The 72,089-nt window shown below is 39.7% G+C and overlaps 7 protein-coding genes and 2 pseudogenes across 7 annotated transcripts; 3 read left to right on the forward strand and 6 right to left on the reverse strand.

Moving 5' to 3' along the window:
• Positions 1-4,461: 4,461 nt before the first annotated feature.
• LOC131970436 (olfactory receptor 52K1-like) lies at positions 4,462-5,466 on the reverse strand. The gene has a single exon (XM_059331828.1). The coding sequence runs from the start codon at positions 5,464-5,466 to the stop codon at positions 4,519-4,521; it is 948 nt and encodes a 315-aa protein (XP_059187811.1). The 3' UTR covers positions 4,462-4,518.
• A 7,984-nt stretch (positions 5,467-13,450) lies between these two features.
• LOC131969837 (olfactory receptor 4S2-like) lies at positions 13,451-14,265 on the reverse strand (annotated as a pseudogene).
• Positions 14,266-27,755: 13,490 nt separating this feature from the next.
• Positions 27,756-31,955, forward strand: LOC131969838 (olfactory receptor 11A1-like). The gene is made up of 2 exons (XM_059331060.1): positions 27,756-28,646; positions 31,860-31,955. The coding sequence occupies exons 1-2, from the start codon at positions 27,756-27,758 to the stop codon at positions 31,953-31,955; spliced, it is 987 nt and encodes a 328-aa protein (XP_059187043.1).
• A 452-nt stretch (positions 31,956-32,407) lies between these two features.
• Positions 32,408-33,340, reverse strand: LOC131969840 (olfactory receptor 4B13-like). The gene has a single exon (XM_059331061.1). The coding sequence runs from the start codon at positions 33,338-33,340 to the stop codon at positions 32,408-32,410; it is 933 nt and encodes a 310-aa protein (XP_059187044.1).
• A 6,020-nt stretch (positions 33,341-39,360) lies between these two features.
• LOC131969841 (olfactory receptor 11A1-like) lies at positions 39,361-43,561 on the forward strand. Its single transcript, XM_059331062.1, has 2 exons — positions 39,361-40,251; positions 43,466-43,561. The coding sequence occupies exons 1-2, from the start codon at positions 39,361-39,363 to the stop codon at positions 43,559-43,561; spliced, it is 987 nt and encodes a 328-aa protein (XP_059187045.1).
• Positions 43,562-44,017: 456 nt separating this feature from the next.
• LOC131969842 (olfactory receptor 4B13-like) lies at positions 44,018-44,950 on the reverse strand (annotated as a pseudogene).
• A 6,279-nt stretch (positions 44,951-51,229) lies between these two features.
• LOC131969843 (olfactory receptor 11A1-like) lies at positions 51,230-52,159 on the forward strand. The gene has a single exon (XM_059331064.1). It carries the CDS (start codon positions 51,230-51,232, stop codon positions 52,157-52,159), a length of 930 nt encoding a protein of 309 aa, XP_059187047.1.
• Positions 52,160-62,785: 10,626 nt separating this feature from the next.
• On the reverse strand, positions 62,786-63,802 carry LOC131969844 (olfactory receptor 10A3-like). The gene has a single exon (XM_059331065.1). It carries the CDS (start codon positions 63,710-63,712, stop codon positions 62,786-62,788), a length of 927 nt encoding a protein of 308 aa, XP_059187048.1. The 5' UTR covers positions 63,713-63,802.
• A 2,236-nt stretch (positions 63,803-66,038) lies between these two features.
• Positions 66,039-66,994, reverse strand: LOC131969845 (olfactory receptor 10A3-like). The gene has a single exon (XM_059331066.1). The coding sequence runs from the start codon at positions 66,963-66,965 to the stop codon at positions 66,039-66,041; it is 927 nt and encodes a 308-aa protein (XP_059187049.1). The 5' UTR covers positions 66,966-66,994.
• Positions 66,995-72,089: the final 5,095 nt, after the last annotated feature.

Here is a 72,089-nt window from a genome sequence, read left to right on the forward strand (position 1 = left end):
AGGACTCTGGGATTAATTATCTTCTCAGCTTAATTGGTCTTTTTATTCAGACTGCTTGGATTCAGAGCTGCAGCTCTAATTAGATTTTTTTGACTCCAGTTTTAATAAACGAACACATCACAACCTGCAGAAATATCTTACATTCTATCAAAACAGATGGCAGTAGAAGGGTGGCTTTTCCAGAAATAACAAAACACGATATTTTGAGATTTGAGAAATTTGAAATTTGAAAAAAAAGTCGTACTATATAACGTGTTGAAATGTTTCATGAAAAAGTCATACATTTTTTAAATACCCCGATAATCTCACAATGGTCTTATTATTGTCTGTTGATATATGTAGTAGGCAGTGGTGGGCCGTCAGGGCCAGCAAGGCCTTCTCTGCTGGCCTAACATAACCAGAAATCATGATCATAATTATGATAAAGGTTAATTTAATTTTTAATTTTCTTTCCCTAAATATCTAAAAGTATTCATATTCTCCTCATGTCATATTATGCTCCTTCCAGTGCTGTTGTTTTTAGGTTAGAGTTTTTATCCAATCAGAATTCAGCTATCTTATGTTGCCGGGCTGTATGAAATCTGCCCGGGCCTTCAGAATCAACAATGCGGGCGTCTGTGCACTGTAAGTGAACGGGCAAATACAGTTGATAGATAGTTGCGATAGCCAATCAGATCACGAGTTGTGTCAGCAAGGCCCTCTAGCTCGGTAGTTCTCAACCTTTTTGAGTCGCGACCCCCAATTTAACATGCATGTTGTCTGTGACCCCCGCTCACTGAACACAGTCTCACACGCACAGTTCAGATCACCCAAAAAAAGACACAAAATGACCAAAAAAATACACAAAATGACTAAAAAACGACACAAAATGACCAAAAAAGACACAAAATGACCAAAATAAGACACAAAATGACTTAAAAAAGACACAAAATGACCAAAAAAAGACACAAAATGACTTAAAAAAGACACAAAATGACCAAAAAACGACACAAAATGACAAAGAAAAAGACACAAAATGACCAAAAAAAAGAGACGCAAAATGACAAAAAAAGACACAAAATGACCAAAAAAGGACACAAAATGAAAAAAAAAAAAAGACGCAAAATGTCAAAAAAAAGACACAAAATGACAAAAAAAAATGTGTTCAAAATGATGACCCCAATGACCCCAATTGGGGTCCCGACCCCAAGGTTGAGAACAGCTGCTCTAGCTGGCCTCACATTGAACGTGACATTTACGCGTCCTGTGATTGGATATGGATGCTTACTAGTTTGAGCCAAGGCAGGGCTATGCAGATCAACAGAGTCACACCCGGCCGGGACTGTTAACGGTAATATATCGGTAAATAATCTGGCGCATTGGCGCAGCTGTGTGGTTGTACTCAAAGCAACAGAAAGTCACAGAAAGTCGTGATACGTCACGTTTTGACATGAAAAAGTTTTTTCACAAAGAGACTTGTTTATTGTGTCGCTGTCGCCAAAGTATGGCCGTCTTGTTAGTGTCTTTCTGATATTAAACTGCGATTTTGCAATGTATTGTACAATCTTGTTAAAGCTTGCATATTCTTTGTGGACTCATTTAATAAAACTTTTTGGAAAGATAATTTTAAAGACCCTTTTATTTTTAAGTTTTGACAGTAGCATATCAGATATGTTTTAATTGCTGATACTGTATTGTTGATTTTTAAAATGCGCCGGATAATAGCCCATTTTGTAAACAACTGAGGTGATGCAATGCCTAGTAGTGCTTAAGTGTGTTACTAACTACTCTCCAGTCCTGGTGTTATAAATGCTGGCATAATGAAAGGTATTTATTGACTAAGTTGGACATCACTGAAGGCCTAAGTGTGAAATGCACCGCCCGCCACTGGAATATACCTTTAGGGGTACGGCATCTTATCACTGGGGTAGGGGTCTCTAAGGTACCAAGAGAACTTTTGTACCCTTGACATTGACTTGGAAACATTTAAGTACCTTTTTACCCCCCAAAAAAGTAAATACCTTGAGGTCCAATAATCAGAAATAAGTAGGGGTGCATCGGCCGGCCGATCGATCGGTATAGATTTCCTTAATTTTCGGGATCGGCTGATTCTTTAAGTCAAACCAATCTTATCTACCTCGATAATAACCCCCCACCGGCGAAGCAGTGCTCCCAACTATGTTGCTAAATTTATCAACTTTTTAGCGAGTATTTTTCAAGAAAGCGACTGGAGACAAATCCAGAGACTCCTTACTCTTCTTTACGGGCCGCCATTAGCGGCAGTTAGCTCTGTAGCAGTACAGTGTGTATGTGCTAACAGGCTAACAGTTAGCTCTGTAGCAGTACAGTGTGTATGTGCTAACAGGCTAACAGTTAGCTCTGTAGCAGTACAGTGTGTATGTGCTGCTGCTGCAGGAGGTGTTCACTTAGCGATCTCTGTTTGTTTACAACAAGCACCAGACACTCTGTGCACAGTTAGCGAAGCCGGTTAATTCACAATCACTATGTTTATGATCAGCGGAGACTCTGCGCATAATTAGCCATGCCGCTCTCAGCTGCTGACGTTGTGCACAGTTAGCGACGGTGAAAACCAAACGTCACCTCCAGGGTCTCTAAATCCCTCTGGGGACTAACTTGTCCCGCCGTGGAAAACACTCTCCCGTTTGTTTCTTCTGCTACAGCTTGACATCTAGTATCTTGTATCATCAAATGTTACGCTGCCCCCGTGTGGAAGGCACCAGTAATACAACTTTTTTTCCTTCCAGATATGATGAACTATTCGATTATTTATGATTGAATGACTATTGGAATATTCGAAAATCGATGCCCATCCCTAGTTGTATGTATGTTGTACTATAACGAAACCAAAAACTCAGGAGACTTTATTTATGGTTTCAGTTCTTTTGTTAGTTTGTCCTGTAAATAGTTTATTTTAAGTTCAATATTTTATTAACTACCTCAGACATTGGGATTTCCTTTATTTGTTAAAAAAAATACTGCTGTGTTATTGTTTTCCAATAAAATAAGATTTTATAAGCCAAAATTGGAATCGGCAGGTCAGGCTTTTTTTAAAAATCGGTGATCTGCCAGAAAATTGCAATCGGTGCACCCCTAGAAATAAGGGTACAGAAGGAGTCTGTTTCTGTCTCTCAATGTACAAACTACATTAATGTTCCCCCAAGGGTTAATTATTGGAACTCAACTAACTCCTGACTTATTTTTTTGAGGGCTAAAGGTACATACAGTATATGTTCCCAAGCCAGTGTCAAGGGTACAGCAGCTGTACCTTTGAGGGTACGGCCCCAGTGACAAGCTGTTGTACCCATAAATCTACAAATCCAGCACATTATTTCTGACAGTGTACGTGATGTGATGTAGATGCAGCTACAGTCAGGGCTGTCTTCTCTCTCTGTCAGCACAACCTCAAACCTTCCATCTTTAATCAGGTAATGTGACTTCACTTGTCACTTAAGCTGTACATGTTCACTAGTAAACACACAAGTCCACTTTATTAAAGTGGAACACCCTGCCTGACACAGTTAAACTTGCCACATCAGTAGCCATTTTGGTAACACTTTCTATGAAGACTACATCTATAGTGCATTATGAGCGCATTCATAGTGAATTATAATGCTCATTATAATCAATCATAATGCATTATGACTGCACTCATAAACACATATAAAGCTTCATGATGCACTATATCAACAGTTATAAATATAGCTTATAATGACTTATAAATCCAAGTGTCTTATGAGTGCTCTTGACTGGTTATAAACTACAGGCTGACTGATGAGGCTTATAATACATTACAACTACTCATACCCCTCTATACACACACCTCAACAATCAATTGTTATAAGGACGCATAGGATGCCATAAGTATAAATAAATGATCAATGTATGCTTTAAGTAAAGTGAGGTTCATATAGATGCATCTATAATGCAGTATAGCTAATCATGATGTTTCATTGTTGGCGTTAAGTAAAGTGTAACACATTTTCATGCATTTAAAAGAAGCTATGCTGCATCATAAGTCATTTCGTCAGATACCAAATATAGAGAATTACACTAAGATTAGGAATGTAACGGTAAAGCTCAGTTTCAACCTGTAGGGGGCAATCCACGTGCATATTTTGTCCACAAAATGTATATTTTTAAGATTCACAGATTTGGATCTTTTCTCTACAGCATTTGGTTGAATTGTGTGCATGTGTGGTTGTGGGAGTGGGTGCACATGTGTGAGTAAGTAAGTTTATATGTGGTGAATATGGAATAGCTTGTCTACCTGCACTCTTCAATTAATTTGTAATTGATTTTTGTTTGTTTTTCTGTGTTTTTTGTTGTTGTTTTTTTAACTGTAATTATGTGTATACATCGTGAAGCACATTGAGTCTGCCTTGTGCATGAAATGCGCTCTATAAATAAAGTTGAATTGAATTGAATATTAACAAACTGCAGGGGGGAAGAATCGGAAACCCTTTGGACACATCATGAAAACAAGCTTCCATATTAACCTTCAAGATTTTTAGCTGTTCCCTAAGAATGGGGAACAGTTGGGACCAATTGAGAGCATTTCCGTGTGATGAGGATGTGCCGTCTGATCTCTGTAGTTCTGATGCCGTATATGATCGGGTTGAAACAGCTCGGGAACAGCAGGTACATGGTGCTGATGAAAACCCGAACGGCGGCAGGAAGACCGTTTCTGATCCGATATGACAGGAAAGCAATAAGTGCGATGGACAGACTTACAGTGATGACCACGATGTGTGTGACGCAGGTGTGAAGTGCTTTGACACCCGACTTGCCAGAAGTCAACACGGAGCTGAATATGATGATGTAAGAGGCAGCAATGATGATGAAGTCGGCCACAGGGTTGAGGAATATAGTCAGTAACCCAGCCAGGTTGTTGATGGCGGTGCTTCCACAGGCCAGCTCCACTAACGCCATGTGCTCACAGAAACAGTGGTTCATCACATTTTCAGCACAGAACGTCAACTTTCCCGCCAAACTCACAAACACTGTGATCAGGAGAATATTTCTGATCACAAGCGGGATGATAAATTTGAGGAATCTCGGTAACGCCATGCGCTCATGGTAGTAAAGTGGCGTGCAGATGGCAAAGTATCGGTCCAGCGCCATCCACAGCAGCAGAGTGGACTGAAAAGATGCAACAAAGTGAATGAAAAACATCTGAACCAGGCACCCAATCAGAGAGATTCCTCTCCAGTCAAACAGGAAGCTCAGCAGCATGTTGGGGACGACAAACAGTGGGAGACTCAGGTCCACGCACGACAATCCAGCGATGAGGATGCACATCGGTGAGTGGAGGCTTCTCTGAGAAATGACGATGTACAGCAGCAGGGAGTTGGCTGACAGCGACACAACAAACATGGAGAAGAACGGGACGAAGAGGACGGGCCTCAGCGCTCCCAGTTCACTGAAGCCGTCCAGGATGAAATGTTTGTGTGAGGAGACGTTCAGCATCCTGCCCTCCTCACAAAACCTCCTCACTCAGGGTTTTAGTTGGATCACCTGAAAACAGACAGAGAGTTATCAAAGTTTAATAACTTCTTCACCTTAACGTCTAGCTCTGTAGACTGTAAGGCAGTGGTGGAAAAAATATTAAGATCCCTTACTTAAAAGTACTAATACCACACTGTGAAATGACTCCACTACAAGTAAAAGTCCTGCATTCAAAACTTACTGAAGTAAAAGTACAAAAGTATCAGCATCAAAATGTACTTAAAGAATCAAAAGTAAAAGTACTCGTTATGCAGAATGGACCAACTCAGACTGTTTTATATATTTCAAATATATCATTGGATTATTATTTTTGATACATTTAGATAAGCAGCATTTTAATTTTCCTAAGGTAGAGCTCATTTTAACTACTTAATATACTGTCATGAGTTTAAATTTTTTTTAAATGTTAAATCTCCTGAAAAGTAACTAAAGCTGGCATCTAAATGTAGTTGAGTAAAAAGTACAATATTTGCCTCAAAATGTAGTGAAGTAGAAATGTAAAGTTACATAAAATGTAAATATTTCATTAATTCTGTAAGTGCCCATTACTCTACTACTGTAGTATTACAGTAGTACTACTTTGTCTGTGCTAGTTTAGAACCACATACAAATAAAATAAAATGTGTTTCCCTGTGACAACTCCTGTGCCTCAACCAGGAAACAGATAGAGATCAAGCCCTGGATGGATTACTGAATGGGCCTACTGGGCACCCCTGGTCTTCACCTGCAAAATCACACGCAAAGAAACCAACACAACAACTGAAAAGAGTGACACAAAACCACAAAAAGATGACTCAAGTAACATACAATAACCAAAAGAGACACATCATGATCACAAAGTGACACAAAGCAGTAAACCAAAATGAATAATTATTCAATATTTTCATTATATGTGAATATAACTTTAAAGATACAGGCACAGACTTATTCTAATTTCCCAATCATCTTAATTTCCTAAACATCTCGTCTGTAACTGAGTCAAAAAAACATATTTAAAAAGTTATCATTGTTTTAAATAAATCTGTCCCTTTCAAACACAGATGATTATTTATTTTCAGTGTTTTCTTGGTGAATCTTTCAGACTGCCATGAAGTAAAGTTTCCTGTGTTTCATTCTTCACCTTAAACACTTTTACAAGCACTCATTTAATTAGGATTGTTATTATTTACCAAACATTGAGCCACATGCGTTCTTTAGTGGCTGTTGGAGTGTTTTAGGAGAACTCAGCACATTCAGAAGTCATGCATGCTTTTCACTAATGGACTTGATATGTCATTACTTAATTCAAAAATCCAACATAAATTGTAAATGATTATACCTAAAGATAAGGCAATGGAAATGTTCTTGCAGAGGCCTATTGTCTTTGTGTTTCTGTCTCTGGCTCTGTGGAGACAACATCCTGTTCACATCCATTTGTCCTCCTTTTAGTTTTAGGAGTGCCGGAAAACAACATTACCACATTTCTTACCATTTAACAATCAGAACATGTTCTGGCTGCAGGGGAACTTTGAAAAGGCTCAACAGAAGACAGCACATTAACACCATGTAACATTTCTGCAAACAAAAAGCAGAGCTAGTTTGTCTCTCACATTGAAGAAAGAACTGAAAACTGCAGTGAAAATAAAATGGGATAAATGAAAAGATTCACATTAAAGTTAGATCATTTTAACAGCTGTTGTTTACTAGATCACATCTCTCTACAATCAAAATATTTGCAGATATAGAAAGTGTCTGAAACAACACTTGAGGTGAAATAATACAGTTTGATTGGTTATCTGGTTGGAAGAAAATTACATTTGCAGCCTGAAACATGAAGAGCTGCAAATGGCTTTACTTGTTCTTGGTGTTTGGGAGTTTGTCAGAGTCCCACCTGCAGTTTGTTGATGTCAGCTGCTGATTCGCTGTCATCCATCCCTCCATCCACGCGTCCCTGCTGAACACTGACTCAGCACTTTAATACCCTCCGTCTGATCAAAGCCAGAGAGAATCGGTGTCATGCAATCAAAGTAAGATGATGAAACCTTCTCAGTTTAGTCCTGATGTTTCTATACGAAACAAACAAATCCATCAATGGGAATATAGACTATTTCTATATAGTTATTCTTAACACCTGTCACTGTGCAATCAGGCCGGTTTCTGACCACGTCAGTCAAAATCTTGCAGTTTCTCCTCCTCTCAGATTTCAGTCACTCATCATCAACAACATCACCACTGACACCAAGCTGCTGGAGGCCCATGATACCCATTTCAAATGTTATCAGACGATTGATTGGGTGTTATCAATGTTTTTCGTTTTTTCATTCCACCTACTGGTAGGCCAGTATGTTGTTATCAGCCCATCAAATCTACCGGACGTAGTAATTATGAACGATGCCAAGGCGAAAGTGGCATTCGAGTGTGAAAGCAAAGGAGGAAGTGAGAAAACAAGCCAGCAGACTGGCGTTTCTGTCCCCTGTCAAAAAAGAGTTTACAACGTTATTTGAAGAAATGCCATTTTACCTATTTACATGACCTTAACTTCTGGCATTTACATGCATTTTTTGGACTTTCTAAACTATCTGTTCAGCCCTAACATGAGAGTAGTTTTGTAGCATAATTGTAAGTAAACTGCAGTCTTTTAACTAAATGTAACCACCTTGTTTTTAGCAAGCGGGCATTCAATGGGCTTATAACAACCAACTGAACCTGCCAGCAGGTAGAGTAACTCAGTCAGTCTTATGGACTAATAATCACTGATAACGCCCATTCAATCATCTGATAACATGAGAAATGAGTGCCCACGCATTGTCATGCAAACTCATTAGATACCTAAAATTTGTCCCAGCTGTTGCTGTCTGACTTCAACACAGAAGACACCCTTTAGTGTCAGTTTTGAACATGCCAGGGAGGGGCTTGGAGTGAGACTGGGCTCCCAAAACTGACATTAACCTCCTGAGACCCTGCGTCCTCATATGTGGAAATTTCCTTTTAGGTTTTCTGGACCTTATACTTAATTCTGCTTAACTAGAACTGTGCACTCTAGAATAAGAACAATACATCAATCAGTGTAAAAATCAGATGGCAGCATCTTGGTAAAGTCAATTAACAGCTTTTACCCAGACAAAAGTGGACCAGGTACAAAAGCTGATCAGATTTTATGGCTAAAACTTGTGTATTTGTGCTTAATAATGTTTGTAGTTTGATGTTCTGTGCAAGTTTGATTATTTTTTTAGCAATAGCAACAAGTTCCGACTCTGCTAATCAGGAAGTATTCATTTGAAAACGAATAGACTTTTACTATCATTCTTCAAATGAGAGGATGTAAATGTAAGGAAATAAAAAGTTTTATTCACTGGTGAATATAACAATTGTGTTATACAGTAAAATGAACCCATTATTTTTTTTCAAAAACGAATTCCTGTTCAAAGACAATGCTTAGTTTTTGTATTTATCAGGTCCTACAAATCCAAAATATCTAGGAGAAACTAAAAATACATACCAAACAAAACAAAAGCTTGGCTCTCAGGAGGTTAAAGGGGTCCTTGTGGTCTCTGCCCCTCATCAGATGCACAAGTGTCAGTATCTGATGAGATAGGAGTGAGAATATGTTGTATTAGCTGATAGATGCTAAACCCTCAAATATTGATTTAACTGCAAAAATAAATTCCTTGATGGTTGGGCCATTAATTGTGTGATGGAGGTTTACGGTCCACCTTGACGTAGATAAGAGCTGTTTCCCCACTTGGCTTTGGTGGTATGAAGGTATGACCTAACACTTATTTATTTAAACAGACAGAAGTCACTCTACACATTTATAATGTTTATCATGTTATCTATGTTTTCAGTATCACTAAACTGTGTTGTTTCCCTCTGAACACTATTTTGAAAATTATTTTTACTGTATGTGTAGTGGGAAATGAGTGCAGAGGTTAGGTTTATCAGGAAACAAACTTTAAAAAAAAAAAAAAAAGATTATTGGGGGGCATTTTTGCTTTTATTGACTGTGACAGAGAGAATGGAAGGTGAAACAGAGGGGAAGATAGGCAGGTCACCCTTATGTGGTATGCACTTTACCAATGAGCCACCAGAATGTCCATAGAATCAAACTTTATGAAAACATCTGAACTCCTACCAGAACTTAAGGAACTGTTGACAGGTAGGAATGACCTGGACCTCACTACGTCATCCACTCAAAGATTTCCTTTGCAGGCCACAGAGGTTAAACATTTACCATGGATTATTTTTTATAGTTGTTGTTCGTGGTGCGACTCTGATGTCTGATTTCATCATGTTTACTGTATCGTTTGGCGGTAATGAGCCCCAGCGGAGCTCCTCTCTTTTTCTCCACACCAGACCCCAGAGACATCTTTGGACACTTGGACACTCTGGAGGCTGTGCAGCTTCATTAACAGGCCAATTAGCAAACCTTGCATCATGGGAATCGCCATGGTTACTGCTGAAAACAGACAATTCTGTTTGTGCTCCTGTGTGGTGACCTAAGCAAAATTAAAGTTTTGTTTTGTACACAAATGTATAACTTGAAAATCAGAAAGTGAAGAGGAAGGCACTCACAGGAATCTGGAGGGTTCCTCCAAAAAAGCTGCTGGTTTTAAAAACAAACAAACAAACAAACCAAAAATAAATAATTAAATATATATATATATATGTGTGTGTGTGTGTAAAAGAGAGATAATGGTTATCTGTGTCTTTGTGTAAGCCCCTCCTGCCTCTAAGGGCCAGTGGTCAAAAGGGCATTTGACAATTTTGTTTGTTTTAAAGTCCAACCTCCTCATTTATTGATGTGTCAAATGTCATGAGTCATAAAAATGAAATTGTACAACCTATGATAATGCCTCCAGACGCTGTCACTCTGATTTTATGCCTCTCAGGTGAAAACTGTCATACTATCCAATGATCACTTTTGTCATCAAGGACAAGAGTGTGAGTCCTGTGTACAGGGCTGAATTCAAGTGTAATCTGTGCAGACTCTGCGTTGTGTTTGAAGAATGTAGAAGAATCCACACTTGCTGTCTTTTGGTCAGATTTATTCTGGTAACACAAAGGAGTCATTCCTGGTCAGCCACAGACACCGCACAGCGCACACACCCAGTCATCGTAATCACATATTGATAAAAGTGATTACGTAGTGATTGGTATCGATCTACCTCCCTCACAGCTCGGGCTCTTCCCCCATCAGCCCGACTGGGTCCAGCCCCGGGTTTACCTGTGCCAGACAAGGTACAGAAAACTTTTTTTCCCTCTTCTTTAAAACACTCTTTGTCTGACACCTCCCGTGGGACCACTTTGCCTTTGGAGACCCTACCAGGAGCTTCATCTGTTTGGAACCAGAAAAACAAACTTTGAGGATCTTTATATCAGTGTAAATGACTAGAATTATAGGACAAACTACTGAGAAAAAAGTAACAATGATGTTACACAGATGTTATTGACTGTTGTGTCAAAGCACGCCAGTTTCAAAACACACTCACATTACACTTGTACACATGTAAAGAGACAAAGAGTCAAAGATAATGTATAAACATTAAAAAAAAATGTAAAGAGCCATATACTTATCATGATAACAACTTTGTTAAATGTAGTAAATGTGTTATATTGTAGTGGAACAAAGATAGTAAGATATCTGTCATAAGACATGATGACTTTTCAACCCTCCATTCGATCCCATTTATAATCCCTTTTCTCAACCCCTTTTCATCTCCTCGACCCTCCTATTTCCTCGAGCTACTTGAAATAACACTAGTTTCATACAATGCAATGCCGTGGTTTTCTGAATGATGCAAAGTATAATTTATTATGAGAATTCATTCATTCGTTATGAGAGGCAATAGCAGAAAGCCATGAGTTTGAGTTTATGTGTTTTCCATATACCTGCATCTTTTTTCTTTAGGTGCCACAATTTGTTTGTTTTGACTGAAACATGTTATTTTATGGTATCAAAGTAAAATCATACCCTATATTCTTCAAATGTAGAACAAGTATTTGTCAGGCATTTATAAAACATTATCAGTTGGACATTCCATAATGAGGTCACTTTGCCTCTGTGGGCGTCCTCTGTCTTTCAAAGTTTCAGATAAGTCACAGCAGAGTTTCAGCTCAGCTACAAGAGACTCACAGTCTGACTACAGTTGTGATGTTTATTTGGCCATACCATTTGAAATTGAATGTTAGTCTTGTTTACACCGAATCTAGACCTTCACTAACTAACAAATTTATTTGGGCTTTACCATAACAACTTACATACAGTTTACTTGAAATTGGCCTTTTACAATCACATAGATTTCAGAGTAAGCATGGTCTTTTGTTCCCCCAAGATGAAAAGGGCTCCGCCATTTTGATTTCATTTTGCTTATTGGTGCACCCTAGCAGTCGGCCATTTTGTTACATGCATCCATAATCTCCCTATCCACATTTTCACTGTAAATACTCTTTTATTTTTTATTTTGTTTGCTTTACTATGTTTTAGAATAAATATCTATTTGGACTAAACATGCTCCCCTTTTAATGTTGCACATGAATGAGTGATATGCTGACCTCTGCTATGAAAAGAACTCTAAATTCCTTCAACCACTAGTCAATATTAATATTGTAATTTGATTATAATTACTAAGTTCATTATTAATCAGTATTCCAATTTGGTAGTTTAGTAACTTTATAAGACTGTGGTTTTGCTATCTTTCCCATTTCTAAGAAAAGGGGTGGTGCCCCGAGGAACTTTAATTAATTCAAAGTATTAATATTAATTAAGTCAATTTCTGATAACAAGATTGATCTAAAAAAAAGCTTTTATCACTACATATTGATGCCCTGTCAGGCTATTTATATCTGTAACCAGATACCACTACATAAATGGTGCCACGTGTGAGGCAATTCATATCTGTAATCAGATACCCCTACACGCTATTCGTCCCTGTGCTGTGTATGTGTTAAGGGTGAGCTTTTCTCAGTAACAACACAGTGACATGGATAACCCCCCGAACCTCAGCCTGAAAAAGGATTAGCATGGCCATTCTTAAGCAAATACATGATACTGACTAACTTCACTGAAAAAGCCATGCTTTTACTTGTGATTTATACAAGCCAATACACATACAAAAGTCAATACACTCTCTACTCCAAAGACGCTGAACACAAATCTGAGGACAGAATATAAAGTGGGATTGTGAATAAAGAAAAACATTTATATTTTTTAATATGAAAATCTTTTTTTCTTGTTCTAAACAGGATTTGTGAGAAAATACACACAACGAAAGGGCAAATGAAGTAAAATTACTTAAATTACCAAAAGTTCAGTGGCTGTTGAATTTGGCAGCAAAAAATAGCAGCATTAGTTTTGGGTGTGAGACTTATACCCATATCAGAAAATTGTTTTAAAATATAATCCGACATCAGCATCCGTAAAAGTACAATGTGTCCCATTCCTTTTTCTGCTGTTATTCTGAACATGTATAGTGACAAGTATTAGGCAGTTTGAGTGTAGAGATATATGTACATTGTCAATTTGATCAGTGGTTTGAACTACTTTTTCTAAGTAGCTTTTGTTGACCAAACTAGATTATCCCTATGGTAGCTTCACTGTAGTCCAACTTCTTCTAGTGTGAAGTTATTGGTAGCTTGCAAAGCTTTCAAACTAGCTTTCACAGCATTGGAGAGCAGTCTGTGTTATGGTAGTTTCAGAATCAGATTCTTCCACAAAACACTGTTGTCACTTTGGCTTGGGGTTATCACACATTCAGAATGCTTAACTTGTAAAACAATCCATCTCTTTTAAAACCTTTTAATAAGTTATCACGCATGATTGGAAACATTAAGAGTTTTATAAAGCCTTATACATACAATAAAATTCCTCTGTGCTTATAATGCATTATAAATATGACCTTCATAGAAGTGGAACTGCCAAAGCTGTTAGCTGAGTTATTTTTAATAGCCTACATTGGACATTAGACTTTTACCTATGACACGGATTTTGGACATTTTCAGTCCGTACATTACAGGGTTAAAGAGCGGTGGACATGTCAGAAAGTATAAGGATAAAAAAATTCGCAACATATTGGGTACACGGTTCATATTAAACCTGCTTTGTATTAATTCAAAGCTAGCTCCAACAGAAAAGTTAAAGATGGAAGCGAGTTGAGGTGTGCAGGTACTGACAGCTTTCTGTCTTGTCTGTTTAGAACCAGAAAAACACACTAGAAGAATCTTCATGTAGGTGTAAAGAATAAAAATTAAAGCACCAAAGATTGTGCCAAAAGACGCAATGAGCCCATATGTATTTACTACAAATGTCTCTGAGCATGCCAGCTTGACCACAGAGTGGCTATCACAGTAAACTTTGTAAATGATGTTCCCACACAGCTGTGAATGGGAATTCAAATATATTATGACAATACATGCAAGTAAAGGGTATAACCATGTTAGAGCAATAAGTGTGGCAATTTTGTTGGATGTCATTCGTGTGTTATATTGTAGAGGGTAACAGATAGCAAGATATCTGTCATAAGACATGACAGCTAAGTTTAAATATTCAATTGCTCCATAAGTATGTACGCAATAAATCTGCAGGAAACAAAAAGGAGCAGAAACAGTGTGAATGTCAGAGAGGATCTGAACCAGAAGGAATGGAAACAACCCTGTACTACCATACAGCTCATTTACAAACAGGCTGCACAGAAAAATGTACATGGGTTCATGTAAGCTCCTGTTCAGACAGATAACCACAATCAGCAAAAGATTGGAACAAACAATAAAAACATATAAAGACATGAGAATCATAAAATAGAAGTATTTAAAAGTTCCACTATGAAAATAAGCACTCAGTGTGAAATATGAGATCTGGGTGGAGTTTATCATAATCCTTTTTTAGGTTCACAGCTATTCTACTGTGAACATTAAGCAATAAATATGTTACCTTTTGTTATAAATCTGTAAAAATCTTATTAGCTTTAACTTGGACTTTTTTGGCACAATTTTCAACTGAAACATAAAGCAAACATGAACAGAAGTCAGTGTAGCAATATTTAACAGGTTGATTATCATATAAATCATTATTGAAAGCTTGCCTACATGGACCATTTCCTTTTCAAATTCACAGTAATGGTTTGGTTAAAATTTACAAGTCAAAGACATTGTGTGAATTTGATCATTCACCTGCTGCCCCACTGCAGTCATGCTGTGAGTCCCTCCTAACTGAGCCCAAACCCTGATGTAACATCTTATAAAACATTTCAAGACAGAAAACACCCCCAGGAACTCCTCAACATGAAAGGCCCTGATGATTATTGTTTAATTCATATAAGTAATCCGATTCAAGCAAGGAGGTGGGAGTTATGGTGGATGGGTCAAACAAACCCCGGACTTTGACCTAGGAGACCAGTGTTAGTGGTCTGTGTGAAACAAAGAGTCAATGTTGTTATTTGGAGTCAATCTGCGTAACTACGTCCTGTACTTCGGTGCAAGTTGGGTCATGGTTGGGTCATGGTTTTTTAAGCCAAACCCTGTTTTTTTTACTCTAATTCGTCAACTGGTTTTATTGACGGCCATTACCATAGACCACTACTACTATCATCATCACCATACACCATTACTACTACCATCATCACCATACACCACTACTACTACCATCATCACCATACACCACTACTATTATTATCATCACCATACACCACTACTACTACCATCATCACCATACACCACTACTATTATTATCATCACCATACACCACTACTACTACCATCATCACCATACACCACTACTATTATTATCATCACCATAAGCCACTACTACTACCATCATCACCATACACCACTACTACTACCATCATCACCATACACCACTACTACTATCATCATCACCATACATCACTACTACTACCATCATCACCATACACCACTACTACTACCATCATCACCATACACCACTACTACCATCATCACCATACACCACTACTACTATCATCATCACCATACACCACTACTACTATCATCATCATCATACACCACTACTTCTATCATCATCACCACACACCACTACTACTACCATCATCACCATACACCACTACTATTATCATCATCACCATACACCACTACTATTATCATCATCACCATACACCACTACTTCTATCATCATCACCATACACCACTACTACTATCATCATCACCATACACCACTACTACTATCATCATCACCATACACCACTACTATAATTATCACCATCCACCACTCCTACTATCATTACAGACCACTGCTTCTATCATCATCACTACAGACCACTACTACTTTTGCCATCACCATAGTCAAGGTTTAGGCCCAGACTTTTAGCTAGTCACCCACTGCTACTATCATCATCAACATGGATCACAGTCGGGCTAGGAGTATTGCTGTGTTTGCTGATGTGGTCATGCTGGACTCAATTTCATCAACCCTCCCTTTGATCCCATATAATACTTCTCTTCAATCCCTTTTCATGTCCTTGACCCTCCCATTTCCTCGAGGTATTTGAAATAAAAATGGTTTCATACATTGCAATGGCGTGGTTTTCTTAGTGACGCAGAGCATAATTCATGATGAGAGATTCTGTGACAGCAGAAGGCCATGAGTTTGAGTTGATGTGTTTTCCATATGTCTGCATGTTTGTTCTTCAGTTGCTACAGTTTGTTTGTTTTGACTGAAACATGTTATTTTATGCTATCAAAGTGAAATCATACCCTATATTCTTCAAATGTAGAAGAAGTTTTTCTGAAACACGTTTTATGACATCAAACTAAAATCATTCTTCAAATGTAGCAAAAAAAGATGTTCTACAAAGAAGTATTTGTCAGGCATTTATTAAACATGATCAGTTGGACATTCCATAATGAGGTCACTTTGCCATTGTGGGCGTCCTCTGTCTTTCAAAGTTTCAGATAAGTCACAGCAGAGTTTCAGTTCAGCTACAAGAGACTCACAGTCTGACTACAGCGTGTGAAACTGATTTACATAATGTCACAAACTTATTTGGTAAGCCTCAGCAGTACACTGACTCTAAAAAGGAAATGGTATGTTTGGGGTCATTTGATGAAGTTATATCTATTATAATGAATCAGTTTAGTCTCTATTTTTATATGCTTGATGTTTCAGCTGCACTTTGAGTCTCATGACTAATTCTACACAGTTTTCATATTTCTCACTTGGTGCCTACTTTGACATGGGGGGGTTTCCTATATTTCATGGTTATTCTGTGTTTGTACATTTTAATTGTTGGTTCCAATCTTTTGCTGATTGTGGTTATCTGTCTGAACAGAAGCTTACATGAACCCATGTACATTTTTCTGTGCAGCCTGTTTGTAAATGAGCTGTATGGTAGTACAGGGTTGTTTCCATTCCTACTGGTTCAGATCCTCTCTAATTCTCACACTGTTTCGGCTTCTTTTTGTTTCCTGCAGATTTTCTGTTTGTATTCTTATGCAGGTATAGAATTTTTAAACCTATCAGTTATGTCTTATGACAGATATCTTTCTATCTGCCATCCTCTACAATATAACACACGTATGACATATAAGAAGGTTGCCATACTTATTGCTTTTATATGGTTGCTCATATTTGTTGCAATTTTTTTAGCAACATCTTTGGCTGTCCCTTTACAGCTGTGTGGGAACATCATCAACAAAGTGTACTGTGACCACCACTCTGTGGTGAAACTGGCCTGCTTTGACACAACAGTTAATAACATTTGTGGACTCATTGCTATTGCTCTCACAGTTTTTGGTCCCCTAATTTTAATCCTTTACACTTACATTCAGATTTTTAAAGTGTGTTTTTCTGGTTCCAATCAGACGAGGCAGAAAGCTTTCAGTACCTGCACACCTCACCTCGCTTCTCTGCTCAACTTTTCTTTTGGAGCTTTCTTTGAAATATTACAGAGCAGGTTTAATATGAGCAGTGTACCCAATATGTTGCGCATTTTTTTATCATTATACTTTTTGATGTGCCCGGCACTCTTTAACCCAGTAATGTATGGACTGAAACTGTCTAAAATTCGTGTTACATGTAAAAATCTGTTTTTAAATGTACACTGTTAGTTTTAGCAGACACCCAACAGAAGTGTGCCTCTTTCCTTTAACAATTTTAAACCATTGTATTGTTCGCCAACATCAAACACAAATACAATTACTAACTCTTTAAAAATTGTTTTGCTTCCATAAACTCAAAGACGACCATGGTAGCAATGCTAAAGCTGTACAACAAACGTTGGTGTGGACAGTGTTTCTCAGATTTGAGCAATGAGCTGAATGTATTTAATAGCTGAGGAACAAATCAACACACTTTGTAATCAGAAATAACAGTTTTTAACAGCATGTTTACAAGAAAGTGTCAGTGCAGCAGCCAATGAAAAAAATAAACATTTCTACTAGTTGTATTGATTTTATAATTTCAAAACATTTTGATGCAGCAGCAACAGATTGAGACAGAGGACATAACTCCTAAAGTTGAACTCCTGTATCTTAAAACCCGTATCAGTGTGGCATTTATGTAATTCTGGCCAGGTGTCAGTACATAGAGATAAGTAAATATAGATATATGTATGATATCAATGCATAGATGTTTGAGTCCTCTATTCACATTATTATCCCTGCTTTAATTCACACAGTAGTCTGTACATGGTTACAACTTAACATGCTTAACATTTTTTTTACATTGCTTTTAAAATTATTTAAGTGTTGTCACCCTTTTTTTCAAAGGTTAATTTTCCATTTATCTCTCTACTCTGCAAACACAACACCTATTACACATCTGTTCGTCCTGGAAGAAGTTCCTTCCTCTACAATTTTTTAACTGAGGTTTCTGCCTTTTTTTTTTCCAGTAGAAGGTTTATGTTTGTTTTTTGATCAATGGCTGTAAAAATACGGGGTATGTTGATATTGTAAAGACATCTGAAGAAAATTTGTAGTTTTATTTTTGCCAATATGAATAAAATTGACTTGGCTGAATCTTCCGCTGTGTAAAATGTTCAGAATTTTATTTTCACTTTGCTGATTTTTTTTTTTTTTTTGGTAAAATAAGACAAAACAGGCAACAATTTGGCATGGCGGTCAAGTGCATCCAATGCATTGATGGATGTGTTCCTGGCCACAGCTCTTGCAGATTTGCGCTTGTTATTTTTAGCATTCCTGACATTTAAAGCAGCCCTGACACCAAAATTGAATGGAGCTGGAAGTTGTTGGCTTCTATGAAGTAAAGTCAAACCCAGAACAACCCCTTTAAGTAAAAACATCTCGGTTCTACAACCCAATTGGTTGTATTTCAGTAGACATCTCAAAATCATTTTATGACATAAAAAATGATTATGAATCAAATAAAGGCTTAGAGCTTTTGATTTCTCTATAACAAAATAAACCCAGTCATAGGTTTAGCACAACTTAACATACATCTAAATGTGCAGCCAAAGATACTGGATATTTACACAGCTAACAGTCACATTTATTGTAATGAAAATTAGTTAGCAAGGACGTTTCTTGAATGGTTTTAACGTTCAGTCTTGTGAGACTTGAGTTATCTACACTAAAAAAAAATATAATCACAACGCTTCTGTTTTTGTTCCAACTTTTCATGATCTGGAATCAAAGATCTAAGACATTTTCTATGTACTCAAAAGGCCTATTTCACTCAAAATTTGTTTACAAATTTGTTTAAATCTGTGTTAGTGAGAACTTCTCATTTGCCAGACAGGTGTGGCGGACCAAGATGCTGATTTTTCAACAGAATAATTGCAAAGGTGCGCCTAAGGCTCGTCTCAATAAAAAGCCACTCTAAAATGTGCAGTTTAAACATAAAAAGAGACATTTATTAGGCACTGAACTATGGATTGGACAGATATGCATGGTGGGGTTGTGTGTCAGAAAACCAGTCTGTTTAACTGTTAATATATTTGTTGACTCTAATTTGCCTGTACATCTAAATAAGATGGTGAATGGTTGTCTGTCTCTATGTGTCAGCCATGTGATAGTCTGGAGACCTGTCCAGACCCCCACAACCCAAGTTCAGTGTCACACCGCGGTGAGGTTTGTCTTGTTCGGGGTTTTATTTTGTCTTGTGACTTCCTGTTTTATTTTGAAAATTAACTCTCCTCTCGTTTCAGATCACTTGCCCTTCCCCTGGTGTCACTAGTCTGATTGTCTTCCCTGATTCCTGATTGTGTCCACCTGTTCCCCATTGCCCTCATGTGTCTTATAGTCTGCGTCTCCCTTTGTCTTGTGCCAGAGTGTTTCTTTCCTGTCGATCACCCAAGCCAGTTACCACAGTCCAAGTTTTGTCTCTGATTCATCGTGAAGTGTTGTATTCTTTTCCTCCAGGCGAGTGATTTTGTGTTCATAGTTTTCTTAGTTTGTACCTAGTGCCATAGTGTGTTGCAGCCTCCCTTGGAGTGATTTTTTGTTATCGTGTAGCATTTAGTCTTAGCCTCCATTTTTTAGGAGTGCCTTTTGTTTTGTACCTTTAGCCTTAGCATTTTTCTTCCTCCCATTGGAGTCATTTTCTGTTGGTTTATTTTCCTTTTCTGTCAGCTGTTTTGTCCCTCCCTTTTGGAGTGTTTTTTTTGTTCTTCTTAGACTCATAGGATAATTTTCATAGCCATTTATTTAATCACCGTGTCCTGAGGTTAAGAGGGATTAATAAAGTCCACACCGATCTTCGCTCTGCATCTGAGTCCTCCTTCATGTCCAGGCCTGACATTCAGATACACAGTTCAGGATAAAAAATGCATGAAGAATCAATAACACCTTCTATGAATGCCATGTTCATACAGCGTAATATAACTCTATATAAATTATTATAATCATGCAAATACAACTGATAACAAAATTTTAAACTATTACAAGTGGAAAACCCTTACTTTAGCCAGTTATAAAAACACATAGAGAACCACAGTACTGTATGGTGCTTTCACTTTAATTAATGCTCATAAAGTCATGCTATAACACGTTATTGATGTTTTAAATACATTTTTTCCATCATAGAAACTTAGTATTTATATTATGTTATGATATGTGACAGAAACAGTGTTGGGGAGTAGAGAACTACATGTAATTGATGTCGTTTACAGTTTGCAGTAGCTTGCTGGTAGTTCAGCTTGATTTATATTTGTGTAGTGATTCAAGTAGTTAAATTACTTTTTGCCATTTTTGTGTGGTTAAACTACTGCAACTACAAGATATAAATTGGGCCATCAAATGAAAGGAATTATTATTATTTATTTTACCATTGCTTTTCACTGTAATTGACTGCCCCCACACCCTTTTTCTTTTTTCCTGATCACTGTGAATGAATGCCTAGCCAATGGCAGTCATCAGACAGCTTCAACCACACACTTGACTTGAACTTTGTTGAGCGCTATTTATTCTTGTGCTGCGTATGTGTAAAGGGTGAGCATTTCTCAGTAGCCACACAGTGACATAGATAAACCACCCGAACCTTAGCCTGAGGAAGAATCACCATGGCCATTATTAAACAAATACATGACACTGACTCGCTCCGGTGACAAAGCTATGCTTTTACTTTTGAGCTATGCGAGCCGAAAATGAATACACTCTCTACTCCAAAGACGCTGACCACAAATCTGAGAACACTTATAAAGTCGCCATTACACAGACAGAGAATGGGACATATTTTAACATCAGGATCTGGAAGCATTCACAGTGACGGTGCTGGACTACATCAAGTTCTGTATTGGAAATGTGACTGTGGATAAAATAATTCTGGTTTTCCCAAACCAGAAACCCTGGATGACCAGCCAGGTCCGCACGCTCCTCAGGACCTGCGATGCTGCCTTCAGGTCACCACTACTACTATCATCATGCTGTCATGTCAATCAAACACAGGTGGGACTTTCAAGATGGCGGCGTGCACGGTTTCAGCGGCTCATGACTCCTCCTTTCAGTGCTCTTTTTTGTACTTTCTCCTTGTTTGGTTGTGTCCTTTTGGTACCTTTGCTTCCACAAACATCCGCTGCACTCGTCAGGATCTGGCAGAAATTTGTTACAAGATACATGTTTTGAGTGACTTTCAATCCACCTACAACATCCCAGACTCCATTGCGAGATCACCGGGCTCTCTGTTGATTGTTATCGGGTCTGGAAGGTGTCGCAGACGGCAGAGGAAGAGGAAGCAGAAGTGGACCTGCAGGTCCGGCATCAAGCTGAGGCTAAGGAAACAATCACACAAGCCACCTCTGCCGAGCCTGTATCTCTCCAATGCCAGATCCATGGTACATAAAATGGACTACCTTGAATTACAACTTGCTGAGGACTCTGGTAAGAGCAGGGGAGCGGGGCTCTGTATTTACGCACATGAGGACTGGTGCAACAACAGAATAATCATTAACACACATTGTTCACCAGACCTGGAGTAAATGTCTGAAAAATGTTGGCTTTATTTTCCACCAAGAGAGCTAACTGTTAATCATTACAGCTGTTTACATCCTACCCAACGCCAATGTAAACACAGCGCTCTCTCTCCTGCTGAGCACCATTAATGAACAGCAGTGGGTCCACCCTGATGGTGCTCACATCATTAGTGGAGATTTTAATAAGGCCAATCTGAAAACTTGTACTACCCAGCTTCCACCAACATGTCAAGTGTCCTACAAGGGGAGGGGGGCACACTCGATCATATTCACTCCAACATTAAGCATGCTTACAGAGCCATACCCCTTCCCCACCTCGGCCAGTCAGACAATCTCTCCCTGCTACTCACCCTGGCATACACCACCCTCAGACGGAGAGCCAGGCCTATCACAAAAACTGTTACAACTTGGCCTGGAAATGCACTCTCCGACCTACAGGACTGCTTCACACTCACAGAATGGGACATATTTTAACATCAGGATCTGGAAGCATTCACAGAGACGGTGCTGGACTACATCAAGTTCTGTATTGGAAATGTGACTGTGGATAAAATAATTCTGGTTTTCCCAAACCAGAAACCCTGGATGACCAGCCAGGTCCGCACGCTCCTCAGGACCTGCGATGCTGCCTTCAGGTCAGGTGACGGTGCTCTGTACAATGTTGCTCGTGCCAACCTGAAGAGAGGGATTAAGGAAGCCAAGGCGGACAATAAGGTCGAATCTCTAATGCTGGCCTACAAAGTTGTCTCCGGTACTGCTCCTACCTACCTGAAAGCCCTGATTCAGACATATGCTACCTCACCACCGTTGCGCTCTTCCAATGAACGGCGCCTGGCTCTGCCCCCCGTTGGTTCCAGGCAATCCAGACTCTTTGCATTTCTTGTTACCCGCTGGTGGAACACACCACCAGTTCCAACCAGAGCAGGGGCGTCCCTCTCTACCTTTAAAAAACTCCTGAAGACCCATCTCTTCAGAGAGCATCTTCTTTCCTAGCACCACACGATAATACTACTCCTCAAAGAATTGTCACTAGCACTTATTGATGCACTAATAGCTCTTATTGCACTATACCTTGATTGTTTGTTTTTATTCTTCTGGTAAGTCGCTTTGGATAAAAGCGTCTGCTAAATGTAAATGTAAATGTAAGAGGAAAATAGTCCCACTTGTCTAGCAATACCACACAGGAGGTGTGTTATTGCATCACAGATGCTGTGATGTGATGATGGGAGACTTGAGTTTGTCACTAGCAGAGAAACTTACCTGCTTCTTTGCTAGCTTCAAAACACTAAAGCAAGACTCACCCTGACCCCACCCGCACCAGGCTTCAACACCACCCCACTCACTGTAGAGGAGCGTGATGTGAGGTGGGTGCTCCTGACAGTGAACCCAAGGAAGGCGGCAGGCCCAGAGGTGCCCACCAGCTCACCCTCATCTTCACCAGGATTTTCAACCACTTCCTGCCACAATCATCCCCGTGCCGAAGAAGACAACCATCGCCAGCCTAAATGTTAACTGTCCTGTGGCCCTCACACCAGTAATCATGAAGTGTTTTGAGAGGCTGGTTCTTCAGCACGTTAGGAATACATCCCCCCACCTTCGACCCCCACCAGTTCACTTACAGTGCAAACAGATCCACGGAAGACGCCATCGCCGCCGCTCTCCACTTCGGGCTGAGCCACTTGGTGCAGCGGCAGAGCTATGACCAGATGCTCTTTGTGGATTTTAGCTCAGCTTGTAATACAATAATCCCGAAAATTCTCACTACTAAACTGACCACTCTGGGCCTCCCTCCTCTTACATGTGCCTCGATTAAAAACCTCCTGACAGACCAGCCGCAGGCTGTAGGACTCGGCCCACACCTCTCCTCCACCCTTACACTGAGCACTTGTTCCCCTCAGGGCTGTGTGCTGAGCCCCCTTTTGTACTGCCGCACCACAGTGGTCGTACTAATTTCAAGGGACAATGAGGAAGCCTACAGAGAAGAGGTCCAGAAGCTGACAGCATGGTGTTTAGCTAAAAACCTGGCGCTGAACACCATGAAAACCAAAGAGCTCATACTGGACTTCAGGAGGCACAGATCTGATCCACCCCCCTCTACATCAACGGCCAGTGTGTGGAGAGGGTGCAAACCTTCAGGTTCCTCGGTGTGCTCGTCTCTGCTGACCTCTCCTGGACAGACAACACCACCAACCTGACAAACTGTGGTCTTTCTGTCAGGTAATCTGTGATCCAGTAGATGAAGGAAAGATGAAGGAAAGATCCACTCCTATCTCTGTGAGCTTGTTTTTGAGTATGTTGGGTTGGATGGTGTTGAATGCTCTTGAAATATCAAAGAACATGCTTCTCACATAAGCACCAGTTTCCTCCAGATGAGCAAGGGCAAGGTGAAGCATGTAGAGGACAGCATCGTTCACTCTGATATGTTGTTTGTATGCAAACTGCAGGGGGTCAAGTTTGTCTTTGACTTCAGCTCTCAGTAGGTGTAAAATCAGCCGCTCCAAGGTCTTCATGATGTGAGAAGTGAGGGCTACTGGTCTGTAGTCATAAAGTTCAGCTGGACATTTTATTTTTGGTACCGGCACAGTGCCCCAACTGTAGACTGAGGTTGATCTTGCGGAGTGGTTGACACAGTTGGGCAGCACAGTCCTTGAGCAGCCTTGGACACACACCCTCTGGGCCAGCAGCCTTCCTAGAGCAAAGTCTTCCCAGTTCCAACCTCACCCCCGTCTCTGTGACAGACAAGGGTGGAGGCTCAGGTGTACATGTACACATGTTGAAGAGGAGGAGGAGGAGAAGGAGCAGCAGCATTGGCATTGGGTGAGGCTGCTGTATTGAATCTGTTGAGTTCATCAGCTCTTTCTACATCACCCGCCACTGGCTGTCTTTTCTTGTTGTTGTAACCAGAGATGGTGTTGATTCCTCTCCACATTTCATGGATGTTGCTGTTCTGTAGATTTCTCTCCAGTTTCTTCTTGTATTCCACCTTTGCCATCTTTAATCTCTTCTTCAACTTATATTGTACTTGTTTGAGCCGTGCTTTGTCACCATCTCTAAAAGCTGCCTTCTTCTCATTGATGATTGCCTTTAAATCACTAGTAATCCAAGGTTTGTTATTGTGGAAACAGCGTACAGTCCTAGTGGATATGACCGTGTCTCTACAGAAGTTGATGTAAAGCAGATCAGTAAAGCAGTCAACCTGTCTGTCAATGTCCATACTGTTCTCCTCTGTTTCCAGCAACACATTCCAGTCTGTACATTCAAAGCAGTCCTTTTGAGCCTCAGTTGCCTCTGGTGTTCATTTCCTGACTGTGAGTTTAGTTGGAGGCTGCCTCCACACACAGGGTTTGTAACAAGTCTCCAGAAGAACTAAGTTGTGGTCCAATCGTCCTATTGGGGGCATGACAGTAGATCTGTAAGCTTGTTTGACATTAGCATACAGCAGATCAAGGGTTTTATTTTCTCTGGTGGGACATTTAACGAACTGTGTAAATCCAGTCAGGTGAGAGGAGAGGGAAACATGATGAAGTCTCCTGATATTATATATATATCAAGAATGATTCTGGGTGTTTAGTCTGTATCCTAGCAACAAGTTCATGTAGAACTTCACATGGAACTTCAGCAATCGGAATGTACACAAGTATTGTTATGATATGACTGAATTCTCTTGGTACATAATATGGTCTCATACTAACTGCCAATAATTCAATCTCTAGCACATCTTCTCCTTGACAGTAACATGTGCAGGACTGCACCACCTCTGGTTCACAAATAAAGCCAAGCCCCCACCTTTCTTCTTGCCACTAACTTGAGCATCTCTGTCTGATCTTATGAGAGTGAAGCCAGGTAGATCCACATTGGAGTCGGAGATGTTTTGATTCAACCACGTTTCCGTAAAACACAAGAGACTACAGTCACGGTATACTTTCTGAGTCTTCACCAATATCTCCGCTTCATCAGTCTTGTTGGGCAGGGAGTTGACATTCCCCATGATGACTGACGGCAGAAAAGGCTTATATCTCCATTTCCGAGCCTTAACTTTTGCACCAGCATGGCAACCACAAAAATATCTCTTCAACTCAGCTGGAATAGGGTGATGGTGTCCTCCAGACTTGCTCTGTTTCAATGAAAGAAGCTCCTCGCTTGAATAAACTCTTCTCTCCACAGAAGTATCCACCAAAAGTATTATAAAAAGTACACAAAAACTAAGCAAATTTGTGCAAAAACAGAGGGCTACCAAACTCTTGCTGCTCCTCCATGAAGCGCATTCCAGAATAGAGGAGGCTGAGCAGTGACTAGACTTCCTGAGGGTCCTCAGGAAGAACAACCTAGACTCCAACGTGCTGTTGACCGCTCATCCATTGAGAGCTTGCTAACATAATGCGTCACAGTTTGGTGTGGCAGCTGCACTGAGGCAAACAGGGAGAGGCTTCAGAGGGTAATCAGGACAGCACAGAAAATTGTCGGGTGCCCTCTCCCCTCCCTGATGGACATATACGCATCCCGCTTCCTAAACAGAGCAAAAAACATCACCAAGTACAGCTCACAGCCCGGCTTTGGACTGTTTGACCTGCTGCCCTCTGGCAGATGCTATAGGTGCATCAAAGCAAGGACTATACACCACTACTATTATGATCATCACCATACACCACTACTGTTATCATCGTCACCATAAACCACTACTATTACGATCATCACCATACACCACTACTATTATCATCATCACCATACACCACTACTACTATCATTATCACCATACACCACTACTACTATCATCATCACCATACATCACTACTACTACCATCATCACCATACACCACTACTACTGTCATCATCACCATACACCACTACTACTACCATCATCACCATACACCACTACTACTATCATCATCACCACTTCTACTATCATCACAGACCACTGCTTCTATCATCATCACCACTTCTACTATCATCACAGACCACTGCTTCTATCATCATCACTACAGACCACTACTACTTTCGCCATCACCATAGTCAAGGTTTAGGCCCAGACTTTTAGCTAGTCACCCACTGCTACTATCATCATCAACATGGATCACAGTTGGGCTAGGAGTATTGCTGTGTTTGCTGATGTGGTTATGCTGGACTGCATTTTATCAACTCTCCCATTTTATAACTACTTTTCAACCCTCCCTTTGATCCCATTTAATCCCTCTTTTCAACCCCTTTTCATGTCCTTGACCCTCCTATTTCCTCGGCTATTTGAAATAAAAATGGTTTCATACATTGCAATGGCGTGGTTTTCTTAGTGATGCAGAGCATAATTCATTATGAGAGATTCTGAGACAGCAGAAGGCCATGAGTTTGAGTTGATGTGTTTTCCATATGTCTGCATGTTTGTTCTTCAGGTGCTACAGTTTGTTTGTTTTGACTGAAACATGTTATTTTATGATATCAAAGTGAAATCATACCCTATAGTCTTCAAATGTAGAAGAAGTTTTTCTGAAACATGTTGTTTTATGACATCAAACCAAAATGAGTCTTCAAATGTAGCAAAAGAAGATGTTCTACAAAGAAGTATTTGTCAGGCATTTATTAAACATGATCAGTTGGACATTCCATAATGAGGTCACTTTGCCTCTGTGGGCGTCCTCTGTCTTTCAAAATTTCAGATAAGTCACAGCAGAGTTTCAGCTCAGCTACAAGAGACTCACAGTCTGACTACAGTGTGTGAAACTGATTTACATAATGTCACAAACTTATTTGGTAAGCCTCAGCAGTACACTGACTCTAAAAAGGAAATGGTATGTTTGGGGTCATTTGATGAAGTTATATCTATTATAATGAATCAGTTTAGTCTCTATTTTTATATGCTTGATGTTTCAGCTGCACTTTGAGTCTCATGACTAATTCGACACAGTTTTCATATTTCTCACTTGGTGCCTACTTTGACATGGGGGGGTTTCAATTCCTATATTTCATGGTTATTCTGTGTTTGTACATTTTAATTGTTGGTTCCAATCTTTTGCTGATTGTAGTTATCTGTCTGAACAGGAGCTTACATGAACCCATGTACATTTTTCTGTGCAGCCTGTTTGTAAATGAGCTGTATGGCAGTACAGGGTTGTTTCCATTCCTTCTGGTTCAGATCCTCTCTAATTCTCACACTGTTTCGGCTTCTTTTTGTTTCCTGCAGACTTACTGTTTGTATTCTTATGGAAGTATAGAATTTTTAAACCTATCAGTCATGTCTTATGACAGATATCTTTCTATCTGCCATCCTCTACAATATAACACACGTATGACATATAAGAAGGTTGCCATGCTTATTGCCGTTACCTGGTTTTTAGTATTTCTTGTAAATTTTGTTTCACTATCTTTGACTGTCCCTTTACAGCTGTGTGGGAACATCATTAACAAAGTGTATTGTGACTACCACTCTGTGGTGAAACTGGCCTGCTTTGACACAACAGCTAATAACATCTATGGACTCATTGCTTCTGCTCTCTCAGTTTTTGGTCCCCTAATTTTAATCCTTTACACTTACACTCAAATCCTTAAAGTGTGTTTTTCTGGTTCCAAGCAGACGAGGCAGAAAGCTTTCAGTACCTGCACACCTCACCTCGCTTCTCTGCTCAACTTTTCTTTTGGAGCTTGTTTTGAAATATCACAGAGCAGGTTTGATATGAGCAGTGTACCCAATATGTTGCGCATTTTTTTATCATTATACTTTCTTACGTGCCCGGCACTCTTTAACCCAGTAATGTATGGACTGAAACTGTCTAAAATTCGTGTTACATGTAAAAATATGTTTTCAAATGTAGACTGTTAGTTTTAGCAGACACCCAACAGAAGTGTGCCTCTTTCCTTTAACAATTTTAAACCATTGTATTGTTCGCCAACATTAAACACAAATACAATTACTAACTCTTTAAAAATTGTTTTGCCTCCATAAACTCAGAGATGACCATGGTAGCAATGCTAAAGCTGTACAACAAACGTTGGTGTGGACAGTGTTTCTCAGATTTGAGCAATAAGCTGAATGTATTTAATAGCTGAGGAACAAATCAACACACTTTGTAATCAGAAATAACAGTTTTTAACAGCATGTATACAAGAAAGTGTCAGTGCAGCAGCCAATGAAAAAAATAAACATTTCTACTAGTTGTCTTGACTTTAGTCACAACTTTATAATTTCAAAACATTTTGATGCAGCAGCAACAGATTGAGACAGAGGACATAACTCCTAAAGTTGAACTCCTGTATATTAAAACCCGTATCAGTGTGGCATTTATGTAATTCTGGCCAGGTGTCGGTACATAGAGATAAGTAAATATAGATATATGTATGATATCAATGCATAGATGTTTGAGTCCACTGCTCTATTCACATTATAATCCCTGCTTTAATTCACACAGTAGTCTGTACATGGTTACAACTTAACATGCTTAACATGTTTTTTTACATTGCTTTTAAAATTATTTAAGTGTTGTCACCCTTTTTTTCAAAGGTTAATTTTCCATTTATCTCTCTACTCTGCAAACACAACACCTATTACACATCTGTTCGTCCTGGAAGAAGTTCCTTCCTCTACAATTTTTTAACTGAGGTTTCTGCCTTTTTATTTCCAGTAAAAGGTTTGTTTGTTTTTTGATCAATGGCTGTAAAAATACGGGGTGTCTCGATATTGTAAAGACATCAGAAGAAAATTTGTAGTTGTATTTTTGCCAATATGAATAAAATTGACTTGGCTGAATCTTCCGCTGTGTAAAATGTTCAGAATTTTATTTTCACTTTGCTGATTTTTTTTTTTTTTTGGTAACATGGAGGAAATAAGACAAAACAGGCAACAATTTGGCATGGCGGTCAAGTGCATCCAATGCATTGATGGATGTGTTCCTGGCCACAGCTCTTGCAGATTTGCGCTTGTTATTTTTAGCATTCCTGACATTTAAAGCAGCCCTGACACCAAAATTGAATGGAGCTGGAAGTTGTTGGCTTCTATGAAGTAAAGTCAAACCCAGAACAACCCCTTTAAGTAAAAACATCTCGTTTCTACAACCCAATTGGTTGTATTTCAGTAGACATCTCAAAATCATTTTATGACATAAAAAATGATTATGAATCAAATAAAGGCTTAGAGCTTTTGATTTCTCTATAACAAAATAAACCCAGTCATAGGTTTAGCACAACTTAACATACATCTAAATGTGCAGCCAAAGATACTGGATATTTACACAGCTAACAGTCACATTTATTGTAATGAAAATTAGTTAGCAAGGACGTTTCTTGAATGGTTTTAACGTTCAGTCTTGTGAGACTTGAGTTATCTAAACTAAACAAAAATATAATCACAATGCTTCTGTTTTTGTTCCAACTTTTCATGAGCTGGAATCAAAGATCTAAGACATTTTCTATGTACTCGAAAGGCTTATTTCACTCAAAATTTGTTTACAAATTTGTTTAAATCTGTGTTAGTGAGAACTTCTCATTTGCCTGACAGGTGTGGCGGACCAAGATGCTGATTTTTCAACAGAATAATTGCAAAGGTGCGCCTAAGGTTGGTCTCAATAAAAAGCCACTCTAAAATGTGCAGTTTAAACATAAAAAGAGACATTTATTAGGCACTGAACTATGGATTGGACAGATATGCATGGTGGGGTCGTGGGTCTGTTTAACTGTTAATATATTTGTTGACTCTAATTTGCCTGTACATCTAAATAAGATGAATGGTGAATGGTTGTCTGTCTCTATGTGTCAGCCATGTGATAGTCTGGAGACCTGTCCAGACCTCTTACCCAATATGAGCTGGGATCAGCTCCAGCCCCCCACAACCCAAGTTCAGATACACAGTTCAGGATAATAAATGCATAAATGAAGAATCAATAACACCTCCTATGAATGCCATGTCCATAATGCATTAAAAGCACATCCATAGCACATTGTTATCCATTCATACAGCGTAATACAACTCTATATAAATTATTATAATCATGCATTACAACTGATAACAAAATTTTAAACTATTACAAGTGGAAAACCCTTACTTTAGCCAGTTATAAAAACACATAGAGAACCACAGTATTGTATGGTGCTTTCACTTTAATTAATGCTCATAAAGTCATGCTATAACACATTATTGATGTTTTAAATACATTTTTTCCATCATAGAAACTTAGTATTTATATTATGTTATGATATGTGACAGAAACAGTGTTGGGGAGTAGAGAACTACATGTAATTGATGTCGTTTACAGTTTGCAGTAGCTTGCTGGTAGTTCAGCTTGATTTATATTTGTGTAGTGATTCAAGTAGTTAAATTACTTTTTGCCATTTTTATTTGGTTAAACTACTGCAACTACAAAATATAAATTGGGCCATCAAATGAAAGGAATTATTATTATTTATTTTACCATTGCTTTTCACTGTAATTGACTGCCCCCACACCCTTTTTCTTTTTTCCTGATCACTGTGAATGAATGCCTAGCCAATGGCAGTCATCACACAGCTTCAACCACACACTTGACTTGAACTTTGTTGAGCGCTATTTATTCTTGTGCTGCGTATGTGTAATGGGTGAGCATTTCTCAGTAGCCACACAGTGACATAGATAAACCACCCGAACCTCAGCCTAAGGAAGAATCACCATGGCCATTATTTAACAAATACATGACACTGACTCGCTCCGGTGACAAAGCTAAGCTTTTACTTTTGAGCTATGCGAGCCGAAAGTGAATACACTCTCTACTCCAAAGACGCTGACCACAAATCTGAGAACACTTATATTAGGGATTGTGAATAAAGAAAAACATTTATAATTTTATATCTGAAAATCTTTTTTTCCTAGTTCTAAACAGCATTTGTAGTAAAATACACATGAAGAAAGGGAAAATGTAGACATATTTAGACATGAAAATGACCAAAAGTGGAGCCTTGTAATGCTGCTGAATTTGGCAGCAAAAGATAGCAGCATTATTTTTGGGTGTGTGACTTATACCCATATCAGAAAATGATATCAAAATATAATCCGACATCAGCATCTGTAGTAAAGTACAATGTGTCCCATTCCTTTTTCTGCTGTTATTATGAACTTGTATACTGACAATTATTAGGCAGTTTGAGCTTGATATTTTTTTTTAATAAGTAGTTTGAACTACTTTTCTAAGTAGCTTTAGTCGACCAAACAACATTATCCCTATGGTAGCTTCACTGTAGTCCAACTTCTTCTAGTGTGAAGTTATTGGTAGCTTGCAAAGCTTTCAAACTAGCTTTCACAGCACTGGAGAGCAGTCTGTGTTATGGTAGTTTCAGAATCAGATTCTTCCACAAAACACTGTTGTCACTTTGGCTTGGGCTTATCACACATTCAGAATGCTTAACTTGTAAAACAATCCATCTCTTTTAAAAACTTTTAATAAGTTATCACGCATGATTGGAAACATTAAGAGTTTTATAAAGCCTTATAAATGCAATAAAATGTCTCTGTGCTTATAATGCATTATAAATATGACCTTCATAGAAGTGGAACTGCCAAAGCTGTGAGATGAGTTATTTTTAATAGCCTACATTGGACATTAGACTTTTACCTATGACACGGATTTTGGACATTTTCAGTCCGTACATTAAAGGGTTAATGAGCGGTGGACATGTCAGAAAGTATAAGGATAAAAAAATTCGCAACATATTGGGTACACGGTTCATATTAAACCTGCTTTGTATTAATTCAAAGCTAGCTCCAACAGAAAAGTTAAAGATGGAAGCGAGTTGAGGTGTGCAGGTACTGACAGCTTTCTGTCTTGTCTGTTTAGAACCAGAAAAACACACTAGAAGAATCTTCATGTAAGTGTAAAGAATAAAGATTAAAGCTCCAAAGATTATGCCAAAAGACAGAATGAGCCCATATGTATTTACTACAAGTGTCTCTGAGCATGCCAGCTTGACCACAGAGTGGCTATCACAGTAAACTTTGTAAATGATGTTCCCACACAGCTGTGAATGGGAATTCAAATAGAATATATAGACAATACATGCAAGTAAAGGGTATAACCATGTTAGAGCAATAAGTGTGGCAATTTTGTTGGATGTCATTCGTGTGTTATATTGTAGAGGGTAACAGATAGCAAGATATCTGTCATAAGACATGACAGCTAAGTTTAAATATTCAATTGCTCCATAAGTATGTACGCAATAAATCTGCAGGAAACAAAAAGGAGCAGAAACAGTGTGAATGTCAGAGAGGATCTGAACCAGAAGGAATGGAAACAACCCTGTACTACCATACAGCTCATTTACAAACAGGCTGCACAGAAAAATGTACATAGGTTCATGTAAGCTCCTGTTCAGACAGATAACCACAATCAGCAACACATTGGAACAAATAATAAAAACATATAAAGACACGAGAATCATAAAATAGAAGTATTTAAAAGTTCCACTATGAAAATAAGCAGCCAGTGTGAAATATGAGACCTCTGTGGAGTTTATCATAATCCTTTTTAGGTTCACAGCTATTCTACTGTGAACATTAAGCAATAAATATGTTACCTTTTGTTATAAATCTTAAATTTCTTAAAAATCTTAAAGATTTGTTATTAATCTTAAAAATCTCATTAGCTTTAACTTGGACTTGTTTGGCACAATTTTCAACTGAAACATAAAGCAAACATGAACAGAAGTCAGTGTGGCAATATTTAACAGGTTAATTATCATATAAATCATTATTGAAAGCATCCCTACATGGACCATTTCCTTTTCAAATTCACAGTAATGGTTTGGTTAAAATTTACAAGTCAACGACATTGTGTGAATTTGATCATTCACCTGCTGCCCCACTGCAGTCACGCTGTGAGTCCCTCCTTACTGAGCCCAAACCCTGATGTAACATCTTATAAAACATTTCAAGACAGAAAACACCCCCAGCAACTCCTCAACATGAAAGGCCCTGATGATTATTGTTTAATTCATGTAAGTAATCCGATTCAAGCGAGCAGGTGGGAGTTATGGTGGATGGGTCAAACAAACCCCGGACTTTGACCCAGGAGACCAGTGTTAGTGGTCTGTGTGAAACAAAGAGTCAATGTTGTTATTTGGAGTCAATCTGCATAACTACGTCCTGTACTTCAGTGCAAGTTGGGTCATGGTTTATTAAGCCAAACCCTTTTTTTTACTCTAATTCGTCAACTGGTTTTATTGACGGCCATTACCATAGACCACTACTACTATCATCATCGATCACTGCTGTCGTGTCAATCAAACACAGGTGGGACTTTCAAGATGGCGGCGTGCACGGTTTCAGTGGCTCACGACTCCTCCTTTCAGTGCTCTTTTTTGTACTTTCTCCTTGTTTGGTTGTGTCCTTTTGGTACCTTTGCTTCCACAAACATCCGCTACACTTGTCAGGATCTGGCAGACATTTGTTACAAGATACCTGTTTCGAGTGACTTTCAATCCACCTCCAACATCCCACTTGATCATATTCACTCCAACATTAAGCATGCTTACAGAGCCATACCCCTTCCCCACCTCGGCCAGTCAGACCATCTCTCCCTGCTACTCACCCCAGCATACACCACCCTCAGACCAGGCCTTTCACAAAAACTGTTACAACTTGGCCTGGAAATGCACTCTCCGACCTACAGGACTGCTTCACACTCACAGAATGGGACATATTTTAACATCAGGATCTGGAAGCATTCACAGAGACGGTGCTGGACTACATCAAGTTCTGTATTGGAAATGTGACTGTGGATAAAATAATTCTGGTTTTCCCAAACCAGAAACCCTGGATGACCAGCCAGGTCCGCACGCTCCTCAGGACCTGCGATGCTGCCTTCAGGTCAGGTGACGGTGCTCTGTACAATGTTGCTCGTGCCAACCTGAAGAGAGAGATTAAGGAAGCCAAGGCGGACAATAAGGTCAAATCTCTAATGCTGGCCTACAAAGTTGTCTCCGGTACTGCTCCTACCTACCTGAACGCCCTGATTCAGACATATGCTACCTCACGACCTTTGCGCTCTTCCAATGAACGGCGCCTGGCTCTGCCCCCTGTTGGTCCAAGGCAATCCAGACTCTTTGCATTTCTTGTTCCCCGCTGGTGGAACACACTACCAGTTCCTACCAGAGCAGGGGTGTCCCTCTCTACCTTTAAAAAACTCCTGAAGACCCAGCTTTTCAGAGAGCATCTTCTTTCCTAGCACCACACGATAATACTACTCCTCAAAGAATTGTCACTAGCACTTATTGATGCACTAATAGCTCTTATTGCACTATACCTTGATTGTTTGTTTTTATTCTTCCGGTAAGTCGCTTTGGATAAAAGCGTCTGCTAAATGACTAAATGTAAATGTAAATGTAAGAGGAAAATAGTCCCACTTGTCTAGCAATAACACACAGGAGGTGAGTTTGTCACTAGCAGAGAAACTTACCTGTTCTTTGCTAGCTTCAAAACACTAAAGCAAGACTCACCCTGACCCCACCCGCACCAGGCTTCAACACCACCCCACTCACTGTAGAGGAGCGTGATGTGAGGCGGGTGCTCCTGACAGTGAACCCAAGGAAGGCGGCAGGCCCAGAGGTGCCCGCCAGCTCACCCTCATCTTCACCAGGATTTTCAACCACTCCCTGCCACAATCATCCCCGTGCCGAAGAAGACAACCATCGCCAGCCTAAATGTTAACTGTCCTGTGGCCCTCACACCGGTAATCATGAAGTGTTTTGAGAGGCTGGTTCTTCAGCACGTTAGGAATACATCCCCCCACCTTCGACCCCCACCAGTTCACTTACAGTGCAAACAGATCCACGGAAGACGCCATCGCCGCCGCTCTCCACTTCAGGCTGAGCCACTTGGTGCAGCGGCAGAGCCACGCCCAGATGCTCTTTGTGGATTTTAGCTCAGCTTGTAATACAATAATCCCGAAAATTCTCACCAATAAACTGACCATTCTGGGCCTCCCTCCTCTTACATGTGCCTAGATTAAAAACCTCCTGACAGACCAGCCGCAGGCTGTAGGACTCGGCCCACACCTCTCCTCCACCCTTACACTGAGCACTTGTTCCCCTCAGGGCTGTGTGCTGAGCCCCCTTTTGTACTGCCTCTACACCCACGACTGCAGTCCGGCCCACAACAACAACCTAATCGTCAAATTCACTGACGACACCACTAATTTCAAGGGACAATGAGGAGTGAGGGCTACTGGTCTGTAGTCATAAAGTTCAGCTGGACATTTTATTTTTGGTACCGGCACAGTGCCCCAACTGTAGACTGAGGTTGATCTTGCGGAGTGGTTGACACAGTTGGGCAGTACAGTCCTTGAGCAGCCTTGGACACACACTCTCTGGGCCAGCAGCCTTCCTAGAGCAAAGTCTTCCCAGTTCCAACCTCACCCCCATCTCTGTGACAGACAAGGGTGGAGGCTCAGGTGTACATGTACACATGTTGAAGAGGAGGAGGAGGAGGAGGAGGAGAAGGAGCAGCAGCATTGGCATTGGGTGAGGCTGCTGTATTGAATCTGTTGAGTTCATCAGCTCTTTCTACATCACCCGCCACTGGCTGTCTTTTCTTCTTGTTGTAACCAGATATGGTGTTGATCCCTCTCCACATTTCACAGATGTTGCTGTTCTGTAGATTTCTCTCCAGTTTCTTCTTGTATTCCACCTTTGCCATCTTTAATCTCTTCTTCAACTTATATTGTACTTGTTTGAGCCGTGCTTTGTCACCATCTCTAAAAGCTGCCTTCTTCTCATTGACGATTGCCTTTAAATCACTAGTAATCCAAGGTTTGTTATTGTGGAAACAGCGTACAGTCCTAGTGGATATGACCGTGTCTCTACAGAAGTTGATGTAATCAGTAAAGCAGTCAACCTGTCTGTCAATGTCCATACTGTTCTCCTCTGTTTCCAGGAACACATATCAGTCTGTACATTCAAAGCAGTCCTTTTGAGCCTCAGTTGCCTCTGGTGTTCATTTCCTGACTGTGAGTTTAGTTGGAGGCTGCCTCCACACACAGGGTTTGTAACAAGTCTCCAGAAGAACTAAGTTGTGGTCCGATCGTCCTATTGGGGGCATGACAGTAGCTCTGTAAGCTTGTTTGACATTAGCATACAGCAGATCAAGGGTTTTATTTTCTCTGGTGGGACATTTAACGAACTGTGTAATTCCAGTCAGGTGAGAGGAGAGGGAAACATGATTGAAGTCTCCTGATATTATATATATCAAGAATGATTCTGGGTGTTTAGTCTGTATCCTAGCAACAAGTTCATGTAGAACTCCACATGGAACTTCAGCAATTGGAATGTACACAAGTATTGTTATGATATGACTGAATTCTCTTGGTACATAATATGGTCTCATACTAACTGCCAATAATTCAATCTCTAGCACATCTTCTCCTTGACAGTAACATGTGCAGGACTGCACCACCTCTGGTTCACAAATAAAGCCAAGCCCCCACCTTTCTTCTTGCCACTAGCTTTAGCATCTCTGTCTGATCTTATGAGAGTGAAGCCAGGTAGATCCACATTGGAGTCGGAGATGTTTTGATTCAACCACGTTTCCGTAAAACACAAGAGACTACAGTCACGGTATACTTTCTGAGTCTTCACCAATATCTCCGCTTCATCAGTCTTGTTGGGCAGAGAGTTGACATTCCCCATGATGACTGAGGGCAGAAAAGGCTTATATCTCCATTTCCGAGCCTTAACTTTTGCACCAGCATGGCAACCACAAAAACACCTCTTCAACTCAGCTGGAATAGGGTGATGGTGTCCTCCAGACTTGCTCTGTTTCAATGAAAGAAGCTCCCGAAGAAGCTCTTGAATAAACTCTTCTCTCCACAGAAGTACCCATCAAAAGTATTATAAAAAGTAAATAAAAACTAAGCAAATTTGTGCAAAAACAGAGAGCTACCAAACTCTTGCTGCTCCTCCATGAAGCGCATTCCGGAATAGAGGAGGCTGAGCAGCGACTAGACTTCCTGAGGGTCCTCAGGAAGAACAACCTAGACTCCAACCTGCTGTTGACCGCTCATCAATTGAGAGCTTGCTAACATAATGCATCACAGTTTGGTGTGGCAGCTGCACTGAGGCAAACGGGGAGGCTTCAGAGGGTAATCAGGACAGCACAGAAAATTGTCGGCTGCCCTCTCCCCTCCCTGATGGAGATATACGCATCCTGCTTCCTAAACAGAGCAAAAAACATCACCAAGTACAGCTCACAGCCCGGCTTTGGACTGTTTGACCTGCTGCCCTCTGGCAGATGCTATAGGTGCATCAAAGCAAGGACTATACACCACTACTATTATGATCATCACCATACACCACTACTATTATCATCATCACCATACACCACTACTACTACCATCATCACCATACACCACTACTACGACCATCATCACCATACACCACTACTACGACCATCATCACCATACACCACTACTACTATCATCATCACCATACACCACTACTACTATCATCATCACCATACACCACTACTACTATCATCATCACCATACACCACTACTACTATCATCATCACCATACACCACTACTATAATTATCACCATCCACCTCTCCTACTATCATCACAGACCACTGCTTCTATCATCATCACTACAGACCACTACTACTTTCGCCATCACCATAGTCAGGGTTTAGGCCCAGACTTTTAGCTAGTCACCCACTGCTACTATCATCATCAACATGGATCACAGTTGGGCTAGGAGTATTGCTGTGTTTGCTGATGTGGTTATGCTGGACTGCATTTTATCAACTCTCCCATTTTATAACTACTTTTCAACCCTCCCTTTGATCCCATTTAATCCCTCTTTTCAACCCCTTTTCATGTCCTTGACCCTCCTATTTCCTCGGCTATTTGAAATAAAAATGGTTTCATACATTGCAATGGCGTGGTTTTCTTAGTGATGCAGAGCATAATTCATTATGAGAGATTCTGAGACAGCAGAAGGCCATGATTTTGAGTTGATGTGTTTTCAATATGTCTGCATGTTTGTTCTTCAGGTGCTACAGTTTGTTTGTTTTGACTGAAACATGTTATTTTATGATATCAAAGTGAAATCATACCCTATATTCTTCAAATGTAGAAGAAGTTTTTCTGAAACATGTTGTTTTATGACATCAAACCAAAATGATTCTTCAAATGTAGCAAAATAAGATGTTCTACAAAGAAGTATTTGTCAGGCATTTATTAAACATGATCAGTTGGACATTCCATAATGAGGTCACTTTGCCTTTGTGGGCGTCCTCTGTCTTTCAAAGTTTCAGATAAGTCACAGCAGAGTTTCAGCTCAGCTACAAGAGACTCACAGTCTGACTACAGCGTGTGAAGCTGATTTACATAATGTCACAAACTTATTTGGTAAGCCTCAGCAGTACACTGACTCTAAAAAGGAAATGGTATGTTTGGGGTCATTTGATGAAGTTATATCTATTATAATGAATCAGTTTAGTCTCTATTTTTATATGCTTGATGTTTCAGCTGCACTTTGAGTCTCATGACTAATTCTACACAGTTTTCATATTTCTCACTTGGTGCCTACTTTGACATGGGGGGGTTTCAATTCCTATATTTCATGGTTATTCTGTGTTTGTACATTTTAATTGTTGGTTCCAATCTTTTGCTGATTGTAGTTATCTGTCTGAACAGAAGCTTACATGAACCCATGTACATTTTTCTGTGCAGCCTGTTTGTAAATGAGCTGTATGGCAGTACAGGGTTGTTTCCATTCCTTCTGGTTCAGATCCTCTCTAATTCTCACACTGTTTCGGCTTCTTTTTGTTTCCTGCAGTTTTTCTTTGTGCATTCGTATGGAAGTATAGAATTTTTAAATCTATCAGTCATGTCTTATGACAGATATCTTTCTATCTGCCATCCTCTACAATATAACACACGTATGACATATAAGAAGGTTGCCATGCTTATTGCCGTTACCTGGTTTTTAGTATTTCTTTTAAATTTTGTTGCACTATCTTTGACTGTCCCTTTACAGCTGTGTGGGAACATCATTAACAAAGTGTATTGTGACTACCACTCTGTGGTGAAACTGGCCTGCTTTGACACAACAGCTAATAACATCTATGGACTTATTGCTTCTGCTCTCTCAGTTTTTGGTCCCCTAATTTTAATCCTTTACACTTACACTCAAATCCTTAAAGTGTGTTTTTCTGGTTCCAAGCAGACGAGGCAGAAAGCTTTCAGTACCTGCACACCTCACCTCGCTTCTCTGCTCAACTTTTCTTTTGGAGCTTGTTTTGAAATATCACAGAGCAGGTTTGATATGAGCAGTGTACCCAATATGTTGCGCATTTTTTTATCATTATACTTTCTTACGTGCCCAGCACTCTTTAACCCAGTAATGTATGGACTGAAACTGTCTAAAATTCGTGTTACATGTAAAAATCTGTTTTTAAATGTACACCGTTAGTTTTAGCAGACACCCAACAGAAGTGTGCCTCTTTCCTTTAACAATTTTAAACCATTGTATTGTTCGCCAACGTCAAACACAAATACAATTACTAACTCTTTAAAAATTGTTTTGCTTCCATAAACTCAAAGACGACCATGGTAGCAATGCTAAAGCTGTACAACAAACGTTGGTGTGGACAGTGTTTCTCAGATTTGAGCAATAAGCTGAATGTATTTAATAGCTGAGGAACAAATCAACACACTTTGTAATCAGAAATAACAGTTTTTAACAGCATGTATACAAGAAAGTGTCAGTGCAGCAGCCAATGAAAAAAATAAACATTTCTACTAGTTGTCTTGACTTTAGTCACAACTTTATAATTTCAAAACATTTTGATGCAGCAGCAACAGATTGAGACAGAGGACATAACTCCTAAAGTTGAACTCCTGTATCTTAAAACCCGTATCAGTGTGGCATTTATGTAATTCTGGCCAGGTGTCGGTACATTGAGATAAGTAAATATAGATATATGTATGATATCAATGCATAGATGTTTGAGTCCACTGCTCTATTCACATTATAATCCCTGCTTTAATTCACACAGTAGTCTGTACACATATACTATGGGCATGGTTACAACTTAACATGCTTAACATGTTTTTTACATTGCTTTTAAAATTATTTAAGTGTTGTCACCCTTTTTTTCAAAGGTTAATTTTCCATTTATCTCTCTACTCTGCAAACACAACACCTATTACACATCTGTTCGTCCTGGAAGAAGTTCCTTCCTCTACAATTTTTTAACTGAGGTTTCTGCCTTTTTTTATTTCCAGTAAAAGGTTTATATTTGTTTTTTGATCAATGGCTGTAAAAATACGGGGTGTCTCGATATTGTAAAGACATCAGAAGAAAATTTGTAGTTGTATTTTTGCCAATATGAATAAAATTGACTTGGCTGAATCTTCTGCTGTGTAAAATGTTCAGAATTTTATTTTCACTTTGCTGATTTTTTTTTTTTTTGGTAACATGGAGGAAATAAGACAAAACAGGCAACAATTTGGCATGGTGGTCAAGTGCATCCAATGCATTGATGGATGTGTTCCTGGCCACAGCTCTTGCAGATTTGCGCTTGTTATTTTTGGCATTCCTGACATTTAAAGCAGCCCTGACACCAAAATTGAATGGAGCTGGAAGTTGTTGGCTTCTATGAAGTAAAGTCAAACCCAGAACAACCCCTTTAAGTAAAAACATCTCAGTTCTACAACCCAATTGGTTGTATTTCAGTAGACATCTCAAAATCATTTTTCGACATAAAAAATGATTATGAATCAAATAAAGGCTTAGAGCTTTTGATTTCCCTATAACAAAATAAACCCAGTCATAGGTTTAGCACAACATAACATACATCTAAATGTGCAGCCAAAGATACTGGATATTTACACAGCTAACAGTCACATTTATTGTAATGAAAATTAGTTAGCAAGGACGTTTCTTGAATGGTTTTAACGTTCAGTCTTGTGAGACTTGAGTTATCTACACTAAACAAAAATATAATCACAACGCTTCTGTTTTTGTTCCAACTTTTCATGAGCTGGAATCAAAGATCTACTCGAAAGGCCTATTTCACTCAGAATTTGTTTACAAATTTGTTTAAATCTGTGTTAGTGAGAACTTCTCATTTGCCTGACAGGTGTGGCGGACCAAGATGCTGATTTTTCAACAGAATAATTGCAAAGGTGCGCCTAAGGTTGGTCTCAATAAAAAGCCACTCTAAAATGTGCAGTTTAAACATAAAAAGAGACATTTATTAGGCACTAAACTATGGATTGGACAGATATGCATGGTGGGGTCGTGGGTCTGTTTAACTGTTAATATATTTGTTGACTCTAATTTGCCTGTACATCTAAATAAGATGAATGGTGAATGGTTGTCTGTCTCTATGTGTCAGCCATGCGATAATCTGCAGACCTGTCCAGACCTCTTACCCAATATGAGCTGGGATCAGCTCCAGCCCCCCACAACCCAAGTTCAGATACACAGTTCAGGATAATAAATGCATAAATAAAGAATCAATAACACCTTCTATGATTGCCATGTCCATAATGTATTAAAAGCACATCCATAGCACATTGTTATCCATTCATACAGCGTAATACAACTCTATATAAATTATTATAATCATGCATTACAACTGATAACAAAATTTTAAACTATTACAAGTGGAAAACCCTTACTTTAGCCAGTTATAAAAACACATAGAGAACCACAGTACTGTATGGTGCTTTCACTTTAATTAATGCTCATAAAGTCATGCTATAACACATTATTGATGTTTTAAATACATTTTTTCCATCATAGAAACTTAGTATTTATATTATGTTATGATATGTGACAGAAACAGTGTTGGGGAGTAGAGAACTACATGTAATTGATGTCGTTTACAGTTTGCAGTAGCTTGCTGGTAGTTCAGCTACATTTATATTTGTGTAGTGATTCAAGTAGTTAAATTACTTTTTGCCATTTTTATTTGGTTAAACTACTGCAACTACAAAATATAAATTGGGCCATCAAATGAAAGGAATTATTATTATTTATTTTACCATTGCTTTTCACTGTAATTGACTGCCCCCACACCCTTTTTCTTTTTTCCTGATCACTGTGAATGAATGCCTAGCCAATGGCAGTCATCAGGCAGCTTCAACCACACACTTGACTTGAACTTTGTTGAGCGCTATTTATTCTTGTGCTGCATACGTGTAAAGGGTGAGCATTTCTCAGTAGCCACACAGTGACATAGATAAACCACCCGAACCTCAGCCTGAGGAAGAATCACCATGGCCATTATTAAACAAATACATGACACTGACTGGCTCCGGTGACAAAGCTAAGCTTTTACTTTTGAGCTATGCGAGCCGAAAGTGAATACACTCTCTACTCCAAAGACGCTGACCACAAATCTGAGAACACTTATATTAGGGATTGTGAATAAAGAAAAACATTTATAATTGTATATCTGAAAATCTTTTTTTCCTAGTTCTAAACAGCATTTGTAGTAAAATACACATGAAAAAAGGGAAAATGTAGACATGTTTAGACATGAAAATGACCAAAAGTGGAGCCTTGTAATGCTGCTGAATTTGGCAGCAAAAGATAGCAGCATTATTTTTGGGTGTGTGACTTATACCCATATCAGAAAATGATATCAAAATATAATCCGACATCAGCATCTGTAGTAAAGTACAATGTGTCCCATTCCTTTTTCTGCTGTTATTATGAACTTGTATACTGACAATTATTAGGCAGTTTGAGCTTGATATTTTTTTATAATAAGTAGTTTGAACTACTTTTCTAAGTAGCTTTAGTCGACCAAACAACATTATCCCTATGGTAGCTTCACTGTAGTCCAACTTCTTCTAGTGTGAAGTTATTGGTAGCTTGCAAAGCTTTCAAACTAGCTTTCACAGCACTGGAGAGCAGTCTGTGTTATGGTAGTTTCCGAATCAGATTCTTCCACAAAACACTGTTGTCACTTTGGCTTGGGCTTATCACACATTCAGAATGCTTAACTTTTAAAACATTATGTTCATCTCTTTTAAAACCTTTCAATGAGTTATCGCGCATGATTGTAACCATTAAAAGTTTTATAAAGCCTTATAAATGCAATAAAATGTATCTGTGCTTATAATGCATTATAAATATGACCTTCATAGAAGTGGAACTGCCAAAGCTGTGAGATGAGTTATTTTTAATAGCCTACATTGGACATTAGACTTTTACCTATGACACGGATTTTGGACATTTTCAGTCCGTACATTAAAGGGTTAATGAGCGGTGGACATGTCAGAAAGTATAAGGATAAAAAAATTCGCAACATATTGGGTACACGGTTCATATTAAACCTGCTTTGTATTAATTCAAAGCTAGCTCCAACAGAAAAGTTAAAGATGGAAGCGAGTTGAGGTGTGCAGGTACTGACAGCTTTCTGTCTTGTCTGTTTAGAACCAGAAAAACACACTAGAAGAATCTTCATGTAAGTGTAAAGAATAAAGATTAAAGCTCCAAAGATTATGCCAAAAGACAGAATGAGCCCATATGTATTTACTACAAGTGTCTCTGAGCATGCCAGCTTGACCACAGAGTGGCTATCACAGTAAACTTAGTAAATGATGTTCCCACACAGCTGTGAATGGGAATTCAAATAGAATATATAGACAATACATGCAAGTAAAGGGTATAACCATGTTAGAGCAATAAGTATGGCAATTTTGTTGGATGTCATTCGTGTGTTATATTGTAGAGGGTAACAGATAGCAAGATATCTGTCATAAGACATGACAGCTAAGTTTAAATATTCAATTGCTCCATAAGTATGTACGCAATAAATCTGCAGGAAACAAAAAGGAGCAGAAACAGTGTGAATGTCAGAGAGGATCTGAACCAGAAGGACTGGAAACAACCCTGTACTACCATACAGCTCATTTACAAACAGGCTGCACAGAAAAATGTACATAGGTTCATGTAAGCTCCTGTTCAGACAGATAACCACAATCAGCAACACATTGGAACAAATAATAAAAACATATAAAGACACGAGAATCATAAAATAGAAGTATTTAAAAGTTCCACTATGAAAATAAGCAGCCAGTGTGAAATATGAGACCTCTGTGGAGTTTATCATAATCCTTTTTAGGTTCACAGCTATTCTACTGTGAACATTAAGCAATAAATATGTTACCTTTTGTTATAAATCTTGAATTTCTTAAAAATCTTAAAGATTTGTTATTAATCTTAAAAATGTCATTAGCTTTAACTTGGACTTGTTTGGCACAATTTTCAACTGAAACATAAAGCAAACATGAACAGAAGTCAGTGTAGCAATATTTAACAGGTTAATTATCATATAAATCATTATTGAAAGCATCCCTACATGGACCATTTCCTTTTCAAATTCACAGTAATGGTTTGGTTAAAATTTACAAGTCAACGACATTGTGTGAATTTGATCATTCACCTGCTGCCCCACTGCAGTCACGCTGTGAGTCCCTCCTTACTGAGCCCAAACCCTGATGTAACATCTTATAAAACATTTCAAGACAGAAAACACCCCCAGCAACTCCTCAACATGAAAGGCCCTGATGATTATTGTTTAATTCATGTAAGTAATCCGATTCAAGCGAGCAGGTGGGAGTTATGGTGGATGGGTCAAACAAACCCCGGACTTTGACCCAGGAGACCAGTGTTAGTGGTCTGTGTGAAACAAAGAGTCAATGTTGTTATTTGGAGTCAATCTGCATAACTACGTCCTGTACTTCAGTGCAAGTTGGGTCATGTTTTTTTAAGCCAAACCCTTTTTTTTACTCTAATTCGTCAACTGGTTTTATTGACGGCCATTACCATAGACCACTACTACTATCATCATCGATCACTGCTGTCGTGTCAATCAAACACAGGTGGGACTTTCAAGATGGCGGCGTGCACGGTTTCAGTGGCTCACGACTCCTCCTTTCAGTGCTCTTTTTTGTACTTTCTCCTTGTTTGGTTGTGTCCTTTTGGTACCTTTGCTTCCACAAACATCCGCTACACTCGTCAGGATCTGGCAGACATTTGTTACAAGATACCTGTTTCGAGTGACTTTCAATCCACCTCCAACATCCCACTTGATCATATTCACTCCAACATTAAGCATGCTTACAGAGCCATACCCCTTCCCCACCTCGGCCAGTCAGACCATCTCTCCCTGCTACTCACCCCAGCATACACCACCCTCAGACCAGGCCTTTCACAAAAACTGTTACAACTTGGCCTGGAAATGCACTCTCCGACCTACAGGACTGCTTCACACTCACAGAATGGGACATATTTTAACATCAGGATCTGGAAGCATTCACAGAGACGGTGCTGGACTACATCAAGTTCTGTATTGGAAATGTGACTGTGGATAAAATAATTCTGGTTTTCCCAAACCAGAAACCCTGGATGACCAGCCAGGTCCGCACGCTCCTCAGGACCTGCGATGCTGCCTTCAGGTCAGGTGACGGTGCTCTGTACAATGTTGCTCGTGCCAACCTGAAGAGAGAGATTAAGGAAGCCAAGGCGGACAATAAGGTCAAATCTCTAATGCTGGCCTACAAAGTTGTCTCCGGTACTGCTCCTACCTACCTGAACGCCCTGATTCAGACATATGCTACCTCACGACCGTTGCGCTCTTCCAATGAACGGCGCCTGGCTCTGCCACCTGTCGGTCCAAGGCAATCCAGACTCTTTGCATTTCTTGTTCCCCGCTGGTGGAACACACTACCAGGGGTGTCCCTCTCTACCTTTAAAAAACTCCTGAAGACCCAGCTTTTCAGAGAGTATCTTCTTTCCTAGCACCACACGATAATACTACTCCTCAAAGAATTGTCACTAGCACTTATTGATGCACTAATAGCTCTTATTGCACTATACCTTGATTGTTTGTTTTTATTCTTCAAGGTAAGTCGCTTTGGATAAAAGCGTCTGCTAAATGACTAAATGTAAATGTAAATGTAAGAGGAAAATAGTCCCACTTGTCTAGCAATAACACACAGGAGGTGTGTCATTGCATCACAGATGCTGTGATGTGATGATGGGAGACATGAGTTTGTCACTAGCAGAGAAACTTACCTGCTTCTTTGCTAGCTTCAAAACACTAAAGCAAGACTCACCCTGACCCCACCCGTACCAGGCTTCAACACCACCCCACTCACTGTAGAGGAGCGTGATGTGAGGCGGGTGCTCCTGACAGTGAACCCAAGGAAGGCGGCAGGCCCAGAGGTGCCCACCAGCTCACCCTCATCTTCACCAGGATTTTCAACCTCTCCCTGCCACAATCATCACCGTGCCGAAGAAGACAACCATCGCCAGCCTAAATGTTTACCGCCCTGTGGCCCTCACACCGGTAATCATGAAGTGTTTTGAGAGGCTGGTTCTTCAGCACGTTAGGAATACATCCCCCCACCTTCGACCCCCACCAGTTCACTTACAGTGCAAACAGATCCACGGAAGACGCCATCGCCGCCGCTCTCCACTTCGGGCTGAGCCACTTGGTGCAGCGGCAGAGCTACGCCCAGATGCTCTTTGTGGATTTTAGCTCAGCTTGTAATACAATAATCCCGAAAATTCTCACCACTATGGGCCTCCCTCCTCTTACATGTGCCTGGATTAAAAACCTCCTGACAGAACAGCTGCAGGCTGTAGGACTCGGCCCACACCTCTCCTCCACCCTTACACTGAGCACTGGCTCCCCTCAGGGCTGTGTGCTGAGCCCCCTTTTGTACTGCCTCTACACCAACGACTGCAGTCCGGACCACAAAAACAACCTAATCGTCAAATTCGCTGACGACACCACAGTGGTCGTACTAATTTCAAGGGACAATGAGGAAGCCTACAGAGAAGAGGTCCAGAAGCTGACAGCATGGTGTTTAGCTAATAACCTGGCGCTGAACACCATGAAAACCAAAGAGCTCATACTGGACTTCAGGAGGCACAGATCTGATCCACCCCCCTCTACATCAACGGCCAGTGTGTGGAGAGGGTGCAAACCTTCAGGTTCCTCGGTGTGCTCGTCTCTGCTGACCTCTCCTGGACAGACAACACCAACCTGACAAACTGTGGTCTTTCTGTCAGGTAATCAGTAATCCATTAGATGAAGGAAAGATGAAGGAAAGATCCACTCCCATCTCTGTGAGCTTGTTTGTGAGTACGTTGTGTTGGGTGGTGTTGAATGCTCTTGAAATATCAAAGAACATGATTCTCACATAAGCACCAGTTTCCTCCAGATGAGCAAGGGCACGGTGAAGCATGAAGAGGACAGCATCGTTCACTCTGATATGTTGTTTGTATGCAAACTGCAGGGGGTCGAGTTTGTCTTTGACTTCAGCTCTCAGTAGGTGTAAAATCAGCCGCTCCAAGGTCTTCATGATGTGAGAAGTGAGGGCTACTGGTCTGTAGTCATAAAATTCAGCTGGACATTTTATTTTTGGTACCGGCACAGTGCCCCAACTGTAGACTGAGGTTGATCTTGCGGAGTGGTTGACACAGTTGGGCAGCACAGTCCTTGAGCAGCCTTGGACACACACCCTCTGGGCCAGCAGCCTTCCTAGAGCAAAGTCTTCCCAGTTCCAACCTCACCCCCGTCTCTGTGACAGACAAGGGTGGAGGCTCAGGTGTACATGTACACATGTTGAAGAGGAGGAGGTTTGTTAACAAACCTCCTTTGTTCCAAGGTTTGTTATTGTGGAAACAGCGTACAGTCCTAGTGGATATGACTGTGTCTCTACAGAAGTTGATGTAATCAGTAAAGCAGTCAACCTGTCTGTCAATGTCCATACTGTTCTCCTCTGTTTCCAGCAACACATTCCAGTCTGTACATTCAAAGCAGTCCTTTTGAGCCTCAGTTGCCTCTGGTGTTCATTTCCTGACTGTGAGTTTAGTTGGAGACTGCCTCCACACACAGGGTTTGTAACAAGTCTCCAGAAGAACTAAGTTGTGGTCCGATCGTCCTATTGGGGGCATGACAGTAGCTCTGTAAGCTTGTTTGACATTAGTATACAGCAGATCACGGGTTTTATTTTCTCTGGTGGGACATTTAACGAACTGTGTAAATCCAGTCAGGTGAGAGGAGAGGGAAACATGATTGAAGTCTCCTGATATTATATATATCAAGAATGATTCTGGGTGTTTAGTCTGTATCCTAGCAACAAGTTCATGTAGAACTTCACATGGAACTTCAGCAATTGGAATGTACACAAGTATTGTTATGATATGACTGAATTCTCTTGGTACATAATATGGTCTCATACTAACTGCCAATAATTCAATCTCTAGCACATCTTCTCCTTGACAGTAGCATGTGCAGGACTGCACCACCTCTGGTTCACAAATAAAGCCAAGCCCCCACCTTTCTTCTTGCCACTAACTTGAGCATCTCTGTCTGATCTTATGACAGTGAATTCAGGTAGATCCACATTGGAGTCGGAGATGTTTTGATTCAACCACGTTTCCGTAAACCACAAGAGACTACAGTCACGGTATGCTTTCTGAGTCTTCACCAATATCTCCGCTTCATCAGTCTTGTTGGGCAGAGAGTTGACATTCCCCATGATGACTGACGGCAGAAAAGGCTTATATCTCCATTTCCGAGCCTTAACTTTTGCACCAGCATGGCAACCACAAAAACACCTCTTCAACTCAGCTGGAATAGGGTGATGGTGTCCTCCAGACTTGCTCTGTTTCAATGAAAGAAGCTCCTCTCTTGAATAAACTCTTCTCTCCACAGAAGTATCCATCAAAAGTATTATAAAAAGTACATAAAAACTAAGCAAATTTGTGCAAAAACAGAGAGCTACCAAACTCTTGCTGCTCCTCCATGAAGCGCATTCCAGAATAGAGGAGGCTGAGCAGTGACTAGACTTCCTGAAGGTCCTCAGGAAGAACAACCTAGACTCCAACCTGCCATTGACCGCTCATCCATTGAGAGCTTGCTAACATAATGCGTCACAGTTTGGTGTGGCAGCTGCACTGAGGCAAACAGGGAGAGGATTCAGAGGGTAATTAGGACAGCACAGAAAATTGTCGGGTGCCCTCTCCCCTCCCTGATGGACATATACACATCCTGCTTCCTAAACAGAGCAAAAAACATCACCAAGTACAGCTCACAGCCCGGCTTTGGACTGTTTGACCTGCTGCCCTCTGGCAGATGCTATAGGTGCATCAAAGCAAGGACTATACATCACTACTATTATGATCATCACCATACACCACTACTATTATGATCATCATCACCATACACCACTACTACCACCATCATCACCATACACCACTACTACTACCATCATCACCATACACCACTACTATTATCATCATCATCATCATCACCGTACACCACTACTACTATCATCATCACCATACATCACTACTACTATCATCATCACCATACATCACTACTACCACCATCATCACCATACACCACTACTACTGTCATCATCACCATACACCACTACTATTATCATCATCACCATACACCACTACTATAATTATCACCATCCACCTCTCCTACTATCATCACAGACCACTGCTTCTATCATCATCACTACAGACCACTACTACTTTCGCCATCACCATAGTCAAGGTTTAGGCCCAGACTTTTAGCTAGTCACCCACTGCTACTATCATCATCAACATGGATCATAATTGGGCTAGGAGTATTGCTGTGTTTGCTGATGTGGTTATGCTGGACTGCATTTTATCAACTCTCCCATTTTATAACTACTTTTCAACCCTCCCTTTGATCCCATTTAATCCCTCTTTTCAACCCCTTTTCATGTCCTTGACCCTCCTATTTCCTCGGCTATTTGAAATAAAAATGGTTTCATACATTGCAATGGCGTGGTTTTCTTAGTGACGCAGAGCATAATTCATTATGAGAGATTCTGTGACAGCAGAAGGCCATGAGTTTGTGTTGATGTGTTTTCCATATGTCTGCATGTTTGTTCTTCAGGTGCTACAGTTTGTTTGTTTTGACTGAAACATGTTATTTTATGATATCAAAGTAAAATCATACCCTGTATTCTTCAAATGTAGAAGAAGTTTTTCTGAAATATGTTGTTTTATGACATCAAACCAAAATGATTTGATTTGATCAGTTGGACATTCAATAATGAGGTCACTTTGCCTCTGTGGGCGTCCTCTGTCTTTCAAAATTTCAGATAAGTCACAGCAGAGTTTCAGCTCAGCTACAAGAGACTCACAGTCTGACTACAGCGTGTGAAACTGATTTACATAATGTCACAAACTTATTTGGTAAGCCTCAGCAGTACACTGACTCTAAAAAGGAAATGGTATGTTTGGGGTCATTTGATGAAGTTATATCTATTATAATGAATCAGTTTAGTCTCTATTTTTATATGCTTGATGTTTCAGCTGCACTTTGAGTCTCATGACTAATTCTACACAGTTTTCATATTTCTCACTTGGTGCCTACTTTGACATGGGGGGGTTTCAATTCCTATATTTCATGGTTATTCTGTGTTCATATATTTTAATTGTTGGTTCCAATCTTTTGCTGATTGTAGTTATCTGTCTGAACAGAAGCTTACATGAACCCATGTACATTTTTCTGTGCAGCCTGTTTGTAAATGAGCTGTATGGTAGTACAGGGTTGTTTCCATTCCTTCTGGTTCAGATACTCTCTAATTCTCACACTGTTTCGGCTTCTTTTTGTTTCCTGCAGATTTTCTGTTTGTATTCTTATGGAAGTATAGAATTTTTAAACCTATCAGTCATGTCTTATGACAGATATCTTTCTATCTGCCATCCTCTACAATATAACACACGTATGACATATAAGAAGGTTGCCATGCTTATTGCTGTTACCTGGTTTTTAGTATTTCTTGTAAATTTTGTTGCACTATCTTTGACTGTCCCTTTACAGCTGTGTGGGAACATTATTAACAAAGTGTATTGTGACTACCACTCTGTGGTGAAACTGGCCTGCTTTGACACAACAGCTAATAACATTTATGGACTAATTGCTTCTGCTCTCTCAGTTTTTGGTCCCCTAATTTTAATCCTTTACACTTACACTCAAATCCTTAAAGTGTGTTTTTCTGGTTCCAAACAGACGAGGCAGAAAGCTTTCAGTACCTGCACACCTCACCTCGCTTCTCTGCTCAACTTTTCTTTTGGAGCTTGTTTTGAAATATCACAGAGCAGGTTTGATATGAGCAGTGTACCCAATATGTTGCGCATTTTTTTATCATTATACTTTCTTACGTGCCCGGCACTCTTTAACCCAGTAATGTATGGACTGAAACTGTCTAAAATTCGTGTTACGTGTAAAAATATGTTTTCAAATGTAGACTGTTAGTTTTTACTGACACCCAGCAGAAGTGTGCCTCTTTCCTTTAATGATATTAAACCACTGTATTGTTGTACTACTTCAAATATGCATGATATTTTCCAAGAAACCTAACCAAAATCATAAACAGGTCAAGGGTAACAAAACAACGTGTGTTTTGATGTTGTCCTACATTTAGTTTTTATTCTATATATGATATGATATGATATGATATGATATGATATGTGACCAATGCCTACAGAAACCCATGTCCGGAAGCAGGTCTCATCACATTCCATAGTTTTAAAAAAGTCCAAAAAGTAACATAAAATTGAACTTTATTAATATTATTTGTAAATAAAGTAGTATTTATTTCATGAACATGAAAATAACATAAAAATATATTTTTAAATGTTTTTAATTTACTTTCTCGTCAAATGAAAATGTCAGAAGTTTTCGTCAACACCATTGGAGTTTTTTTTAATTGGGGGGGAAAAACAGGAATAATTTAGTACAGCTATAACTCAAAGGACCCATTTTCTTCCTCTTTGGTCTTCTGATGGCATGAGAAAACTTTTAGCTCTGGCAAGTTTTTAATAATACTTTGTATTTCATATCTATTTACTAATATGCACATGTCACAACCAAGCATGTCAACTCCAAAATGACTAAAAGTCAAATTGAGTAAAATTTTCTGCAATACAGCATTGAATAATATAGATTGGCTGGAAAAATAATCACCAACAGATGATAAACTAGATGGTTCCTGTGAGAATCCTGTGATATGTAGTAGTGGACTTGAATACGTTTAAACCCTAACCCTACCGCCAAAGTTACGCTTCAAACAATGCCATGATTTTAAATGACTGAGATGTTTTAAGAAGAAAAAGAAGCATATAGAACTTTAAAGAATACAAGTCTTTCAGTGTTCAATGTTTTTAAATAATTTATATTTTGAGCTGGAAAATGTTATTCCACATAAGGAATTATGAATGCACGTAAATGCAAAAAAAATGTGATCTGTTAATGTTTGGTTAATTTCATTGTAGGATTATTGTAGGATATTTTAGTTCAGGGGTCTTCAATGTCATAGCCAAGATCCCCTCAGTTTATAGAGAGACAGTGGAGGGACCACATGTTAGCTAGCATTTAAAATGGTATAGTTTACCAGAACAACATTAACATGTAAAGGGACTGGTAGTAATGCTATGTAAAATATGTAACAATTATCAAAAGACCAATATCTAAGACATTAGGTTTATTTTGCAACTATACTCTTTTTTTGTGGAAAAAGAAATGGAAATTTGTGTTTGTATGATTTGTGGACCCCCTGTTGAATATGTCTGGTTTAGTTAATATAAAGAAATGTACAATTGTTACAGTACTATGTTGCACTCTCTTTTGAAGCAATTTAGTTTAGTGTGTTAAGTGTTAATTGACAGTGAATAAATAAATTGATGAATGAAATTGATTTATTTGTGCTGATCCTCTTCCACCTTTGCATTTGGATCTCTACCTGAATTCTTGATGACAAGCAGACATTAGTAATGTGTTGATTGAAACTGTTTTTCAGTGAATATCTACATGTCATTCAATTAGCTTTCATTTGTACTGATTTCAAGAGGTCTTATTTCATAATACATTGTCCTTTTTGCCCTTGTTTTCAGGGAATGTCAGATGTTTTCTTCATCCATTACAAAAATAGAGTTAAGAGGACATTTTCAATTACATTTTTCAAGTTGGAGATCATGTTATAGTTCCTACAATTCTAATTTGTCAACTCCATCAAAGCCTTGTCAACTCTGTCAGATAATTGTCTTTCAAAAACTTCATTTTAAAAACGGTCATTATTTTCAGCGATTGGATTGCGAACACTTCTGAATGCTCTAGTTCTCTAGTTTGTGGTTGTAAAGTTTCATGAGGCTGTGATTATCATAGAGGTCACAGCAGCTCATTTTATACAGACTCAAGAATTGCCCTCACTGCAATGGAATGGCTCCTACTGATGACTAACATCATCCCACATAAAGAAAACTGAATGCACAAGAGTCACAGCTTTCCAGTGATACCCAGTTTATGTCATTCAAAGCCTGTTTAGGGACCTCAGTATGCACAAATATTCAAATACAGTAAGCAGAAATAGCAGACTTGTACTACACGAGAAAGGCTATGTGGTTTTTGCCTTAAATTACATCATTCTATTAGCAGTAGCTATGTATGTAAAGAGGAGACTTGTGGGAACCCAGAAGTACTTTTTATTTTAGCAGTTTAATCATTTTACAAACAAAAGCATTTTTAAACATTTAAACATTTCCTGACATAGGACTTGTAATAAGGGACATCATAATAAACATTGACACATAAAACATGAGGGGAGAATAGATAAATAAATAAATCAGAGAAATAAGGGTAAATAAAAAATAAAAAATAAATATATATATATATATATATATATATATATATATCAGCTGATCATAAAGAAAGCAGCATGGCTAATTATGCACAGGGTCTCCACTCCGCTGATCATAAACACAGTGATCGTGAATTAACGACATTGCTAACTGTGAACAGAGTGTCCGGTGCTTGTTGTAAACAAACAGAGATCGCTAAGTGAACACCTCCTGTAGCAGCAGCACATACACACTGTACTGCTAAAGAGCTAACTGTTAGCCTGTTAGCAATTTGCAGACTGGATGCTAAGGGGTTAACATCCCCTCTGGCTTTGCAGCTGGGAGAGACTTTTTCAGGGGAGAAAAAAGGCCCTGTTCTTTGACAGGGACGAAAAAAGTCCCGAAAAAAATCCCGACAAAAGTCCGCTCCGGACGGCTCATATTCAAATTAGGGGCGTTTCGGTGAGTGAGACCCCCCTCATTCCGGTTATTGGGCGGTAGTGGAAACAGCCCTCAGCTGTGCTAATTCTCTCCCTCCAGTACCGTTGAGACTGATTAACACGTGTTGCTACTAGCCTTGTTTTTGCTAATTGAACTCGGTGGATTCGGCTTGTTACCGTCTTTTCCTCGCAAGGTGGCCTGTTTCTCTCGTCTCCTTTGCCCGGCGGAGGAACTCATGTTTAGTGAATGTATTTTTTACGTTTCAGCATCAAATTATTATAGTTGTCACTCTTATTTTTAATAACGTCTAGCGAAGCTCTCTTACAATGCTACGAGCGCTTCAATGATATTGTAGGAAGTCCCAGAGAGCCTATCTTCATTGAGATAGCATGGCGTCAGAGGTTACATGACAGTTTTGAAAATCACCATGAAACATAAAAAAAAATCGCCTAAAGCCTGATTTCCACCGGGCGAGTTACTGCAGCGTCACGTCAGCGTCGCGTACGCCATTGCAAATAGGTAACACTCTAATCAATGAGAGCGTTTCCACCGGGCGCGCTGCGTAACGTTACAGCAGCGTCGCGTCAGCGTCTCTACACGAGCATTAGGTAGGACTTCTATTTCTCCGCGAGACGCTGCTAAACCGCGTAAATCTCAACAGAGCAGATCACACCAGACAGGAAGTCCGACTCAGAATCAGCATAAAACACTTCCGCCCCTTTCAAAATAAAACACAATACGCAGTTCATGCAGCCTAAAACTACTTCACATCAACATTATGTTATGACCGGGGCACCAGATCAGCAATCAATCAATCAATCAATCTAAGGGTCTCAGAGGATCGGCGACACGGACGACAAGAGACTGATTGTTGAAGTGGAACATCATACAATCATTTATGACATAACATATTGTTTTTATAAGGATAGATGGTCAGATCAACATATCTTTCACGTCAGGAGGCAAAGTAAGTTGGTTGTTGTTGTTTACTTTATACACACAGTTTATCCATAGACTGTATAAATAGAGTTTAGAGTTCATCATGGGATCTTGCGGTCTCCCGTATGGTCAGGATTATCACGTGATCTCGTTATTTCGCGTGTATACGACCGGCTCGCTAAGCTGACGTGACGCTGCTGTAACACGCCCGGTGTGAATTGACGCCGGGCAGAAGACGCAGCAAAACCGCGGTGGAGACGTGCTGCTGCTGTAACGCGTCCGGTGGAAATCCCCAGTAACTTCCCAACATGATATCCTGACATCGTGCCAATAGATTCCCTAGATCTTCTAATTTCATATGATACCAGTATATCCAGTATATTCCTAAAATTGAGCCTGCTACAGCCTCCGGAAAAAAACAAAAATGGTGGAATGGTAAGCAGATGCTGCACTCCTAATCTGGAGGGAGCAATCCACTGTTTTCCCACAACAAAACCATGGCCTCAGACTTGAAGGTGCTGACCATTCCAGCGCATATTGGAGGTCATAGTTTGATGAAGAAAACAGTACCTCTGCAAAGATTACAAAGAAGACTCGCCAAGGGACACAGTTGTAAGCTCTCTCCAAGTCCACAAGACAAACTCCCATGACGCCTCTAGTAACCCTGCATGGCTAAAGAGCTGAACAAATATAATACGTTTTAAAACATTTTTTTTGCATTATCATTTTTATTGTTTACTCTTTAATTTTCCATTATTTTTTTTTAATATATAGTGTAGTTCTTTTCCATTTAGGTACTTTTGTAGAACTTGTTCTATTTTCTTTTTTTGGAACAACAAATTACGATAAATTTCTTGCATGTGCAAACCTACATACTGCCATCAGCGATGGAAATGGGACTGCACAAGCAGGTTCCATTAAAGACTATCCGGCAAGAAAATTGATGTTTACATTAAATATTCAACCTTATTTTTCCTGCTAAAGAGAATCTGGGTACAGAAAATGAGAACCAGACTTGACCACTCTCAGAAAACTTTTCTCACGTTCTTTGTGAAAATGTAGCCAGGTCAATTTTTTAAATTTAATTTTGTTTATTTGTTTTCCCTAAACAAAATATTTTTTAATATTTTTTTTGTGTTGTGAACTTCCCCAAAAATATAATTATTTTCTGCCTGTAAAAAAATTCCCATGGTGGTCATCAATTCATGCCTTTTGTTCCTCTGGGGAGTTGTTTTGGCGTTAAGCCTGATTTCCACCGGGCGCGTTACTGCAGCGTCACGTCAGCGTCACGTACGCCGTTGCAGATAGGTAACACTCTAATCAATGAGAGCATTTCCACCGGGCGCACTGCGTAACGTTACAGCAGCGTCTCTCCGCGAGCATTAGGTAGGACTTCTATTTCTCCGCGAGACGCTGCCAAACCGCGTAAATCTCAACAGAGGAGATTGCACCAGACAGGAACTCCGACTAAGAATCAGCGTAAAACACTTCCACACCTTTCAAAATAAAACACAATACGCAGTTCATGCAGCCTAAAACTACTTCACATCAACATTATGTTATGACCGGGGCACCAGATCAGCAATCAATCAATCAATCAATCAATCAAAGGGTCTCAGAGGATCGGCGACACGGACGACAAGAGACTGATTGTTGAAGTGGAACAACATACAATCATTTATGACATAACATATTGTTTTTATAAGGATAGATGGTCAGATCAACATATCTTTCACGTCAGAGAAGCAAAGTAAGCTGTTGGTTGTTGTTGTTGTTGTTGTTGTTGTTGTTTACTTTATACACACAGTTTATCCATAGACTGTATAAATAGAGTTTAGAGTTTATCACGGGATCTCGCGGTCTCCCGTATGGTCAGGATTATCGCGTGATCTCGTTAATCTCACGTGTATATGACCGGCTCGCTAAACTGACGTGACGCTGCTGTAACGCGACCGGTGGAAATCCCCAGTAACTTCCCAACATAATATCCTGACATCGTGCCAATAGATTCCCTATATCTTCTAATTTCATATGATACCAGTATATCCAGTATATTCCTAAAATTGAGCCTGCAACAGCCTCCGGAAAAAAACAAAAATGGTGGAATGGTAAGCAGATGCCGCACTCCTAATCTGGAGGGAGCAATCCACTGTTTTCCACAACAAAACCATGGCCTCAGACTTGAAGGTGCTGACCATTCCAGCGCATACTGGAGGTCATAGTTTGATGAAGAAAACAGTACCTCTGCAAAGATTACAAAGAAGACTCGCCAAGGGACACAGTTGTAAGCTCTCTCCAAGTCCACAAGACAAACTCCCATGACGCCTCTAGTAACCCTGCATGGCTAAAGAGCTGAACAAATATAATACGTTTTAAAACATTTTTTTCGCATTATCATTTTTATTGTTTACTATTTAATTTTCCATTATTTTTTTATTATAGAGTATAGTTCTTTTCCATTTAGGTACTTTTGTAGAACTTGTTCTATTTTCTTTTTTTGGAACAACAAATTACGAAAAATTTCTTGCACGTGCAAACCTACATACTGCCATCAGCGATGGAAATGGGACTGCACAAGCAGGTTCCATTAAAGACTATCCGGCAAGAAAATTGATGTTTACATTAAATATTCAACCTTATTTTTCCTGCAAAAGAGAAAAGAGAATCTGGGTACAGAAAATGAGAACCAGACTTGACCACTCTCAGAAAACTTTTCTCACGTTCTTTGTGAAAATGTAGCCAGGTCAATTTTTTAAATTTAATTTTGTTTATTTGTTTTCCCTTAACAAAATATTTTTTAATATTTTTTTTGTCATGTGAACTTCCCCAAAAATATAATTATTTTCTGTCTGTAAAAAAGTTCCCATGGTGGTCATCAATTCATGCCTTTTGTTCCTCTGGGGAGTTGTTTTGGCTTTAAGCCTGATTTCCACCGGGCGCGTTACAGCAGCGTCACGTCAGCGTCACGTACGCCGTTGCAGATAGGTAACACTCTAATCAATGAGAGCGTTTCCACCGGGCGCACTGCGTAACGTTACAGCAGCGTCTCTCCTCGAGCATTAGGTAGGACTTCTATTTCTCCGCGAGACGCTGCCAAACCGCGTAAATCTCAACAGAGCAGATCGCACCAGACAGGAAGTCCGACTAAGAATCAGCGTAAAACACTTCCGCCCCTTTCAAAATAAAACACAATACGCAGTTCATGCAGCCTAAAACTACTTCACATCAACATTATGTTATGACCGGGGCACCAGATCAGCAATCAATCAATCAATCAATCAATCAAAGGGTCTCAGAGGATCGGCGACACGGACGACAAGAGACTGATTGTTGAAGTGGAACAACATACAATCATTTATGACATAACATATTGTTTTTATAAGGATAGATGGTCAGATCAACATATCTTTCACGTCAGAGACGCAAAGTAAGCTGTTGGTTGTTGTTGTTGTTGTTGTTGTTGTTTACTTTATACACAGTTTATCCATAGACTGTATAAATAGAGTTTAGAGTTTATCACGGGATCTCGCGGTCTCCCGTATGGTCAGGATTATCGCGTGATCTCGTTAATCTCACGTGTATACGACCGGCTCGCTAAACTGACGTGACGCTGCTGTAACGCGACCGGTGGAAATCCCCAGTAACTTCCCAACATGATATCCTGACATCGTGCCTATAGATTCCCTAGATCTTCTAATTTCATATGATACCAGTATATCCAGTATATTCCTAAAATTGAGCCTGCTACAGCCTCCGGAAAAAAACAAAAATGGTGGAATGGTAAGCAGATGCTGCACTCCTAATCTGGAGGGAGCAATCCACTGTTTTCCCACAACAAAACCATGGCCTCAGACTTGAAGGTGCTGACCATTCCAGCGCATATTGGAGGTCATAGTTTGATGAAGAAAACAGTACCTCTGCAAAGATTACAAAGAAGACTCGCCAAGGGACACAGTTGTAAGCTCTCTCCAAGTCCACAAGACAAACTCCCATGACGCCTCTAGTAACCCTGCATGGCTAAAGAGCTGAACAAATATAATACGTTTTAAAACATTTTTTTTGCATTATCATTTTTATTGTTTACTCTTTAATTTTCCATTATTTTTTTTAATATATAGTGTAGTTCTTTTCCATTTAGGTACTTTTGTAGAACTTGTTCTATTTTCTTTTTTTGGAACAACAAATTACGATAAATTTCTTGCACGTGCAAACCCACACGCAGGTTCCATTAAAGACTATCCGGCAAGAAAATTGATGTTTACATTAAATATTCAACCTTATTTTTCCTGCAAAAGAGAAAAGAGAATCTGGGTACAGAAAATGAGAACCAGACTTGACCCCTCTCAGAAAACTTTGCGCACGTTCTTTGTCAATTTTTTTAATTTAATTTTGTTTATTTGTTTTCCCTAAACAAAATATTTTTTAATTTTTTTTGTGTTGTGAACTTCCCCAAAAATATAATTATTTTCTGCCTGTAAAAAAGTTCCCATGGTGGTCATCAATTCATGCCTTTTGTTCCTCTGGGGAGTTGTTTTGGCGTCACACCACCTAGCGTCAAAGAGCTGTGTGTGCTCACAGTGGGTGAGTCATAAGATAAAGCGCTCTCTCTTTCTCTCTATTTATTTTCGCTATTTTTTCCATTCAAAACCACAATATGTTCATATATAATGTTATGTAAGAAGCTTATGAATCTGTTGGTCAAGCTTACAATGACTTACAATTTATAGATTTAATTTTAAATCTAGTTATGCATTCAGAGTTAGCTAACTAAGTCTTATGCTAGTTGAAACGTTTTTTTTATTTCTCTCTCGTTTATGCTGATTTGAAATTGTGTTATTTCATGTGTCATGTATAGTTTTATTGTGGTTTATGTGAATTTTAATTTTATTTTTCTTGTAGAGGGTGGAGAGTGGCTGTGTGCAGAGGTGGGTAGTAACGCGCTACATTTACTCCGTTACAAATGCTTGAGTAACTTTTAGGATAAATTGTAATTTTAGGAGTAGTTTTTTTGGACCATACTTTTACTTTTACTTGAGTATATATTTGAAGAAGGAACGGTACTTTTACGCCGTTCTATTTGGCTATGTGATGGTAGTTACTTTTTTTTATTTAATCTTTTTTTTTTATTACATGCGAGATCTATTTCTACGTCTTCAGCTTTCAACCAATAAAAAACATTAGAAAATGATCTTGCCAATCAAATGCAGCTACTTGGGTCAGATGACAAGTGTTGTCATGTTGGTCATAGCCATAGCAACAGTGAACGCGCATTTTTTAACGGCTCCGGTTCCGCACCGAACAAGTGTCCGTGGCTATTTTCACAGGAGCAGAACACAAATATTTTACGGAGAAAATGGAAGAACCCACTGAGCAACAACCACACCCCTGGCCTCACATACTAAGTATGTTTGAGTTAGGTCATGTTGTCAGGGCCTGTGACATATTGTAGCCATGAATTGTTTAAAATTGTATATGTGCAAAATATCAAATTGTGTTATAAGTGTATTGGTTTTAATTAATATAATTATGGATAAACCTAATTAATTTATTATAATTGTATTTAAAAGTTGACGTATTTAATGTAGCAAAGAATGAATACACTATATTACCAAACCAATGGGTCACCTGCCTTGACTCACATATGAACTAAAGTGACATCCCATTCTTAATCCATAGGGTTTAATATGATGTCGGTCCACCCTTTGCAACTTATGGCAATATATTGTATCTTTAGTTTGAAGATTGCTGTTTTATATGTTGTTTGCTACTATTTTATACCGTTTGTGTTGCTTTCAAAAATAAATCCGGAGAAAACGCAGTACTTGTACTCTTGAGTACTTGAGTAGTCTTTTCACTGCATACTTTTTTACTCTTACTTGAGTAATTATTTTTATGAGTACTTTTACTTTTACTTGAGTAATTATAATCTTAAGTAACAGTACTTTTACTTGAGTACATTTTTTGGCTACTCTGCCCACCTCTGTCTGTGTGGCTCCTGTGTAACGCCTGTGTTTTTTCCCATTTTTCCTGTGAAGGTATGCCAGTTGTTTAATTTAGTTCATGTTCTTAATATTTTTGCACTATAAAAAATGAGATATGTGGGTAAATCATTTGTTTAGACTGTGAGAGGTGTGTAAGGGAGTTTATGTATTTTCATGTTGTTTATAATGTAGTATAGGCTATATAATTTATTGTGCGATATAGAAAAAGAGCTGTGTGTGCTCAAAGTGGAGGGTGGAGAGTGGCTGTGTGGCTCCTGTGTAACGCTTTTTTCCCATTTTTCCTGTGAAGAATAAACCCCACAGATACTCAACCACGTCTCAATTATTTCAACACAACACAACGCAGTGTGAGAGCATAAAGCAGCCTGCTACAAAAACACAACTCACCTACCGAAATGTAGCCTATTGTACAACATCGCAGGGCTTGGATGACCAGTGTTACGTAAACCAGACACTGTACTGTTGAAGTGAATGAGGAGTTCAAACTTTCAGTCACTTTAAACTTCAGATGATAAGATGACCCTTTGGTTAAGTAGTCTAAACCATGGCTGGACTAGTGCAGAGATGAGCTGCTGGGCATGCTAACCCCAGTTCCTTATAATCTCTGTGCAGTGTGAAGAGTTCATTATTATTTTCTGAAATTATTTTTCTTTTTTAATAGTTCATGACTATCACACAAAAAACACCTTACACAATTTTTTTATTGATTTCCAAGGGACCCCATTTCCCTTCTGGATTCACCTCATTTACATTCAACACGGTTCACACAATGGTATGAAATGTGAAATCAGATTATAAAACAAAGAATGAGTAAATGCACTTCAAATTTATATATATCACATGCACAGTTAAAAAACAACAAATATATTAGATAACTTTTTATATTAACAGCGCTGCCTGGAAATCAGACTTTTACATATGACACGGATTTTTGACAGATTCAGACCGTACATTACAGGATTAAAGAGTGGCTGGCAAGTGAGAAAGTATAAGGATAATAAAATGCGCAACATATTGGGTACACTGCTCATATCGAATCTGTTCTGTAAAGTTTCGAACAAAGCACCAAAACAGAAGTTAATGATGGAAGCAAGTTGAGGTGTGCAGGTACTGACAGCTTTCTGTCTCGTCTGTTTAGAACCAGAAAAACAAACTTTAAGAATCTTCATGTAGGTGTAAAGGATTAATAGTAAAGCAACCAAGGTTGTGCCAAGTGTGGTAATGAGCCCATACATACTTACTATGTGGGCCTCTGAGCATGCCAGCTTCACAACAGAGTAGTTGATACAGTAAACTTTGTAAATTATGTTCCCACACAGCTGCAAAGAGGAAGTAAAACATACCATGACAAGACATATAAGGACAGGGTACAGCCATGATGCTGCAATAAGGTAGGCAATCTTGTTACGCGCCATACGTTTGTTATATTGTAGAGGACAACAGATAGCAAGATATCTGTCATAAGACATGACGGCTAAGCTTAAAATTTCCACACCTCCATAGGAGTACAGACAGTAAGTCTGCAGGAAACAAAAAGGAGCAGAAACAGTGTGAATGTCAGAGAGGATCTGAACCAGAAGGGATGGAAACAGCCCTGCACTACCATACAGCTCATTTACAAACAGGCTGCACAGAAAAATGTACATGGGTTCATGTAAGCTCCTGTTCAGACAGATAACCACAATCAGCAACACATTGGCACAAACAATAAAAATGTAAAGAGACATAACAATTATAAATTCAAAGTGTTTGAAAAGCCCAGTGTTGAAGTAGGCCTGGAGTGTGAAATACAAAACCTGTGTAGAGTTCATTATGATCTTTCATGTGGATCATCACAGCAATTATTGCATTCTCTTACAAATCTGTAATATCTCAACTGGTTTAATCTTAGCACAATGTACAGCTGAAATACCAAACACACAAAAAGACAAGTCAAAGTGGTAACACTAAACATGTTCATTACCATGGACACAACTGTAAAATATAGCCCTAAATAGAGCACTTCCTTTTCAAAATGAATAAAATAATTTGGCCAGAAAGAACAACACTTTTGTCAAGTGAATTTGAACATGCTGTAGTCACCTGCTATGGTAGTTATCCTGCTGTAGTCACACTATGAAGCCCTCCCAACTAAACAGAAAATCTGCTTCCAACACTTTTAAGCTTTTCCAAGGAGGATTCCCTACATTTACTCCGTTACAAATACTTGAGTAACTTTTTGGATAAATTGTAATTTTAGGAGTAGTTTTTTTGGACCATACTTTTACTTTTACTTGAGTATATATTTGAAGAAGGAACGGTACTTTTACGCCGTTCTATTTGGCTATGTGATGGTAGTTACTTTTTTTTATTTAATCTTTTTTTTTTATTACATGCGAGATCTAGTTCTACGTCTTCAGCTTTCAACCAATAAAAAACATTAGAAAATGATCTTGCCAATCAAATGCAGCTACTTGGGTCAGATGACAAGTGTTGTCATGTTGGTCATAGCCATAGCAACAGTGAACGCGCACTTTTTAACGGCTCCGGTTCCGCACCGAACAAGTGTCCGTGGCTATTTTCACAGGAGCAGAACACAAATATTTTACGGAGAAAATGGAAGAACCCACTGAGCAACAACCACACCCCTGGCCTCACATACTAAGTATGTTTGAGTTAGGTCATGTTGTCAGGGCCTGTGACATATTGTAGCCATGAATTGTTTAAAATTGTATATGTGCAAAATATCAAATTGTGTTATAAGTGTATTGGTTTTTAATTAATATAATTCTGGATAAACCTAATTAATTTATTATAATTGTATTTAAAAGTTGATGTATTTAATTTAGCAAAGAATGAATACACTATATTACCAAACCAATGGGTCACCTGCCTTGACTCACATATGAACTAAAGTGACATCCCATTCTTAATCCATAGGGTTTAATATGATGTCGGTCCACCCTTTGCAATTTATGGCAATATATTGTATCTTTAGTTTGAAGATTGCTGTTTTATATGTTGTTTGCTACTATTTTATACCGTGTGTGTTGCTTTCAAAAATAAATCCGGAGAAAACGCAGTACTTGTACTCTTGAGTACTTGAGTAGTATTTTCACGACATACTTTTTTACTCTTACTTGAGTAATTATTTTTATGAGTACTTTTACTTTTACTTGAGTAATTATAATCTTAAGTAACAGTACTTTTACTTGAGTACATTTTTTGGCTACTCTGCCCACCTCTGGCTGTGTGGCTCCTGTGTAACGCCTGTGTTTTTTCCCATTTTTCCTGTGAAGGTATGCCAGTTGTTTAATTTTTAGTTCATGTTCTTAATATTTTTGCACTATAAAAAAATGAGATATGTGGGTAAATTATTTTTTTAGACTGTGAGAGGTGTGTAAGAGAGTTTATGTATTTTCATTTTGTTTATAATGTAGTATAGGCTATATCATTTATTGTGCGATATAGAAAAAGAGCTGTATGTGCTCAAAGTGGAGGGTGGAGAGTGGCTGTGTGGCTCCTGTGTAACGCCTGTGAGTATCTGTGGGGTTTATTCTTCACAGGAAAAATGGGAAAAAACAACCACGTCTCAATTATTTCAACACAACACAACGCAGTGTGAGAGCAGAAAGCAGCCTGCTACAAAAACACAACTCACCTATGGAAATGTAGCCTATTGTATTACATCGCAGGGCTTGGATGACCAGTGTTACATAAACCAGACACTGTACTGTTGAAGTGAATGAGGAGTTCAAACTTTCAGTCACTTTAAACTTCAGATGATAAGATGACCCTTTGGTTAAGTAGTCTAAACCATGGCTGGACTAGTGCAGAGATGAGCTGCTGGGCATGCTAACCCCAGTTCCTCATAATCTCTGTGCAGTGTGAAGAGTTCATTATTATTTTCTGAAATTATTTTTCTTTTTTAATAGTTCATGACTATCACACAAAAACCACCTCACACATGCTGTTTGTTGATTTCCAAGGGACCCCATTTCCCTTCTGGATTCACCTCATTTACATTCAACACGGTTCACACAATGGTATGAAATGTGAAATCAGATTATAAAACAAAGAATGAGTAAATGCACTTCAAATTTATATATATCACATGCACAGTTAAAAAACAACAAATATATTAGATAACTTTTTATATTAACAGCGCTGACTGGAAATCAGACTTTTACATATGACACGGATTTTTGACAGATTCAGACCGTACATTACAGGATTAAAGAGTGGCTGGCAAGTGAGAAAGTATAAGGATAATAAAATGCGCAACATATTGGGTACACTGCTCATATCGAATCTGTTCTGTAAAGTTTCGAACAAAGCACCAAAACAGAAGTTAATGATGGAAGCAAGTTGAGGTGTGCAGGTACTGACAGCTTTCTGTCTCGTCTGTTTAGAACCAGAAAAACAAACTTTAAGAATCTTCATGTAGGTGTAAAGGATTAATAGTAAAGCAACCAAGGTTGTGCCAAGTGTGGTAATGAGCCCATACATATTTACTATGTGTGCCTCTGAGCATGCCAGCTTCACAACAGAGTAGTTGACACAGTAAACTTTGTAAATTATGTTCCCACACAGCTGCAAAGAGGAAGTAAAACATACCATGACAAGACATATAAGGACAGGGTACAGCCATGATGCTGCAATAAGGTAGGCAATCTTGTTACGCGTCATACGTTTGTTATATTGTAGAGGACAACAGATAGCAAGATATCTGTCATAAGACATGACGGCTAAGCTTAAAATTTCCACACCTCCATAGGAGTACAGACAGTAAGTCTGCAGGAAACAAAAAGGAGCAGAAACAGTGTGAATGTCAGAGAGGATCTGAACCAGAAGGGATGGAAACAGCCCTGCACTACCATACAGCTCATTTACAAACAGGCTGCACAGAAAAATGTACATGGGTTCATGTAAGCTCCTGTTCAGACAGATAACCACAATCAGCAACACATTGGCACAAACAATAAAAATGTAAAGAGACATAACAATTATAAATTCAAAGTGTTTGAAAAGCCCAGTGTTGAAGTAGGCCTGGAGTGTGAAATACAAAACCTGTGTAGAGTTCATTATGATCTTTCATGTGGATCATCACAGCAATTATTGCATTCTCTTACAAATCTGTAAAATCTCAACTGGTTTAATCTTAGCACAATGTACAGCTGAAATACCAAACACACAAAAAGACAAGTCAAATTGGTAACACTAAACATGTTCATTACCATGGACACAACTGTAAAATATAGCCCTAAATAGAGCACTTCCTTTTCAAAATGAATATAATAATATGGCCAGAAAGAACAACACTTTTGTCAAGTGAATTTGAACATGCTGTAGTCACCTGCTATGGTAGTTATCCTGCTGTAGTCACACTATGAAGCCCTCCCAACTAAACAGAAAATCTGCTTCCAACACTTTTAAGCTTTTCCAAGGAGGATTCCCACTGAAGCACATGGCCTCATTATGAAAGGTCCCAATGTTGATACTCATCTGTAATTCATGTAAACAAGAAGGAAAGTAAACACGGCTGTGGCTCAGTTGGTAGAGTGGGTTACCCCCTGGACAAGCATGAGTACCTTGAGGGTCAATCAAGGCCCAATAACATCGTGATTGATGGAATACGTGAAACCCAGGTGAATCCTGGGTGGACTCAGAGGAAAAAGTAAAGGACATGCTGAAGCAGAAGTTGCAGCTACAGAGGGAGATTGAGGTGGAGCGTGCACACCGCACAGGTAAACCTGAAGCTACCAGAGAAAGACCAAGATCTTTCATTCGTCTCTGGCGCCGCTCCAGGTGGCAGCCTGTAGCCGCAGCTCCCGTCGTGTATTGTAACTTTTGTTTAATTGTTGGTTTTTATTCCTTTTGGTGTTGCTTTTTATCTATCTGATACTGTTCACAAACGTTGTGACAATGGCTGGACTAAGTTTTACTACCATTCTCCGCGTTCTTCTGTTACTTTCTCTACTCTTTGTAACAGAGAACCTCGCCGGTAGTTATGAGGGCATTGTTTACACGCGCGAACAGCTGATTGCGCTGTGTGAACCTCTACTGCTGCCCGGAGACAGACTTGCGGTCCCGCAGGAGTTGCGGAGGAGACGCCGGGGTTGCAGGTCTGGAGCCTTGCGGAGGGAGAGAAGGAGGAAACAGCCAGTGTAGGATAAATCCGTAGATAAATCTACATTGAAATGTGACCTAAGCACACAGGTGAAATATCAAACTCATGGGAAAGGAAGGCCTGTTGGATGAAAGTCAGCAGAGCGTATCCTGAGCGGATGATCTGGTTAATACGATAACATTAAAATAAGAACAGAAGCTCCCAGGTGTACTCACATATCAAATGATTGTCATAACAGGAAAGTACAGGACAGTAAAACCTTAGTTACAAAGAAACAATGACGCACGAATTGAAGTGAAATGAGTTTGTGAGAGGCGTTGTCTCTCAGTTGTTGTTCTGACCATTGGATGTAATGTTTCATATGTTTTTACTATCTGCCAATTAAATCCCGCACAAGGCTGTGATTCGATACTATCTGTTCGTCAAGTGTTTTCTTTCAAGATTTTCTACAACACCAGCAGTCCCGGCGATTATTATGGGAAACGTGAGGTCTTTGGGAAATAAGACGGACGAGCTCTCAGCGCTGGTGAAGACCCAGAGGGAATACCGTGAGTGTAGCGTTTTTTGCTTCAGCGAAACTTGGCTGCACTCACATATCCCGGATAGCAGCTTTGATGTTCCTGGCTACAGTTTGGTTCGAGGTGACAGAGACTGTTCAAAAAGTGGGAAAAAGAAAGGTGGCGGGCTTGCACTTTATGTGAGTGAGAGGTGGTGTAACCCCGGGCACGTCAGTGTGAAGGAACGGCTCTGTACCGCGGACATTGAACTGCTGGCTGTGGGAATGCGCCCGTATTATTTGCCGAGGGAGTTCACGTCCACCATGTTTGTCGCTGTCTACATCCCCCCCATCAGCTAATGCAGCAGTGGCCTGTGAAGTCATCAGCACTGTCACTGCCAAACTACAGACTGAACACCCGGATGCATTCATGGTCATTACAAGAGATTTTAATCATGCCTCTCTGGGCAAAACATTAAATAATTTCCAGCAATATGTTGACTGCCCCACCAGAGACAATAAGAAGCTGGATCTCCTGTATGCTAACACCATGGATGCATATGAGGCAACAGCCCTCCCCCCCCTCGGCAGGTCGGACCACAACTTGGTCATGTTGACCCCAAAGTATGTTCCTCTTGTGAAAAGGCAGCCTGTGAACACCAGGACGGTGAGGAGGTGGACACATGAGGCCTCTGAGGCACTGCAGGACTGCTTTGGGTCGACAGACTGGGATGTACTCTGTGAGCCATATGGGGAGGACATTGATAACATGACTGACTGCATCACAGAATACATTAAATTCTGTGAGGACACCACCGTGAGGACCGTACACTGCTTCTCCAACAACAAGCCCTGGATTACCAGTGACCTGAAGGCACTTCTGAACAAGAAGAAGAGGGCTTTCATGTCTGGAGACAGAGAGGAGCAGAGGAGAGTGCAGCACGAACTCAGGGAGATGCTGAGGACAAGCAAGGACACCTACAGGAGGAAGCTGGAGGCCAAACTCCAACAGGACAGTGTGAGGGATGTGTGGACAGGAATGAAACACATCACAGGGATGAAGGGGAAGGACAGGCAGTTGTCAGGGAGCCTGGACAGAGCAAACCAGTTTAACAACTTTTTTAACAGGTTTAGCTCACCGCCTGCCACCCCTTCTACACCCCCTGCCCCCCACACACCCACACTGTCCCTAATGGCTCCCCCCTCCCCCCAGCATTCTCCAGTGCAGCACCTCTCCATCTGCTGGAGACTTTTGAGACCGTGGTGGAGAGGAGAGCACTAAACAAACTGCTGTCCATCATGGACAATGATCAGCACCCTCTCCATCACACAGTAGAAAGACAGCGGAGCACCTTCTCTCACAGGCTGCTCCAGCTCCGCTGTCATAGGGACAGATACAAAAAATCTTTCCTGCCACATGCCATCACACTGTACAATAAGAAATAATAGCCTGGTTCATTACATACTGTCTATGCACTTTATGTGTTCTTTATGCACACTGTTCATTGAACCTTATTTGTTTCATAGCACCAACATTTTTATACTGTATATTCATATTTATTCTGCACTGGAATTCTACTCCTAAATACATACTCCTTCTTTAGACACTTTATATTTTATTGTATTTTTATATTTTATTGCTTGAAGTATGCCTAGATTGTTCTTTTTATTTAATTGTCATTGTCTATGTGTGTAATGCTGCTGCTACACTGTAATTTCCCAGCTTGGGATAAATAAAGTATATCCATCTATCTAGATCTATAGTTGTTAAGTCCCATTTTGCATTTGCATTTTAAGGACAAGGCTGCAGTCTTGCCTACATAAAATACTCTTTTAACACATGAATGACTAACACAATCATGTCACAACACAAACAACCAAAGAGAGGCTGGGAGTGACAGTTGATAACAAATTATCATGGAAAACCACATTAATAATATGATTGCAAAGATGGGCAGAGCTATATCAATTCTAAGACGACATGCAACTTTTATGAATCCAAACATCTTGAAAACCGCAATCCAATCGATAATATTATCACATCTAGACTATTGCCCAACAGTTTGGTCGAATGCCACTGGAGACATGTTAAATAAACTACAATGTATACAGAATAGAGCTGCCCGTACAATACTAAAGCGTGACTACAGGACAAATATTATCTCTATGCACAAGAAACTTAATTGGTTATTGGTCAAAGACAGACTATTGTTCTCACTGTTTATTGTTGTTGGAAATATACCTGTCCTAAAAGCACCTTTTATTTTGTTTAAACACCTTGCTTTTAGTGCAGAGAGTCATAAATATATCACCAGACATGCAGCTGTAGGAAACTTTACATTACCTAAAGCAAGTTCTAATGCCACCAAGGGCACGGTTCTGTATAGAGGTATGAAAGAATGAAATTCACTGCCTTAAAATATCAAACTCACCACTAACATAAAGCAATTCAAAATATTAATAAAACAGTATTTATCAAAGGAACGTCTAGCGGAGGCCCCTGTCCGCAGGGTCTTCAACTCACACCTCCGGAAGAATTTCTCCATAATCCCGGGTGAGGCTGGGGACATGGAGTCCGAATGAACCATGTTCAAAGCCTCAATTGTTGACGCAGCTTGTAGGAGCTGTGGCCTGAAGGCCGTCGGTGCCTGTCGTGGCAGCAACCCAAGAACCCTCTGGTGGACACCAGCGGTGAGGGAGGCCGTCAAGCTGAAGAAGGAGGCCTTTCGGTCTTGGCTGGCTGAGGGGTCTCCGGGGGCAGCAGACAGGTACCGTTTGGCCAGAAGGGCTGCAGCTGCGACCGTCGCTGAAACAAAAACTCTGGTATGGGAGGAATTCGGGGAGGCCATGGAGGAGGACTTTCGGTCGACCTCAAAGAGGTTCTGGAAAACCGTCAGGCAACTCAGGAAGGGAAAGCAGGGCTTGGCCCAAGCTGTGTTCAGCGGGGGAGGAGACCTGCTGACCCGACCTGGGGATGTCCTTAGACGGTGGAAAAAACACTTTGAGGAACTCCTTAATCCAGCCAAAACGTCCTCCGCAGAGGAGGCAGAGTGAAGACACAGGGGAAGACTCACCAGTATCCCTGGCAGAGGTCGCTGAGGTAGTTAAAAAGCTGCCCGGTGGCAAGGCGCCAGGGCTGGATGAGATTCGCCCTGAGATGCTGAAGGCTCTGGACACTGTTGGGCTGTCATGGTTGACACGCCTCTTAAGTGTCGCGTGGAAGTCTGGGACAGTGCCTGTGGATTGGCAGACCGGGGTGGTGGTTCCCATTTTCAAAAAGGGGGACCGGAGGGTGTGTTCCAATTACCGTGGAATTTCATTTCTCAGCCTCCCCAGGAAAGTCTACTTCAGGGTGCTGGAAAGGAGAGTCCGGCTGATTGTCGTACCTCAGATGCAGGAGGAACAATGCGGCTTTCGTCCTGGCCGTGGAACAACAGACCAGCTCTTTACCCTTTCAAGACTCCTGGAGGGGTCATGGGAGTCCGCCCATCCAGTCTAGATGTGTTTTGTGGATTTGGAGAAGGCTTATGACCGTGTCCCTCTGGAGTCTTGTGGGGGGTACTGCAGGAATATGGGGTACCGG

The sequence above is a fragment of the Centropristis striata genome, chromosome 4, assembly GCF_030273125.1.
Source record: "Centropristis striata isolate RG_2023a ecotype Rhode Island chromosome 4, C.striata_1.0, whole genome shotgun sequence".
Classification (NCBI taxonomy): domain Eukaryota; kingdom Metazoa; phylum Chordata; class Actinopteri; order Perciformes; family Serranidae; genus Centropristis; species Centropristis striata.

What these genes read in the sequence shown, in the direction of transcription:
- LOC131970436 (XM_059331828.1), bottom strand. Translation starts at nt 5,466, where the DNA reads ATGCTGAACGTCTCCTCACACAAACATTTCATCCTGGACGGCTTCAGT.
- LOC131969838 (XM_059331060.1), top strand. Translation starts at nt 27,756, where the DNA reads ATGACTAATTCGACACAGTTTTCATATTTCTCACTTGGTGCCTACTTT. An exon ending in TGAAACTGTCTAAAATTCGT is followed by an intron (nt 28,647 to 31,859) that starts GTTACATGTAAA and finishes TACCCATATCAG; the next exon opens with AAAATGATATCAAAATATAA.
- LOC131969840 (XM_059331061.1), bottom strand. Translation starts at nt 33,340, where the DNA reads ATGATAAACTCCACAGAGGTCTCATATTTCACACTGGCTGCTTATTTT.
- LOC131969841 (XM_059331062.1), top strand. Translation starts at nt 39,361, where the DNA reads ATGACTAATTCTACACAGTTTTCATATTTCTCACTTGGTGCCTACTTT. An exon ending in TGAAACTGTCTAAAATTCGT is followed by an intron (nt 40,252 to 43,465) that starts GTTACATGTAAA and finishes TACCCATATCAG; the next exon opens with AAAATGATATCAAAATATAA.
- LOC131969843 (XM_059331064.1), top strand. Translation starts at nt 51,230, where the DNA reads ATGACTAATTCTACACAGTTTTCATATTTCTCACTTGGTGCCTACTTT.
- LOC131969844 (XM_059331065.1), bottom strand. Translation starts at nt 63,712, where the DNA reads ATGAACTCTACACAGGTTTTGTATTTCACACTCCAGGCCTACTTCAAC.
- LOC131969845 (XM_059331066.1), bottom strand. Translation starts at nt 66,965, where the DNA reads ATGAACTCTACACAGGTTTTGTATTTCACACTCCAGGCCTACTTCAAC.